At 35.1% G+C, this 72,089-nt stretch overlaps 1 protein-coding gene and 1 long non-coding RNA gene across 2 annotated transcripts; one reads left to right on the top strand and one right to left on the bottom strand.

Annotated features, from left to right (window-relative positions):
* Positions 1-32,404: 32,404 nt before the first annotated feature.
* On the bottom strand, positions 32,405-36,667 carry LOC123539911 (uncharacterized). The gene is made up of 2 exons (XM_053523965.1): positions 36,605-36,667; positions 32,405-33,688 (listed from the first exon to the last, which is right to left on the bottom strand). The coding sequence occupies exons 1-2, from the start codon at positions 36,665-36,667 to the stop codon at positions 32,405-32,407; spliced, it is 1,347 nt and encodes a 448-aa protein (XP_053379940.1).
* A 4,031-nt stretch (positions 36,668-40,698) lies between these two features.
* LOC123531580 (uncharacterized) lies at positions 40,699-58,651 on the top strand. The gene is made up of 4 exons (XR_008366941.1): positions 40,699-40,779; positions 51,307-51,405; positions 58,015-58,110; positions 58,585-58,651. It is a non-coding gene; the product is annotated as an uncharacterized LOC123531580 (long non-coding RNA).
* Positions 58,652-72,089: the final 13,438 nt, after the last annotated feature.

Genomic DNA, 72,089 nt, shown 5'->3' with positions numbered 1-72,089 from the left:
TTTTTCCTTTGGGTTGTCAGGTTTTAAAAAAGGGGGCCCCCCAAAGGATCTTCCCCTGTGAAATTTGGTGAAATTCTGCCCTTGGTTTTCAAGAAGATTTTTTTGAAAATGTTGAAAAGACAAAGGGAAAACCAATGGTCACAAAGCCACCTTGTCACTTCGTGACGGGTGGGCTAACAAGAGCTGCCAAAAAGACAGGCTTTGATGTAACAGAGATATTTGACTTTACCAAAAACTGTAACAACGCCGAAGCGGGGTGCAATAGTTTAAAAAAACTTTTTTTTCAAAAATTTGAGCTAAAAAGGGCAATAATTCAGCCAGAATATTTGGCCCGAGTTAGGGAAACCCTCCCCTACAGATACAAGCAAGTTTTTAAAATAAAATATTTTTTAAATTAACGGACTTGTACAAAAAACGACCCAAAAAAGGGTCAAAATTCACCAAAATATTTTGACGAGTTATGTACTCTTGCCTACTGATGTAATATGAAAAAAAATAAGCATTAAAAGTTTAAAATGGGCCACACGTCAAATATTTTTTGACAAAAAAGGACTTGTATGAAAAATTTGATGTGTTTCTTGCTTACAAAAGAGCGTTAAGATAAACGGGGTGATAATCAATTCAAAGCCTAAAATTAGTCAAATATTTACACCAGTTTATAAAACGGTACGAAAAATTAAAAAAATTTTTTAATTTAAAAAGGGGGCCCCAAAATTTCCCGGCAAAATTTTTGGTGGAATTAATAACCTTGCCTAAAACTGGAAAAGGTGAGGGTACAAAAGTTTTGAAATTTTTAAAAAGCTTTTTTAAAAAAAGTTTTGTAAAAAATTTGGACTGGTAAAAAAAAACCTTAACCAAGGAGGATGCAGACGCCGTTTCCCAGGGAGAGTGGGAAAGCTTTTATTTAAATTTTTCAAATATCGGCTAAAAAAAAGAAAATATTTAAAAAAAAACCCCCATTTAAAAATTTAAAAGATTTTGAAAGTCCCAGCCCTTTTCCGGCTTTCCTTTTTTATGTCTCCCACGGCACCCATACAGCTTTTCCCAAACATTTTTCCCCCAAACGAATGCCCCAAATTTTTCCCTTTGTTGTACATTTTTTTTCCCCAATTTGGGCCTATCCCCGGGAAAATCAGAAAAAGAATTTTTTTAGGAAAAAAAGGCATTTTTAATTTTCCCAGGTGAAAAATTTCATACATAACAAAATGAAATTAAAAATTTTTATAGCAAGGTGTTTAAGATATTTTAAGCTGAGTAAACCCCAAGCGACCAAGCCTGGGGAAAACCCCCTTAAATATTAAATAATTTCAAGTTCTTCCAAAAAAAAAAATGTGAATTTTTGATCAGAAAACAAATTTTTTTGATTTTAAATTTTAATTCATCTTAGATATCAAGCCTACAAAATTTTTCGATGTATTAAAATATCTATGCCTCCCTAATTCATGACTTGTTTTTAAATACATTACCATAAAGTTCAAAGGCCAACTTTTTTTTCAAAGGTATTTTTTAAAGGCCTTTTTTCCTTTTGGGAATATTTCAAAAATCATGCAGTTTCCCCAAAAAAAATTTGCTTTTAAATCCATTTTTTTTTTTCCCCCTTTTGGGCCCCAAAGAGCAAGAAATTTGGACATTGTCATTAAAATGTGTGCAAAATGGCACATTTCTTTTACAAAATGCTTGCGGGGGTTTAAAAACCAAGAAGCTGCATTCAATAAACGTTTGATGCCCCCGGTCATCCTTGTCGTTTAAAAAAGCAACCTAAGTCCAAAACAAGGTAAAGGTTCAAGGTCAAGGTAAAACGGGGTTTCAGGTAAATGTCAAAAGATGAGAATGGTCACAGGTTCCCTCTCTTAGTATCAAGCATTCTAAAAGGGAGTATTGATACAAGCCCAAAAGGGTCCCTTTTCGTTTAAACCCGTACGGGCCGGGGACGAACAAAGAACAACACTATATGCCTCCCCGATCAGAAAGACCCGGGGGCAAAAAAATAAAACCGCAAAAATAATTATGTTTTCCCCAATTTGGGCTAAAACTAATTTTGCAACCTTCCTAAAACAATTGAATCTCAACACACCCCCACACCACACCCCCACAATCTCTTTTTAAATCCATGGGGCCAAAAGAAAAAAAACCTTTTTTACAAGTTTTTGTGTGAATTTGAGTAAGAATGTAAACTTTCTAAATTTCCAAATTAATTTAAACAGAGCACCGCCTTGGGGGTTGCAGACCCTCATCTAATTTTTTTGTCCTGTATAATAAAAAATTGATCTCCCCAAATGTTTTTTTTCTAAGCCAAAAAGGGGCAATGTTTTTCCCAAAATGAAATACTGACCCAGGGTTCTTGCGTGTAGTGCCCAGTTTTTTAATGGCAACTAAGGCTCCAAGTTTTTTAAACCCAATGGCTTTGCCCGGGGAAAAAAGGAAAAATTTAAAAACCTAAACCCCAAAATTTAACCCAAAAATTAAATCAAAATTTTTTTAAACCCCCAAAAAGGGGGCCATAATTCCGCAAAAAGCAATGCGTGTTACGGGACCCTCCCGGCCCCCTTGTCAGCTTTTAATAGCGATAAATCTCCAAGTTTTAAAGAAAATAGCTTTGCCCAAAAAGGGAGAAAAGTTGCCCAAAAAACACAAAACTTAACCCAAAGAAATCTGATTTTTTTCCTAAGTCCAAAAAAGGGGCCAGAGTCAGTTTTTAAAGGGTGAAAAAGTGTTGCAAGTTCGAAACAATAGCTTTGAAAGTTTTAGGAAAAAAAGCTAAACCAAAACTAAAACTTAACCGGGAAAACCCAACGTCGATAAAGTGACGACAATAAAAAATTTTTGTTTTCAAAAAATCATATGACCCCAAAAAACAAAAACGTATTTTCAAAATGTTTTTATCATTCTCAGGGATTAAATTTTTGATTTTTAAGTTAAACATTAATTTTTTGTAATAAAAATAATAAAACTGAGCGAAAAAGCTGCCGTATATCAAAAAAAACACTTTTTTTCAAGTTGAAAGTAAAGTAATAAAAAGGCAGTGAAAAATTTTTAAAGCTAAAACCTTTAGCTTTGCCTTTAACCAATTCGGGTGCCCAAATTTTTGCCCAGTTGGCCCCGGGAATGGCATATCCAACATGTTCAACAACAGGGGAAAGCCCCACAAGAACTTTGTACACATCTTTCCCCCATTTGTGCATGCCTGAAATCGCAAAATTTTTATGAAAGGGGGGCAGTTTATGTTTTAAGAGATAAGTTTTTTCATCCGACTAAATTTCCAAAACCGAGCCGCTATGATTTTTTCTTGTTCATTCTTTGTTTTCCAAAAGGTCCTTTTTAACAATTTTATTGTAAAAGACAAAATCCCTTTAAAAAATTTTATTGAAAGGCACTAAGGAAAATTTTAGCGGGCTGATGCCTCCAGCTAAAATTGGCCCGGGTGAAACCCTAACATTGAAAAATTTTAAATTTCTTCAAATAGCCAAAAATAAACATCAAAAAATTTAAGTAAATTTTTTATGATCAATAACTAAAATTTTGATGTTTTTTTAAATTTTTTCTAAAAAACCTAACCTAAAAATACTGATGCATTTAAATAACACAAAATTTTCATCCCCGGGTTTTTTTCTTCTATGAAAATTATATTAATAATAATCATTTTTCAAACCATGCTTTTTTCCCAAAAAAAAAAACCTGAAGTAGAAACCCACCTTTTTTTTATTCCCCAAGTAATGACATTGTGGGTTTTAAAAATGTGTGTTCAGTGGCACTTCCGCAAAAAAAAAAGCATTTTGGGTAAAAATAACTTTACAAAAAATAAAAATGCCTACCAATTTGTGCAATTTGGAATGCAACTCTTCCTCAACAAGGGTCGGGTCGGGAAAGGGGAATATTTACAGATTATTTTTAAAATTTTACAGATAATCTAAAAAATTTCCCAAGTTTTTTCCCAATCTTAAATTTACAGATTGGTGTATGAAAACTGATGAAATAACATTTATCCTCAAAACCGCAGCTTGGGAATTTAAAATTTGGTTTTTTACAGCAGATAAAAAAAGGTCATTTGGGGGGTTTTCAGCCTTTTTTTGTTGATTTTTTGTTTTTTTTTCCCATTTTCAGAAAAATAAAATCAACAAAATGACTAAAAAGTTAAAATTTTGACCTTTTTTAAACATACCATAAGTAAATAAATTTAAATCTCAACCTGCGATTTTGTGTCTAAATTAATTTTAGCATTTTTCAAACACTTAAACCTGTAAATTTACAAAATTGAAAAACTGTAAATTTATAGATCTTCTGAAAATTTACGGGATAATCTGTAAATACCCCACTTTCCCTGCCCTTTGAGGGTATCCCCAACACGAAACCAAAACACACACACCCCCAAAACCCCCAATCTCTTTGATCCTTTGAGGGCCCGAAAAATAATTAAAGGGTTTTTAAAAAGTGAAAATTTAGGGCATGAGACGGGGAAAAGGAAAGACATTTATGAATTTATAAAACATTCCTTGCTAAAAAATTCCCAAACTGTCAAGATACAATGAGCCAAAAGTTAAAACAAAAATAAAAAAACTGGATTTTTTTATAATAACGGGATATTTTATGATCCAATGAACATTTTAGTAAAATTAAATTAACCTTTATTATAATCCAATAATTTTTAAAAATTTTTAAAAATATAATCAATGCACAAATCACAATTTTCCCATTACAAAAAGCTACAGGCAATGATCAGATAATCGCAATGCCTAATCCCAAATAAAATTAAAGCAAAGGGGGGAAACTGCCCCTTGGTCATTACACCTGAATGCACAAAAATTTAAAGGGTTACAACAAATAAAAAACTGTTCTTCTTTTTTCATATAAAAGTGACAAAATTTTCCAATGACTCCCAGCAAAACCTTTATGACCTTTTAAAAGGGGCACGGACCTCCAGATTTGCAAAAAAATTTATCTTTCCTTTTAAATTTAATTTTGGTCATATAATGAACATTAGAAAAAGATTTAAAGTTTTTCCCAAAAAGGGAAGCGCAAACCTTACAGTCCCCGTAGGAATAGCCCCGCGGGCCCAAATTTTTACGGTTTCCTTCCGGGAAGAATATGAAAAGCACCCCGGGTGGTTTTATTCCTACGGCTTACTGTTTACAATACATTGTACTAAACCCTTTCAACTGAATATTTTTAAAACCTTTTTTCCCGGAAATGACTGAATCACACTTGTCATTTGTGTTACAAAAAAAAATTTAAAAATTGATGCAAAAAAGTCAACTGTTGTGTTCAAAATTCAAAAAATAAAATAAAAACTAAAGGGAAACCCTGGAAAAACCTAAATTGGGACTGAATGGGGGCTTTTATCTTATTTTATGCTGTCGTCCAATCAAAAGTATATCCGTGGGGTATTCTGCTATTACTCACACACTTACCCTTACATTTTACTCTGCCCTTTTTCAGTAAAATCTGGGAAAGCATTTGTTAAATTTTTTTGTTAAAAAACAAAAGTTCTGCCATGAAATTATTGCCTGCATTTTTTTTTAAAATGGAAAAATCTACAAAAAATTGTTATTTTTCCCGGGCCTTTGTAAAAAATGGCTAAATCGGGTTTGGGTCTTACCCAGAGGGGAAAATTTCCCGTCTTTTCATATTTTTCCCCTTGTTGATTCAGAGAAATTTAGAAAAAAATAAAAAAAAAAATTGAAAAATAGCAATCGAAACTGAAACTTTTCCCTAAAATACTTTTTTAAATGAAAATTGCTTTGTTTTCACCTTTTAAATGCGTGTTAAACCTAGAAAAATTTTCTGCATTTTTTATCAAAAAGTTCGGAATACAAAATTAATTTTGTCGTCACCTTTTTTTTTAATTTCATTGTTATTTTAATTTAAAAAAAAAATTGTATTTTTCAAAACACCCATTTTTAAGATTAAATTAATTAACAATTTTTTGAGTTTAAAAACAAAAATTTTCTTTTAAAACCCTTCCCTCTGCTTTCAAGAAGAATGTTTGTTTCTGAAAGTAGAAATTTTACTTTAAAAAACAAAAAATTCTAATTATGGGCCCCAAACAAGATTAAGAAATGGGGGTTTTTTTTTTTTTTTTTTTCCATTTTTTTTTTCCATTTTATTTTTTTCAAAAAAACCCAAAAATGGGCCCCCCCCCCCCCCCCCCCCTTTTTGATAAAGATTTGAATTTTCCGGGGGTAAAATAAATTTTTTCGGGGAAATGAGCTCGATTAATTCATAATAAAAAAGCATATCACCACAACAGTCCCCATGCTGATTTTTCCCTTTAGAAACCTTTAGATCCAAACTCGATCAAACTAATTATCCGACTTTAAAATGTTTATGGAAACCCTTTGAACAAAAAGTGTTTTAGCTCCAAAGATTAACATGAGAAATAGCTAAATTTCACCAATCGATAGTGGCAAAAAAAAGATAACGCGCTCATAAATGGGCTATATTTTTCAGGTATGGACGACAGCATAACCCCCAGATAAAAGTATTTCTTTTTAAAAAAGTTCTACTTTCCCGGGATTTGACCTTCCTGAAAGGGGAATAACTGTTTTATAATGGGAAAATTTGTACTGTTGGGAAAAAATTTCATGTTAAAACCCCGAAAAAACCCAAAAAAAAATCAATAATTCTTCTAACTGGTTTAGCTGAAAACACTTTAAAAAAAAATTCTTTAGTGTTTTTCAATACTAAAAACGTATGTATTTACAAAAATACAACTGTACAACCAATAAACTTCAAACTTTTCGGGCCCAAAATTTCCCGTTTTAAAAAAAGTATTTACACCACATAAATAACGGGGACCGTAGGAATACCATCCGGGGGGCTTTTTTAAATATTTTTTTTCGGGGCAGGGCCCTAAAAAAGCCCCCCGAGGCTATTCCACAGGGCAGTAAAATTCCACTTTTCCTTTTAAAAAAATAATAAAAAGGGCATCGGCCCTTATGCAGGGGTTTTGCCCTAAATTTCAAACTAAATTTCTTGAAATTCAATAGTATAGGGTTTAATTTTAAAAAAGCTTCAAATACGGGAAGTAAATTTTATTCCTATCAAACCGTCACAAAAAAGTTTTAAATTTATATTTTGTTTTTTTGAAAAAACGAAAAATTTTTTTAACTAAGGGTTTATAGTTTTGAAAAATTTAAAATGTGATTTTTGTTAAAAAAAAAGCATTGGCATTTTAAAGGGATGTCTAAATAGGGAAAAATTTTAACACAATAAAAAAAAATATAACCTTTCAGATTATCATGTTACTTTACATTTTTTTAAAATAAACGAAAAAGGAAAAAATAAAAATGGAACAAAACAATTTTGGGCCCTAAAGTAATTTAGTTATTTCCACCCGAGGCCCCCTGAAACTGGGTGCCCCTTGACATAGCCTATTGTTTGTTTTCTATACCTCTATTTCTATACTGTATTTTTTAAAAACAAGTACAATCTGACCGGGAAATTTTGTGGAGGATTATTATTGATCATCGTGGGGTAGCTGGCCATAAAACAAACTAGGTTGGGCCTTTTTTTATTTTAAAAAGGGGTGCAGGAAAACTCCCAATTTCCCCTGTGGGTTCAGGGGTGCCTTTCCTTTTTTCATTTTTTTATTTGATTCAGGGTGCAGAAATTTACTAGCTAGTATCAACCTTTATATAGAATTTTGGGGGGGTCTGGTTAGTTCTTTTAGGTCCTTAAATAGTATTTTTGTTGGCCCCTTTGAATAAGTTTTTTGACGTGTGAGCGAACTGATGGGTTTTAATTCCCCGGGGGGGTTAGTTTTAGTTCTGGGCGGGGGCAATTAGTTTTTATAGGGTTTAGTGTAAGTTCTGAAAGCAAATGGGTCATTTTAGATGGTGTCCGGTGAGTTCTGTTTGGGGATAGGGCCCCTGGGTCGAAAAAAAGCCCAAAAATTTTCTCTTTAAAAGATTCTAGGGGCCCCTTTCCCTTTTTGGGGCCTACAAAAGGTAAAAAAAAGCCCCCAAATTTGGGACTAACCCATAAAGTTCGTCTGTATTTTTTTTGTCATGTTTTCGTTGAAGACACAAATAAAATTTTTCTAAGCCACTTGCTTTGGGTTTTTTGACCCTTTCAAAAGAAAGCAGTTTTTTCTCGACCCTGATGAACTCAATTTGGCGACTTTGACTGTCAAACGGGAACAGATCTATTGAAAAATTTGTAAGATATACTTATAACCCCACCCGTCTGCTGTTTTTCCCTTTAACCTTTTTTAAAGTCCCTATTTATTTTGTTTAGTGTTTTCTGTCTTAAAAATTTACCAAAAAAAAAGAAAAAAAAACTTTAGATATGTAAGGTTTAGGAAACACATGCAATAATTTCCCAAAAAAATTTTTGTAAAAATTTTTTTTTTTTTTTTTACACCCTGTACGTAGTTTTTTTTTTTTAATTTAAACACTTTTCCCCCCCTTTTATCAAGTTAAACCCTTTTTTGCAGCATACATAATAAAAACTATTTAAAAAAAGGCATGTGAACTAAAATTTGTTGCAACACTGGGGGGAAAAACTTTAAAACGAAAAATGATTTATTTCATTTTTTTTAATAGAAAAAAGAAAAGAAATGTCCCACAAAGTCCTTTTTTTTTTTCATAAAAAATTGAATTTGAAGTCGCATTTACAAGAAATGGGCTTCCCAAATAACAAAATTTTGCAATTTCAGAAGCTTTCCCCATGTCCCCCTTTTTTCCCAAAAACGGGTAGGCCAAACTGAATAGGAAAAAAATCCGAGTTTTCCCCAAATCAAAAAAAAAGATACTCTTGTCGGGGAAACAAATCCCCAACCGCCGCAACAATTAAAAAACATTTTCTCGGGCGTTGAACCAATATAGCTATAGCGAAATTTTGAATTAAAACTTTAAAATGGGTATTCAAATCCAGAGCATTACAAACACTTTTTCCCAAATTTTTATCGTAAAAAGTTGTAAAAAAAAGCAAATTGTCGTGGTTTTTTTTAACATATAGTTTGTCAGTAATTTAAATTTAAAGCCTTTTTAATAAGCATTTATTACAAGATAACAAAAAAAATAAAAAATGTTTTAATTTAACTTTTGGGTGTGTTTTCGGGTTTTAACTCTTTTTTAAAAAAATTTTCAATTCCCTAAAAACGACGGTTCTACTTGTGGGAGTGGGGCGCAAAGCCCCCAAATTTATAGGGGGCTGCCCCCACCCGGGAAAATCACACAAAGACAAAAATGGCGGTACCCCACCCATCACTTAAAACTGACCCAAAGGGGGCCAGTCCCCCCCGGGCCCCATCCCCTTAAAATGCTGACGCCAAGCGGGAAGCTGCTAGTACCATTTTTTTTCGGCTTTGTAAGATTCAACTGGGGGGCCATCCCTTTATATGTCCCGTAATTAAAATTTTTTTTTGAAAAAAAATTTTTCATTTCCTATATATGCGAATAAAAAACAAAAGGAAAAAGATGAGTTTTTTTTTAATGCAAGAGAAAATTTTCAGTAAAAACACAAACGCAAAATTCCTAACAAGAGGGCCAAAATGGCCCTGAAAAACTCACTGAGTACCGTTGCCAAAAAGATATGAAACAAGTTTTGACATAGAGCACAAGGCATAAAAACAAAAATTAAACAATATGTACTTCTTTTAAAAAATGACTTTTGGCTACATTTAATTGGAATGTTTTAAACCCAAAATAAATACGTATGCTAGTTCATTTATTTTTTAAATTTTATACAATTGTGGAAAGTTGGTTTATTCATGGACAAAGTGCAAAACTTGTTATAAAGGCGGGCCCAAACCCCAAAAACAGTGTCATATAAAAAAAACAGGAATTTTTTTTTAGCACCCATATCCTCCAAATAACATGAAAAAAGCTTTAACTTGAACCCTTTTGTTAAACTTAACCTAAATTGTAGTGCCGTAATCACTAAAAACCCAAACAAAAATGAAAATGCAAGAGAAATTTTTTTTGCAAAACATTTTCAAGAATTTAAAGGGATTTTTTTTGAAAGGTTTTAAAAAAAAAAAACAAGTCCTTTTTAAAAAACTTGAAGTCATTTTTTTTTTAAATTTTGAAATAAATATTAACTTTCAAAAACAAATGAAAGCATTAATGCTGATTTATTTAAATACTAAGCAGAATATATTCTAAGAATAAAATTTTGATATATTTAGTTGAAAACAACAAACATATAAAGAACAAAAATTTTTTCCCAACTCTTATTTACAAAATTTACTCGACTCTGAAATATTATCTATGGACACACGATTTTACCCGACAAATTTGGGAAACCGGCCCCCCATTAAAAAATTAAAAAAGACTAAGGTTTTTTTAAGCTCCACTTTTTCATTCATTGCCCAAATCTGAAACAGAAAAAAGGGAGAAACATCCAATAACTTGACATTTTATAGAAAGACATGCTTAAAAAGGGGCTATCTATGGACACTACCAAACGGTGTACTTTGATATTAGTTCCTGAAGCTTATCTAGAGTTTTGGGAAGTAATTGTTTGTATCTTTAAAGGGTACCTAATCCCCTTGGTCATAAATAATGAATATAAACATGAATTTTTTCAAAAAATTGGGTTTTAAAATCTCACAAACTCCACAAATTAATACCGGGAAAAAACATAACAATGACAACCTTTCCCGAAAAAGGGTACCCATGAAAATATTTAAATTTTGTAATGAAAAGGCATCAACAAAATTTACCCGATATTAAAAATTAAAACTTTGGGTTTCCTTAAAATTGGTTTTTTTTTTCACATAAATTTTTTTACCACACATGTTCAGTTTTTTTTGGGTTGTTTTAAAAAGACACAGCGTAACAAAAAAAAAAAATGGCCCTTTTTGCCCTTTCTTTAAGGGATAATCTTTTAAAAAAAGGGACCGAAACCTGATAGTGTTTTACATGCTAAAAAGGTGGGAACCAAACCTAAACAATTTCCACCATTAAAATTTTATTACTATTTATTTTAAAAAAATGCAAGCACATAACATCAGTCCCTTTTACTTTCCCTAAACTGATCTTGTTTTAGCTGTTTTAAACATTACCGGTATAATGCTTAAACCAAAAATTCCCAAAAAAATTTTGATTTTAAAATCGTAAAAAAAAGAAAATTTCTATTTTGAAATAAAATTTTTGCTTTTTAAAAAAAGTTTTTAATTACCCTTTCAAGGGTTTTTTATTTCTTTTAATTTTTTTAGTCTTTCGAACGAGAGAAAAGGTTTAAAATCGAGAGAATGCTCTCAATCCAGGGGGTTCCCCCACCTGAAAGAAGTTATTTTCCCCGGACACAAATGAGGGGTGGGTGGATGGCAACGGACGTCACAAACACCCCTAAAAATGTAATTTTTTTCAGGGGGCATTACATAATTAAAATTTTAGAGATACGATTCTGCAAAATATAAAACAACTAGGGTTTCATTAGAACAAAAAATTGGGCCAAAGATGGTTCCGAAAAATTTTTTTTTTTTTAAAATTTACAGTAGGGTGCCTCTACAAACGCCTTCCCCATACTGGACTACGACCCGTATCAAATTTGCTTGGGCTACACATATCATAATCTAAACATATTTTTAAATTTTTGTAAATTACATTTTTTTTTGTATTTTTCCATAATTTCCCACACATATCGATAATCTATACATATTTAAATTTTTGTTAAAATAAGTAGAGCTTTTATATAAAATTTACAGATTTAACTTTTTAAAAATGGGTTTAAATAATACTTGGGCTGAAATTAAAATTTTTTACTTAGGGAAGCTGCATAAATGAATCTACAGTAAAAACGAAAATTAAAAAAGCTTTTAAATTTGTCCCTTTTTAAAATATTTTTTTTGTACTGGTACGATGAAAACCCCCACAGGGTGATAAATTCCCACCACCTTGGGAAAAATTTAATGCCAAACAGTTATTTATAAAAATTTAACACACCTAATAGTTTTTTCCCCTTAAAAACAAACCCCCCCGGGGCCCAAAAAAAAAACAAAATTGGAAATATTCCCTTTTCGAAAAATGACATACATTTATTTTTATAAAAAATATTTAAACCAAAATTACTGGGAAAGGGGGTTTTTGCGCAAGCTCACTGCCCCAAACATGAAGGCCCGACATAGGGGTCCACTTTCATTTCTTTTTTTAGGAAACCTGTTTTGGGAGCTTTTTGAAAAAAGTTTCCCAAAATAAAATACGAAGAAAATTTTTCAAATGAAAAAAGTTTGGGCCCAATTTATCCTAAAACCCCGTTCCCTAATAGAATTTTTTGTTTGGGGCATGGCCCTTTAAGACCGGGACCCTCACCCTGTATTTATGAATCTTGCCCCAAAAACAAGCCGTAAAAAAGAAATGAAGAACTGGCCCCGCAGAAAAATGCCATTTAAATATTTTCCCCAAAAATTTTTTAAAGTCAACAAAAGTCCCCGCCCCGAATTTTTAAAGAATAAGATTTAAACTTTTGTTTGGGATCCCCCCCTAATGCATCAAGGGGACCCCCCCAATCCGATAAATATAAACAAAATTAATTCAAATTTAAAAGTTCTCCAGTTCGTATTTTACTAAAAAATTCCCAAAAATTTTAAAAGGGGAACTTACATTTTTTAAAGGGGTAGCACTGTTTTAAACAAAAATGCAAAGTCCCTTTTTAAATAAAGGGAAATGGCAGTGCCCCCCACCGGTCAGCAGACCCGAGGGCAAAAGGGACCGTCCCGGGGCAGTAAACCTGAGGTCTAGCGCACCGTCATTTTTTTTATAAAAAAAAAAGCCTTTCTTTGAAGTATAATTATAACATCTTGTCCCCCCATAATAAAAGTATGGCCCCTTTTTTAAAAGAAGAAGTAAGAAAAACCTTTATTTACCTTTTAAAATTAAAACCCAAAAACCTAGCTCAATCTTCCCCTCTTCGGCAACATTTTTTTCAGATTCAATCTCATGACCAAGCCCCCACCGCAAAAGAAGAAAAACGCCCAATCCCCAAAAAAATTTAAAAAACTTTAACAAGCAATCCCAAAAATGCCTACAATTTTTAGACCTTCATTCTTTTCTTGATTTTAAACTTTATTCCTTTCACAGTTTTTAAACATGGATTTGTGAGAAGCAGCTATTGTAAAACAATAAAATAACAAAATTAAAACAACTGTTCTAAATTTTTCCCCTGCGGGTTTAAAAACCAAAAATGAATACCTACAAAACCATACCTGCCCCTGCAAAAATACATACCATACCTGCGCTCGTGCAAAAGGTATCATACCAAAACCTCAGCACGTGAAAAGAATTTAGATGAGTTTTAAACTGTAATGTTTTAAATTTAATTTCCATGTTTTGTCCAAAAAGTATTGGAACCCCCGGGCACTAAGAATATTCCGTATATTTTTTCCCTAAATTTATTCTCGGGGTCCCGAAAATTAAAAAGCATAAAAATATTGGTACATATTTTTAAAAATTTCTTTATAATTTTTTATAAAGCACATGTTTCAAAAAACTGTGCCCACAAAACGTTTAAACGCCCAAACGCCTTTTTGGGTTTAACCCCCCTGCTACTGACCATTTCCCCCCAAATTTTTTCGGGGAAAAAAAAATTTCCCCTATTATCGGGTCAAACATTAAAGGTCTATAAAAAGTATGGGAAAAGTTAAAAAAAAAATTTTAAAAGTTCTTTGATAAAGACAAAGTATTTCTCAAACCCGCGTTTTTCCCGAAAAATACTAATCACAAGGAAAAAAAATCAATTTTGTGAAATAAAGTTACAAAAAATAAAATTTTAAGGTAAAAGTAACATCAATAACAAAAATTAAAATTTTAATTAAAAAAAAAAGGTCAGGTGATTTTGAATCGTGGAAAAATGCGTGGCAGTCCGATAATACCACTATGCCCCCGTGCCATTGGGTTATTTAAATTTTTATTTTAGGATACAAATATTTCGTAAAAAAATGGAAACCCCCAAAGAAAATACTGGTGAAGGGGTTAAAAGAGTGCCAGGGCCAAAACCCTTTCAGAAAATAGACAAACCTTTTGCAAGTAGCAATTTTCAAATGTATACTTCTTTTTTAAAAAAGGGAAAATTTTTACCTTTGAACACGGGTCGCATTCATGAAAATTTAAAAAAAAAAAACAAAGAAAATTTAAACCCGTCATTCGGAAAAATCTTTTTTAAATGAAAGACAAATAACTTTTCCCAAAAAGAAGATCAGGGGCTTGGATAAAGCCATAAATTAACAAGTAAGTCAAGGTTTAAAAATTTTTCCTTTATGGTTGCGAAAACCCCCGGGTGAACGAGGATAATTAAGGGTTTTTGCTTAAAAAAATTGTGAAAATATCTTTTAATTAAACTTTTCAAAAAAGGGTATTTTTTATATATATTAAAAATGATGGTGCAAAATAGAAACCCCGGTCTGCTGCACCAGTGAAAGTGCACTAACCACGGGCTGCTGCACCGGGGACGGTTTTTTCCCCCCACTGCCTTTACTTAAATAAAATCTTACGATAGCTTTAAATTTTTTTTAAAGGGAGCATTCCACAGACCGCAATCTGCATACATTTTAAGGTAAATTTATATTAAATTTTTTTAAAACAGCAGTCCTAAAGGGAGTGAGTTTTATATATTTTAAGGTATTAATTTAATAGGAAACGAAAATAAAGTAAAATAAGGTGTCATGCATCCTTAGCCAGCACTACAGACAGTGAGACACTATCTTTCGCGGAAAGCCTGTGCTGGAAAAAACCCAAGAATATATGACATTATACATTTCTTGTGAAAATGTAGTGGTGCCTTAAACATGTTTTACTCAGCTCAGGTTTACGGTAGATCTAGTTAACTTACCGAGACAAACACCTGTAAAATTTATCAGATTTGCTCTTGTTTACAAGAAAATGGCGGCCTTTTCAAAAACTCCCCTTTCAGTTATCTCCCCTTACTGTTCAGTTTTTAAACAAATAAGGCTTAAGCAACAACTGAAATAGTTTTTGAGTATTTTTCAGAGATTATGCTTACGCATCCATTACGAAAAAATAAAGATAGGCCTAGATCTATATAAACTAAAGATAATGTTTGCAAAGGTCATGTCACGTGGTACGAGCGGCTAGGTGCACGTTTCGGGACAGTGCGAAAACTTTTGACTGTCTACACCTTTTTCTCGATGTGAACTCGTAGTGGTTTGTGGAGCGAAACAACTACTGTACGTTTATTTTTATTGAACAGAGAACCAAGATCTAGGTAGATCTACGTAGGAAGAAAACCTAAGAACACAAACAAAAAAAGTCAGGAACCTGAAAAAATTAGGGCCTATGAACAGCAAACGTGGAAAATGTACATTTCTCGCTGTTATATATCTAAATAGCCTACTGTAGTTACTGTAGATCTAAATGAACAATTACAAATAAAAAAAAAAAACTCACCAGATAGATCTACGTCTAAGAATATGTTACTTCGCGCAAAAAAAAAACAAAAAAAAAAACACACTTATTCGTGCAGAAAGCATTTATGTGACCAATCAAAATGTATTCTCTCTTACAAAACAACTTTATTTAGATCTAGACTCTACACGGATAAACGCATGACTGGACACGAGGGTGTTGCACGAAATTTTGATGGGATGACTAACTGTAAGTACATATACGTATACATGATACAAATGTAAAACAGCCAAAACCCGACAGGAGGGTGGAGGACAAGGGCGTCTTCAGAGGGGGTGCGGTGGGTGCGAACGCACCGCCTTTTCGTTCAGGCAAAGTTTGCAAACTGCATTCCATTAATATACCTTTTAAGCCATTTCTAGTATGTTTTCTGTATTTCTTCCGGCCCGCTTCGCCCGCCAACTTGCATATGCTTACCTAAATTACTTTGTAAGTTGTCGCATATGCAAACTGGATGCATGCAAACAGTTAAATAATTACTTTACTAAGATTGCAAATTGTGTGCTCTTCCTTCAATATGGCGAGCATACACGTTTGATAGACTAAAACTGAGATTTTAGACATTTTAGTCAAACTTCTCGTTCGCTCGCATTTAACTTTATTTCAGTAGTATTTATAAACGCTTAAGGGGTTGCAGACCAAAAGCACTACCTCCATCGCAATACCTGCCACCGGCGAAGCAGAGGAGGCCCATTAAAATCAGGAAATTCACAGACTGTGAAACGACAAACATTCTTAAAAATCAAGTGGTTAATAATTCACGTGGTTCATTAGTAAGAAACTGTAAAACTGAGCAGTTAAGAAACTCTTTCTTTTTGAAAACGCCATCTGGAAGATTATATAATGTGCGCAAACTTAAGCCGGTGTAACATCAAATTTTGACCCCGTTGAAAATTGACCCCATGGGTCATTTTTCAACGGATTTATGATCAGTTTTCAACGTTGAAAATTGACCCTTCCCGTTATTTAATGACCCACCCACGCGTAAAAAAAATGACCCTCGTTGAAAACTGACCAAGTAAGGCAGGTCATATTTCAACGTTGAAAACTGATCCCAATAATCTTACGCAATATGCCTATAACCATACAAATGAAAGAATAATTTTTTTTTCAGAACTTTAAGTAGGCCTAATAATCGTTTAGTTATACATTCGAGTAATATATAATTCATCGGCAATAACTCTGACTCTGCAGATACTGGTCAGAAATAGAAGTTAAAACCCAGCTACACATCTTTGGATGCTTATTAACGAACTTATCAATTACAGTCTGGTCATATTTCAATGTTATATTCAAAAGTTCTCATCGATTTGAGGCTGTTGGTTCGAGTGACAGTTCTGACCTGGTTGTTTCTTACACATAATTGTATTACTTGTGTATCAGACAAAAACGTAGTTGTTTTCGTAATTAACGAGAGAAATTGCCTAGTATAAGATAAGACACTATTTCAGTTTTTGGTGAACAATTTTACAAAATATTTGGAAAACATTTCTCTAGTCAGGTCAAACGAAACATAAAAAAAAAACATTCTCAGAATTTTTCAGATTTTGAAGAAATTATCCGATCGGGCACCTTTAATTGCATGCTTTCAGCGGAAAGTAGGACACTTTAAGGCTTTAAGCGTTTTGTGACGTAGCGATCTCGGCAGAAAAAAAGGTGTAGTAATATTAACCGGATAAGGGGGATAATATAACGGATAACCTAACTGATCACGATGTAGAAAGTTTGGGTGTACGATTTCTGCAAAAAGTTTCGGAATGTGCGCAATACTCTCTCATTTTACAGAGTGGTTTGACATGATCCACCCATAATATATTAGGCATTCGTATCAGTTGGTGTTTTGCTTTCGTGTAAAGGTGTTGTATAAGTTATATTTAGACCCCGTCGGTAATTGATATAGGGGTCATTTTACAACGTTGAAAATTGACCTCCTGGGTCATTTCAACGTTACACCACCATTACATGACAGACCTGTATTGAAAAAAAGAATGTCATATCCAATTGGGCACTGTTACAATCCTGTTGTATTATTTAGAGAGACCTCTGTGGCCGAGTGGTTAAGATCGCTGACTTCAAACCACATGCCCCTCATCCGGATGTTGATTCGAGCGTCATTTGGGACGTTGAATTCTTCCAGCAGGCTTACGGAAGGTCGGTGGTTCTAACAAAGTGCCCGCTCTTATTGTGAGAAGCAGACGAGAATTCGACCTTTCTCAGAACATACTCCATAAATGTCTAGCTGACACGGAACTCCAAGCTGAGAGGATATGGTGCGCCCTCCCGACACTGGCATACAGCGCACCAGGTATATAAAAGAGGCCACCATAAGAAAGTCCCAGACGACGTCAGGAAGAAGGTAAATAAAGTACAACGAAATAAGTAATCAAAACACCGCGAAATTTAGCCGTTACGTTCACAAAAACAGTAGTGTATTCATCATTTAAATATTACAACCTGAAACTTTCAGCACCGCTAGAAAATAAACATAGCTCGAATTCTATAGCAATTTTGATATGAACAATATATAGAAACAACCGATTCTTTTCTTTATATAAAATTACCTGTAATATTACATACGGCGCGATCGTAAATAGCTATTTCGTTTTTACCGTTAATAATTGTGAAATACTACGGGCATAAAATTCAGACTTTCAGAAGATATCAAAAACAGAACAAAAATCTTTGATAACTAAACAACGACAGCATTTTAAAAACATAGAGTAAACAGTGTTGTCAAACAAAATTAATTTCTGTTAAATTAATGATAGCTGCTTATCGAACGAAGCGTTTAAAGTTTACAAAATTTAAATCAATCTTTGTTCTTAATTATGTCTCCCCCCCTCTGGGGGAGCCATATTGTTTTTGCCCTGTCCGTCCGTCCTTCCTTCCGTCCGTCCGCCCGTCCGTCCGTACGTCACACATCATTTCCGAGCAATAACTGGAGAACCATTTGACCTAGAACCTTCAAACTTCATAGGGTTGTAGGGCTGCTGGAGTAGACGGCCCCCATTTTTTTTTGGGCTCACTCTGTCAAAGGTCAAGGTCACAGGGGCCTGAACATTGAAAACCATGTCCGATTAACTAGAGAACCACTTGACCCAGAATGTTGAAACTTAATAGGATGATTGGTCATGAAGAGTAGATGACCCCTATTGATTTTGGGGTCACTCCGTCAAAGGTCAAGGTCACAGGGGCCTGAACATTGAAAACCATTTCCGATCAATAACTAGAGAACCACTTGACCCAGAATGTTGAAGGTCAAGGTAACAGGGGCCTGAACATTGAAAACCATTTCCGGTCAGTAACTTGAGAACCACTTGACCCAGAATCTTGAAACTACATATGATGATTGTTCATGCAGAATAAATGACCCCTATTGTTCTTGGGGTCACTCCGTTAAGGGCCAATGTCACAGGGGTCTGAACATTGATAACCATTTCCGATCAATAACTTGAGAACCTCTGGATCCAGAATGTTGAAACTTCATAGGATGATTGAACATGCAGAGTAGATGATCCCTATCGATTTTGGGGACACTCTTTAAAGGTCAAGGTCACAGGAGCCTGAACATGGAAAACCATTTCTGGTCAGTAACTTGAGAACCACTCGACCCAGAATGTTGAAACTTCATAGGATGATTGCTCATGCAGAATAAATGACCCCTATTGTTTTTGGGATCACTCCGTTAAAGGTCAAGGTCACAGGGGCCTGAACATTGATAACCATTTCCGATCAATAACTTCAGAACCTCTTGATCCATAATGTTGAAACTTCATAGGATGATTGAACATGCAGAGTAGATGACCTCTATTGATTTTGGGGTCACTCTGTTAAAGGTCAAGGTCACAGGAGCCTGAACATGGAAAACAATTTCAGATCAATAACTTGAGAACCACTTGACCCAGAATGTTGAAACTTCATACGATGATTGAACATGCAGAGTAGATGATCCCTATTGATTTTGGGGTCAGTCTATTAAAGGTCAAGGTCACAGGGGCCTGGTCATGTAAAATCATTTCTGGAAAATAACTTGAGAACCACTTGACCTAGAATGTTAAAACTTAATAGGATGATTGGACATGCAGAGTAGATGACCCCTTTTTATTTTGAGGTCACTTGATCAAAGGTCATGATCACAGGAGCCTGAACAGTGACTTGAGAACCACTAGGCCAAGAGTGTTGAAATTTAGCGGGATGACTGGACATGCCAAGTAGATGATCCCTATTGCAGCCAACCATTAGTGTCTCTTTGACTTTCGCTCCTGACCCCTATTGACTTCTTGCCTATAGGACTTTGCATTGGGGGAGACATGTGCTTTTTTACAAAAGCAATTTCTAGTTTTATTATGTTGTTTTGAGCAATCCTTGCGTGTATCAGCGCTATACACTGGGCACGTTAAAGAACCAGGCTGTCTATTCGCAACGAGCTAGGCTAAGTTAGCCGGACAAGCCTGTATCTGATTTCTGATCTCTCTGTCGTGGGGGCTTTGTCTCACTCTGTCCCTCTGGTCAGATCGCTCTGTGTCTGCACTGGTAGAGGATGAATTATGCGCCCTGTGTAAAGCGCCTTTGAACGTGAATTTGATCATGAAAAGGGCGCTATATAAATCTGGTATAATAATAATAATAATAATAATAATAATAATAATAAAAAGTAGAGTATAGACAGTCCGTGGACGAAGGCAGTTGTTCCCTTGGATGTCAGGAAGGGAAACCGCGGGTATCCTTGTGGATGATTACGTAAAATAATAACTTGCAGTAAACAGCATTAAACATTTTCATAACATCTATTTAATATTTTTATAACATGTTTACAATTTGGAGCTTTAGACAAATTTGATCGGAAAGCAACACTTAAAACATTGCAAAAACAAATCAATTATAGCACCACCAATACGCAGACATGTTTTAAACTAACACCCGGACTTTGAATTAAGGCCCCTTTAATCATGTAAAGTACACTAATTACGATTTGGAACACATCCAGTCTAGATCTAGGATAAAGATGTTAAGCTTGCTAACATAAAGAATTCTGAGTGAGGCTCGAACCTACATCGGTGTATGGCATTCGACCACGGAGGCCCCTTGTATTTGTGTTGGACAGTGCGCACGCGCATATACTGCAATTGTGCGTATGGCACTTATAGGAGAGCCTATATCTGAAACATCCGTCTAATGAAAGAATGCTATGAAATAGCAAGTTAATTCTTTTTATCATTTCATTACATTCAGCAACAGAAAAAAATGAATTAATTTAAATCAGGCATGTCGTTTTGACCAGTCTTGAAAAGATGACGTTAGTGGTCTTTTTAGAAAATATAAGGGACATAAATAGATACATTATTTCTGAGGAGCAGAGAAATTGAGAACAACACTCTTAAAAATATCTGTGAAAATTTTACAACAGTCTGTTAAAAATGTGGGGTGGCTCATTCTACCATAAACGAGAAAAACATAATACGCTTATTTGTTAAGCGTCGATTATATGTTATTTGTTATGACATTGACTAGACTGATTCTTGCTTAGTGTCACATACGTAGGAACATTGTGTTAAACTTTCGTTAACAGTTCCCTGTCCAGCATATAGATGATCTCGCCTACCTCGGCAAAGTTGTCAGTTTAAGCCCGGGCTCGGCCTTGTGAAATTAGTTTTAAAGAAGCTATCCAACAAGCCTGCGATAGTTTCTGGTTCTTTTCATTGTGTTTCTCTACTACAAACAGACGATCTGCGGCGTTTAACATAAATTTAAATAACCGTTAAAAATGCACCATTACTGATCAAAATTTAACGACTGATCAGTTATCAACGACTTTTGATCAAAATTTAATATGAAATGTTGGCAGGGTCAATTTTCAACGGGTCAAAATTTAATGTTACAACCGGCCCTCCGATATTACTAGCACCTCCCCCCGGTGTCCAATTCCGTAACTGGTCCTGCGCCACAGATACACAAAAGTGCGTAAAATTTTAGCAAGTTAAATGAAGGCAGTGATGATGTAGACATAAACTTTAATCTTGATAATGTAACTAACTATAATGTGGAACTCAACACCAATATCACTGAGGCAGAGATATTGACATGTATGAACAAATTAAGTAATAACAAAGCCTGTTCTGTTTATGATAATATTTTAAACGAGTACTTGAAAAATTCCAAAGAGGTAATGTTGCCAGTACTTTGTAAATTGTTTAATCTTATTTTTGATACATCAATTATCCCAGATTCATGGTGTAAGGGAGTAATATTTCCAATATATAAAAGGAAAGGTGATGTCAATGACCCAGATAATTATCATGGAATTACCATCCTAAGTTGTCTGGGCAAGTTATTTACTAGTGTACTAAATAATAGGTTAAACAATATCTTGGAATCAGCAGGACAACTTTGTGAAGAACAAGCAGGTTTTCGAAAACATTATGGCATTGTTGACCATATTTTTTCACTAAAATTATTAATTGATTTTTATTTAAGTAAAATTGTCGTCCTTATTGTGCTTTTATAGACTATAAGAAAGCTTTTGATTCTGTTAGTCGAGTTTGTTTATGGAGGAAGTTACTTCAACATAATGTTGATGGAAAATGTTTTAAAGTTATATACTCAATTTATGATCAAGCAAAATCTTGTGTTAAAAGCAGTCAAGGTCTCTCAATTTTTTTCATTAGTGCATCTGGAGTTTGACAGGGTGAAAATTTATCACCAATACTTTTTTCTATTTTTCTGAATGATTTAGTGTCCTTTATGACACATTTTTACAAAGGACTAACAACTCTATCAAATGATGTTAAAGAGTTTTTAAGTGATGATACTACTGAAGTGTTTTTCAAATTATTTTTATTACTCTATGCAGATGACACTGTACTTTTGCTGAGACACCAAATGAGCTACAAACATCTTTAAACGCAATATCAGAATATTGTGATATGTGGAAACTGACTGTTAACTCTAGGAAAACTAAAGTTGTTGTTTTTTCTCGAGGTAAAGTGAGAATAAAACCATTTTTCCGTTATAATGGTGAAGTACTTGATATTGTTGATAATTTTAATTATCTAGGCATAAAGTTCAATTATAATGGTAATTTCCACGAGACGAAAAAAACATTTAGTAGATCAGGCTACAAAAGCTATGTATTCTCTGTTGAGAAAAGCAAGAAAACTTCAACTCAGTATTGATTTACAGTTACATCTATTTGAAACAGTGATAATGCCTATATTTTTGTATGGATCTGAGGTGTGGGGTAGCAGTGATATTAGTTCAATTGAAACTTTTCAACTAAATTTTTTAAAGATGTTACTAAAAGTTAAAAAATCCACGCCAAATGTTATGGTATTTGGTGAACTAGGGACTTTGCCCATTAATGTTATTGTCAAAAGTAGAGTACTTAATTACTGGTGCAAGGTTATTGAAAGTAAAACTGATAAGATCAGCCATATTCTGTATAAGCTTCATATTCATGATGTATATTGTTGCCCTTGGATTTCATATGTTAAGAATACATTAGAACAACTTGGATTTGCAGAATATTGGATTAATCAGTCAGTTCCTTCGCCACTTTATTTTCGTAATATTATTAAGCTTAGATTAAAGGATCAGTATAACAAACTTGGACCAAATGGTTCAAACTCAAGAAAATGTGAGCGTTATAAAATATTCAAGACAGTCTTTAAATTTGAAGACTATTTGAAATTGTTACCATCAAATCTTGCATTATCCTTATGCCATTTTAGGTGCCGTAATAATAAGTTGCCTATTGAAAAGGGTAGCCTATATTTCTTAATATTGTCCATGTGTAATAATGCAGCATTGGGTGATGAGTGTCATTATATTTTTGATTGTCCTTTTTTTAATCTGGATAGACAGAAATACATTCCAATTCATCACCAGATTTCAAGTGATAATAATTTTCAGTGTTTGTTTCAAAGTTGTGATGAAACCCTTCTCCTGAAGTTGGCATTATTTACACAAAAAGTTATGTATGTTACTCAGTGAATCTGTTAATCTGGTGCTACTGCAGTAGTCAGAAATTATTGATTTACGTCAGATATGCATATATCTTCCGTTAAATACCTACATTAAGATACAGTATCTGCTATGTATTTTTTTACATGTACTGTATACGTTTTGTTTTATGTACATGTATTTGCATGTAAATGTTGCCTTTAAAAGGCTGATACCCATATGGGCCTAGTTCTTGAATAAAATCTGAAACTCGGAGTTACTTCCCTTTAGTCGAGACCGCCATTTGTTTGCGAAACATTGCAGAAGAAACTTTTGAAAGTTCTCAGTGATTACCGGCAGGTATTGTACTGTTCCGTATGCCAAGTAACTGAAGTAGAAGTCACACCATACATACAGTACTGAACTGCGTGTTGAACTAATTTTAAAGTATGAGCATCCATTGAATATCCTCGCCCTCTTACAATACAGGGCCGTAGGTACCGGGGAGGGGCACAGACACTTGGGGGTCAGAACCTGTCCCCCCTCCCAAACCGCCCGTGCCAACCTTCAACCAATATATTTTCGCTTTTTAAATCAAACTGAGCACATGTCTCGATCATACAACAACTTCTGTTACCGTTTCAATATGTTTAAAAAATCTCCCATATGCTATCAATGCTCAGAAAAACTAAAGACAACTTACTCCGAGCGTTTTCAACACAAACTAGCTTGTCCAAGGAATAGGAGAATAGACCCCAGCTTGATGTCAAATTTACTACACAGAGCCGGAACACAGACAATATCGTTAGTGGTTAAAATAAAAATACTCGCCCATAATGTCATCTGCCGCAGTGGCCGAGAGAGTACAGACGCTGGTTCTGTGAGCTTATTTTTGGGCAGGGCCGCGGGTTCGCTCCGCGCTATGGGCGATCTTTTTTTTTCCTTTTTTAAGTATTTTTTTTTATATCTTGAGAATATATTGTTTAAAAAGAAAATGAAAATATTATATTAGAAAAAGAAAAAAAGAATGCCCGAAGTGCGGAGCGAACCCGTGGCCCTGCCCAAAAAAAGTTCTTTCAAATCCAGCGTCTGTACTATCTCGACCATCGCGGCTGTTGACATTCTAAGCAAGTATTTTTATTTTAACCGCTAACGATATCGTCTGTGTCCCGGCTCTGCGTAGTAAATTTGACTGCGCAACATCAAGCTGGGATTTATTCTCCTATTCCTTGGACAAGAAAATCGTGTTTACATTGCGAAGTAAGTTGTCTTTATTTTTTTTTAGCATTGATAGAGTATGGGAATTTTTCAAACATGTTGAAATGGTAACAGAAGTCGTTGGATAATCAAGACATGTGCTCAGTTTGTTTTAAAAAACAAAAATGTATTGACTGAAGGTTGTCAGGGGCGGCATGGGAGGGGGAGGGGTGCTGACCCCCAAGTGTCTGTGGGGAGGGGCACATATTTTAGAAAATTATGATTTTGACTGGTTATAGCTTGTTCATCTGACCATGGTGTTCATCCCCACTCCCCACTCCCACAAAAGGTCATGGTCACAAAATGGCGGCTGTGCCTGGTTTTTAGTAGCTTGTTTATTTTTAACTTTTTATACACTTGAACAGTCGTTTTTATCGAAGTCAACCAGCCAGAAAGAAGTTTTAAGTTTTATCATGCTGGAGATACTGATTATTCTAGATTTTAAACCTACAAGAGATATTTTTATGTTTGAGTTAATATCGTACCTTTCGCCACCACTTCTTAATGTTGGACTCAGTCACTTCCTACCTTCAATGAGAACTGTTGTGAATCTACAGAAATACAATTCAAGATTTGTGTTTCTAATTTTTCTACTGCAAAGCGGAGACGTGCATCCGCACCAAGGACTGGGAAACATAGATTATGTTTTAACTGACAATAAATTTGGAACGTCAACAAAGAGGACAGGGAGACAACCCAAATTTCCGTGTTTGGTTTGTGCAAAAGGTGTAACTTAGTAAAGCTGTTAGCTGTGACATTTGTGAAGTATGGACTCGTATAAAATGTTCGGGAAATATAGATGATGTAAAATACTCAAACTTGATTCAAAGTAATACATCATTTAATTTTTTATGTCAGAAGTGTACTTTTATTAACTTATCTTTTAACCAGTGTGAAGAACTGAACAGTTCCTTCCAAGGAGTTGATGATCATCAAGGATATCAAGGTCGTTTTACTGAATCTTGTCACAAATTTAACTGCTTTGAACAAAAAGGGCTACATTTTATACATTTTAACGCTAGATCGCTCTTACCTAAATTATCAGAAGGGAAACTTTTAACCTCAAAATTTAGATTTGCTGTTTTAGCTTTCTCAGAAACGTGGTTGGATAATTCTATCACTGACTCAGAAATTCATATCGAGGGCTACAATGTGATCAGGAGGGACCGGGATAGACAAGGTGGTGGGGTGTGCTTATACATACATGCGGACCTGGCGTTCACCGAAAGACGTGACCTGGAAAAAGACAATCTGGAAGCTGTTTGGGCTGACATTTTATTGCCAAAAACTATACCTATTTTAATAGGGTCATGTTACAGACCACCTAAACAAACGGATTTTGTGGAAATTTTTGAATCTGTTCTATCTTTGTTTAGATCTGATATCGAATGGTATATTCTCAGTGATTTTAATATTTGTTTTTTACAAGTGAAATCAGACCTATATAAAAAATAATGCAAGTTCTTAATATCTTTAACTTGAAACAGATTGTTAAGGGCCCTACCAGAATCTCATCTACTTCTTCTAGTCTGCTAGATCACATTTTATGTAGTCACACTGAAAAGATTGTCCAATCTGGTACTTTGCCTGTAGGTCTTAGTGACCATTTGCCTGTGTTTTGTACAAGAAAATCTCAAAAAGGAACACAAGAATGTTGTTATTAGGTCTTTGAAAAACTACAATGTTGAAAATTTTATAAATAGTTTAAAACTCTGTGATTGGTCAAGTATGTTTACTGCTAAATCTGTGGAAGATTCATGGGTATTTTTCAAAGATATTTTTAGCTCGACTATTCGAAGAATAGTCTAGCTATTCTACTCACCCTGGCGTCGGCGTCGGCGTCGGCGTCGGCGTCACACCTTGGTTAAGTTTTTGCATGCAAGTACATACAGCCATCAATTAAAGGCATACAGCTTTGAAACTTATTTTTTCTTTTTCTAGGTCAATTACCAACCTCTCTGGGTCAAGTCCCATAACTCTGACATGTATTTTGAGCAAATTATGCCCCCTTTTGGACTTAGAAAATTTTGGTTAAAGTTTTACATGCAAGTTACTATCTCCAAAACTAGTGCAGATATTGATTTGAAACTTCACATGTGTCTTCCGGGTTATAAAACTAGTTGATAGCAGCAAGTCCCATAACTCTGACTTTCATTTTGGCCAAATTATGCCCCCTTTTGGACTTAGAAAATTCTGGTTAAAGTTTTGCGTGCAAGTACATACAGCTATTTCTAAAAGGCATATAGATTTGAAACTTATTTTTTCTTTTTCTAGATCAATTACCAACCTCACTGGGTCAAGTCCCATAACTCTGACATGTTTTTTGAGCAAATTATGCCCCCTTTTAGACTTAGAAAATTTTGGTTAAAGTTTTACATGCAAGTTATTATCTCCAAAACCAATGCAGATATTGACTTGAAACTTCACATGTGTCTTTGGGGTTATAAATCTAGTTGATAGCAGCAAGTCCCATAACTCTGACCTTCATTTTGGCCAAATTATGTCCCCTTTTGGACTTAGCAAATTCTGGTTAAAGTTTTGCGTGCAAGTACATACAGCTATTACTAAAAGGCATATAGATTTGAAACTTATTTTTTCTTTTTCTAGATCAATTACTAACCTCACTGGATCAAGTCCCATAACTCTGGCATGTATTTTGGGCAAATTATGCCCCCTTTTGGACTTTGAAAATTCTGGTTAAAGTTTTACATGCAAGTTTCTATCTCCAAAACTAATGCAGATATTGAATTGAAACTTCACATGTGCCTTCGGGGTTATAAAACTAGTTGATAGCAGCAAGTCCCATAACTGATATGCATTTTGGTCAAATTATTCCCCCTTTTGAACTTAAAACTCTTTTGATATTTAACCTTTTTGGGTAATATTTTCCTGCTTCTGGGACAATATTTCGAATAGTCGAGCTTGGCTGTCTTACGGACAGCTCTTGTTATATCTGTTTTAAATACTGTTGCTCCGGTGAAGGAAGTTAGATTTAAACAAAGGAGCAATCCATGTCAGAATTATGGCCCTTTTTGTACTATGAAAATTTGAGTTTCTTGGTTGAAATTCTTGTTTAGGTCCACCTTTTCTCAGAAACTGTTAAGAGCTACAGCTTTGAAACTTTGCACACTTGATTATAATTACTAGATCTGATATGTGATAGAGACTCTTTTCTTTTTAAGTATGAAAAATACAAACAGAAAGAGATGTATATCAAATATTGTTATTACAGAAACATGGTACAGAGGGAAGTAAAAAAGGCCAAGTCTGAGTACATGTCTTATAATTTGAAGAAAATAAAAATGATCCTAAAAAATTATGGTCAGATTTAAAATCACTTGGATATAGTAACAAAAGTAAATCTTCTCCTAGTATTATTCTAAACATAGATAGTGCTAATTGTTTTGAGCCTTCTAAGATTGCAAATCATTTTAATACTTTTTTTACCAGTGTTGCTTCTAGTTTAGTTAAAAAACTACCATCGCCTTACAACCTGTCTAGTGTTGATTCTGACAGTTTTAAACAATTTTATAGGAACAGAAACCCAGAGTCTAAGAAATTCAAATTACACACTGTTAGTGAAGACTATATCTACAAAAAATTGAGTAAACTCAACACCTCTAAAAGCACTGGTTTAGACAATATTCCAGCACACTTTTTGAAAGATGCTGCACCTTATTTAAAAATACACATTACCTATTTAGTAAATAGCTCCATTTCTACTGTACCTAGTGAACTTAAAAGTGCTAAAGTTAAACCTTTGTTTAAGAAAAATAATAGATCTGATGTTTCAAATTACAGACCAGTTAGCATTCTGTGTATTATATCAACAATTCTAGAAAAAGCTGTTTATAGTCAGCTAGAGTCTTTTCTTGTTAAACAAGGTCTTTTATATGAATTTCAAAGTGGCTTTAGATGTAACTACTCCACTGGATCATGCCTTATTCACTTGTCCGACCATATCAAAAATCAAAACTCCAAAGGTCTGTATACAGGAATGATCATGTTGGATCTCCAGAAAGCTTTTGACATGATGGACCATATAATTCTTTGTGACAAATTAAAAGAAATGGGTATGGAGTCAGTTGAGTGGTTTCATTCTTACTTATCCGGTCGTAAACAGTCAATGTGAATAATACTATGTCAGATTTTATGAATATTTCATGCGGTGTTCCACAAGGAAGCATACTGGGTCCGTTACTTTTTCTATGCTATGTCAATGATATGAGTATCAGTGTGAATAATAAGTGCAAATCAATTTTATATGCTGTCAGATAATAGTGCTGTCCTGTTTTCTCATAAAGATCCAGGATCCAGAGGTAATTGGAAATGTTCTAGGAAGAGAGCTTGAAAACTGTAGTAAATGGTTAGTTGACAACAAATTATCACTGCATCTTGGCAAAACTGAATGTATCTTGTTTGGTTCTAAAAGAAAACTAGCAAAGGTTGACAAATTTAATGTATTTTGTAATGGTCATAGAATCACAAAAATCTGTTAAATATCTTGGAAGTGTATTAGACAATGATCTTTCTGCTACATCTACAATTAACAACATTGTTAAAAAAGTAAATTCTAAACTGAAAATTTTGTGTAGACAAAGTAACTGTTTAAACATGAATATGAGAAAGAATTTATGTAATTCTTTAATACAATGTCATTTTGACTATGCCTCTTCATCTTGCTATAGTGGTATTTCAAAACATTTGAAAAATAGATTACAAGTGACTCAAAACAAAGTTATCAGGTTTATCTGTGGTTATGATTATAAGAGATCTTTGAAAGTGTCAGATTTTTGTAATATTGGATGGCTTAATATTGAAAACAGAGTCAAACAACTAAGGCTCAATCATGTTCATAAAATTTTTAATAATAATTGTCCAGCATACATGCATAATAACTTCTCTCTTGTCTCTAAGAAACATTCTTATAATTGTAGACATAGTGTTAACAGCTTTCATGTACCTCAAGTTGACAGTTCTACATCGACTACTTTTTATTTTCAAGCTATAAATGACTGGAATAGCCTTCCAAATAACATAAAAATTTTTAAAAAAACAAGTATACTTTTAAAAAAGCAGTCAAAATGGAACTCATTGAATGTATGAAAAGTGCTGAAAAATCAGATTTTATCTTTTATTAGTTGTATGATATCATTTTATCAATATGTGTGCAATATTTCCTGATTTATTCTGTGATATGTATGTCATAATTGAATATAACTGTGATACTTGTAATAATCAGGGATAATACATGTAACTCTTGATTTAGATTTTCATTTATGCTAGTAAGAGTTGTCTTTCTTAGAACAATGTTGTATTTAAAACAGCCAATATTTTGTACCTTGATAACTTTTCATAAGGACCCCATTGGAAATAAGTAGAAATACTTTATAGGTTATCCTGTGATATGTATGTCACAAAATTTAATTTAATTTATTTTATTTATTATATAAAAGAGCTAGTCCATTTTTCTTTAATATCATTCTGAGATATAAGACACAGCTGTTTCTGTGATATAACTGAATGTATGTTTTGTAATAATGTTGGTTTTATAATGTGATATTTTGTAATATTTGTATTCATGACATATATATTCACGAATAAATCTATCTATCTACCCCCCACCCCCAACATAGCCGCTTATTTCACCAGTGATTTTTAGCTCGACTATTCGAAGAATAGTCTAGCTATTCTACTCACCCTGGCGTCGGCGTCGGCGTCACACCTTGGTTAAGTTTTTGCATGCAAGTACATACAGCCATCAATTAAAGGCATATAGCTTTGAAACTTATTTTTTCTTTTTCTAGGTCAATTACCAACCTCTCTGGGTCAAGTCCCATAACTCTGACATGTATTTTGAGCAAATTATGCCCCCTTTTGGACTTAGAAAATTTTGGTTAAAGTTTTACATGCAAGTTACTATCTCCAAAACTAATGCAGATATTGATTTGAAACTTCACATGTGTCTTCGGGGTTATAAAACTAGTTGATAGCAGCAAGTCCCATAACTCTGACCTTCAGTTTGGCCAAATTATGCCCCCTTTTGGACTTAGAAAATTCTGGTTAAAGTTTTGCGTGCAAGTACATACAGCTGTTTCTAAAAGGCATACAGATTTGAAACTTAATTTTTCTTTTTCTAGATCAATTACCAACCTCACTGGGTCAAGTCCCATAACTCTGACATGTATTTTGAGCAAATTATGCCCCTTTTTGGACTTAGAAAATTTTGGTTAATGTTTTACATGCAAGTTATTATCTCCAAAACTAATGCAGATATTGATTTGAAACTTCACATGTGTCTTCGGGGTTATAAAACTAGTTGATAGCAGCAAGTCCCATAACTCGACCTTCATTTTGGCCAAATTATGCCCCCTTTTGGACTTAGCAAATTCTGGTTAAAGTTTTGCGTGCAAGTACATACAGCTATTACTAAAAGGCATATAGATTTGAAACTTATTTTTTCTTTTTCTAGATCAATTACCAACCTCACTGGGTCAAGTCCCATAACTCTGACATGTATTTTGAGCAAATTATGCCCCCTTTTAGACTTAGAAAATTTTGGTTAATGTTTTACATGCAAGTTATTATCTCCAAAACTAATGCAGATATTGATTTGAAACTTCACATGTGTCTTCGGGGTTATAAAACTAGTTGATAGCAGCAAGTCCCATAACTCTGACCTTCATTTTGGCCAAAATTATGCCCCTTTTGGACTTAGCAAATTCTGGTTAAAGTTTTGCGTGCAAGTACATACAGCTATTACTAAAAGGCATATAGATTTGAAACTTATTTTTTCTTTTTCTAGATCAATTACTATCCTCACTGGATCAAGTCCCATAACTCTGGCATGTATTTTGAGCAAATTATGCCCCTTTTTGGACTTAGAAAATTCTGGTTAAAGTTTTACATGCAAGTTTCTATCTCCAAAACTAATGCAGATATTGAATTGAAACTTCACATGTGTCTTCGGGGTTATAAAACTAGTTGATAGCAGCAAGTCCCATAACTGATATGCATTTTGGTCAAATTATTCCCCCTTTTGAACTTAAAACTCTTTTGATATTTAACCTTTTTGGGTAATATTTTCCTGCTTCTGGGACAATATTTCGAATAGTCGAGCTTGGCTGTCTTACGGACAGCTTTTGTTTATGTAGCAGATTCGTTTGTATCAGGTTCCAGTGGCAGGTCTAATCACCCCAGGACACACCGAGACGCCTTTTTATTATATTAGAAGTTGGAATTAAGTGACTTTGATGCTATATTTTAGCAAGAAATGGATGGACGAGAAGTAGCTTTATCTGTGTTGTTGGTATCAAAGACATTACTCCTCCGGGACAATACACGCTGGGACTTTACTCCTCCAGGTCGATCTTTACACCCTTGGTCTTTACACCTCCCTTATTTATATACCATAAAATCTACTGTGTAGATAAATATGGATTATTCAAGTTATAATTGATTTGATTAAATAGAGTGTCAGGCACACTTATAATTTATAATTAACAGTGGGTACTGTAGCAAAACATTATCACACTGTAACTCACTGCTTACAGTCGGCGAACGATATATCTTACATATGAATGGCAAAATAGCTCAGGAGGTTAAGCTGTCGGATTTACAATTGCAGTGCTTAAATAGCACGAGTTCGAGTCCCGCAATCCGTTCATTTTCTAATGAAATGGGTTTTTTGTAATCCTGCTTATTTTTTTTTTATATTTGATTCTGAGTTTTTTCTTTTTTATTTTTTTTCTAATTACGTGTATTACTTATTTTTTTCTTGTTCTATTTTCTTTTTATTTTTTATTATCAATGAAATTTCAATTAATACAATTTACAATTCATTTCATTTATGGCTCGTCCGCTGTATCTGTCGCAGAATCGTCAGCTGTGTCCGTCTCCGAATTTTCACCTTCATAGGCTGTGTCTGTATCAGAGTCACTGCCAGAGCTAACAGAAATCACCAACCGTTCCATATCAATATCTCTGGCAACATCCTGTCGCCAGAATTCCTCCTCCACCCTTTTCACATGTTCGCAGCATGACTTCCAGTCGCTGGGTGTTATCTGTCCGAAAGCTTCTTCAACAAGAGAAGAGTCTTCTTTCAAGTTAAACTTGAAAGTGCGAACTGCAACCTGTCGTTTCAAGTTAGCCCAGATCAACTCAATAGCGTTTAGATCTGCGTGGTACGGCGGTAACCGAATACAGTCATGTCCATGACTTTTAAGAATGTTGTCAACAACGAACTTAGGTGCAGGCTTGTTCCTTTTGCATAACTCCAGAAGTTCCGGTTTTAGCATGTTGTCATCAAATTGGATATTATTTCGTCGTAACCAATTTTTCACTTCCGCTTTTAACGTTGACTGTGAGGGACAGCGATCTTCCTGGACATTATGATATGGTGCGTTATCAATGACAACAACAGAATTGGCAGGCAAGTTTGGTATGAGTTGTTTCGTTAACCATTTCTGAAAATTTTCTGAGTTCATTTCATCATGGTAATCTCCACTGCGTGATTTCGATTTAAAAACTAATCCGGCACCTTTAACAAAGCCAGCTTCAGACCCGGCATGTACAATGATGAGTCGATCGCCCTTATTAAATGGAACATCGAGAACAACATCTTCCGACTGCCAGCATTTCGAAGCTGTATGTGCTGCATGCACAAATGTTTCGTCCGTATATATGATAGGGCGTCCGAGCTCCCTGAATACCTTCATTTTCCGTAAATATTGCGCCCGAAGAAAAACAATATCTGACCGTTCCATTAATTGCTTCCTGATCAATCCAACACATTTCCAAGAGAATCCCAGTTCCTTAAGTATGCGCCTTAAATGATGCTCACCGCCAAGATAATTTATTTTTTCTTTTAACAGGTCCGCTAAGCGTTTGGCTGTTGGAATAATTTTCCGCGAATTAATCATTTCTTGCACTGTTCTTCGTACAACAGATTTATCAAAGTCATCTATTTCATATTTATCTGAGCGAGTTTTGCGCGATTGTTCACGAATGTCGGATTCCTTACGGATCCTTTGTACAGTTGTCTCGGATACCCCTGTCATAACAGCTGTTCTTCTTACGGCAGCATGCAGTGGAACCTTCAACTGTCCCTCGTTCTTCTCTTCTTTGCATGTCTGAAATTATAAGAAATAAGGAAAACAGAAAAATACTTTAAAAATTACAGGTATTTTTCAAATAAAACTTACCATAATTTCAAAATTACAATAAACCTTTAGAACTTGTCGAATGATCTTCCTAGAATCCTTAGAATAATGAAATCGCTCATCAGAAGCTTTTTCAATGTTCACCATTTCGGGCTATGGAATGGTATGTCAATGTATAAGGTGGAAATACTGTACCTGCATTCCATCAGTATAAATGGATGTTCACGAAAAAAACGTGTACGCTGTATTACCGTTTTACTTTCAAAGCCACTGGAAAAACCGGTATTGTATGTATGCTAAAAATAATTGAAAAAAAAACTTCAACCCAGTATCGAACTCCGGACCTCGCATGTCACACCTAGCGGCCTAACGCATTACGCTAATACAGTACTTCGTTCAACGTCTCTCAATTTAGGATACATATTAAGATATCGTCTAATCGTGATTTACCTAAACTGGTCAATGATACGGTCGACTGTGTTTGTTTACAAATATCAAATTATCGTTCGATTACTGTATGTCCAAACTTGGTAAATTGACTGAAATGCTGTTAACAAAATAAAAGTTGTGTTGATAGATTTATTCTTTGTAGACTGTCAACACAAAATATTAATTATATTGTTTACATGAAAACCAACAGCATTATCATTGACATTTCCGCAACAGATATTTTAAGAATTAGAATCTAATGCTAATTCAAAATGCTGTCAAGTTCAGATATAATTAATTTTTTCAAATGCATTCATTATTACAGTATTCTAATTAATAACTATTTTTTAAACATATTGTGAATTGTAATTGTTCATCTTAGAATTAATTGTCAAATATTGTGAAGAAACATAATGCATTAAAATGAATTTTTTAAATATAATGAACTGACAAAGACTTTTTAATTATCCAATTAAGATTTTTGAGCATTGATTCTTGCATCTTGGAAAATATAAAACATGAAGCAATGAGATTCATATTTAAACAGAACCATGTTGTCTGAAATGTGTAATTTGACTGCATCATTGTTTTGTTTTTTGTTTTTTCAAAGACAACCAATTACTTAAATCTAAATTCTTGCACACCGGACTGGCGTTTCCGGTAATTTTACCCATGCCGGCAAAAGCCATCTGGCACCCCCATGCCAGATGACTCTCATGCTGTTAATGACAACTGGTTGTTCATGCACTGATAATATATTGTTTATGTAAAAATACGAGAAAAGCAGGTACCTTGATAGTTTCTCTCCGTTCCTTATAGTATATTTCTCGATTCAAAATATGTTAGTTTATCGTAAAAACATAACATTATGCTACAAACGATAAAATTAAAGTGGAACTTTGTTATTGTGCGTAACGCACAACATCATGACATCACTTCTGCTTACGGACGTTAATTTCCCGGGCTTTGTGTTCATTCTCTACTATAAGAAAGAGTGCTATAAAGGAAGTATTTCTACCTTTTTGTAAAATATGGTATGCAAGAAAAATAATCTGCCAGAATAAAATGCTAACATGTATACGATATGTAAGAAAAAATATCAGTCATGTGTTTACGAATCGGATGGAAATATCCGTCCCTCGGCCACCTGCACATGGGCGGTAATTCGGCAAGCCTCATTACCGCCCAATGCGCAGGTGCCCTCGGGACGGATATTTCTATCTGATTCGTAAACACATGACAGATATTATTATTCTAACACACTTTATAAACTTTGATGGATCTGCTGTAAAATGAAACTAAAAAAAGTTGATTTAAAAACAATTTTTTTTTTTTGGATAAAATGTCACAGTTTATTCAAGCAATCATTTTAGCACCTGTCGATAATCCTATTAGTGGAGATGTGATTAGATTAACACATCATTAGCAAAGTAAACATCTTGTGTTACACCCAGAACTCATCAAAGGATTGTCAATTGATTGTTATGAAATTAATAAATTGACAAACTAGTACTGGTTATCATAAAGTTTTAAAATCATATAAAAGTAATTTTTTGAATCAGTAAGAAAAGAATATTTCATTTTTATTTTTTTCCAAATTGCATAATATCTTTTTCAATATGGTACCAGGTTATTGTCAAGCATTTGTAGTTAAACAGATTCTTGAAATTTCCTGTCTTTGGTTTTGGTTAAAAAAAATATTATGACTTCAACATATTGAAAAAAAATCTGACTCCCAGATCAATGAAAAAAAATCAGGCTCCAATCAGGCTTCTGAAAACCATATTTTTGTTTCAAAACTGCATTTAGATTTAATATTTTATAAAACAATAAGGTTAGTACATGTATACATCATAACATAACAGCATTTTTTTTTCAACATTTAAAGCTTGGACACTGCTGAAGAAGAGTGCCAGATTGATTCTGTGTCATTATAAAGTGTATATAAATTGTTGTTTCAATATGTTATATACTGATAAATTGTTGAAATTCCCTTAGAATTCAGGATTTAGCAGGCACAAATTGCATAATATTATGTGGGAGGACCCTTTATCCTCCTTGTACAGTAATAATACAACACTTTCTCAAAATAAGAATAATAATTAGAACTTCTAATTGTTTTAACTGTATAATATGTGATATCTTGGCCATCGTTTTTTATATTTGTATAATGGCCATAGGTACATTGTATATGCCGATATGCCAATAAATCTTAGATCTCAAAATAAGATCAATCAGATGTCAATCAATTATTATAACAAATATATCAAAGTTTGAGGTTTTCAACATAAATGACATAGCCCAACAATAAACAGTTAACCATTTGATGAAAATGGCCTCAGTTCCCTTTATTGAATGTCAGAATTTACACTGTGACAGACTCCAGTCCATGGTTCTTGACTACAGGGTTCTCCGAACTTCAATAGACTTGTTACCAGTATTCTGGTCTGTACTTGCCTTCTCCTGTGTGAAGGTCCTTGACTGTTTGATACCCTTACTGGTACCTGTATGGCAAATCATGTGAGATTTTAGTAGCGAAACATGACTTGAAATCCTTATGTGTCTGATTCCATTTATTTAGACTATACCAGTGAAGTCCAGATTCTTTGTATTGTTGTAACGTTTCTTAAATTCTTCATTTGGTAGAACACGTCTTTATAATTACTCTTTTTGTTTCTTATTTTGTATAATTAACTCCACTATTTGGAGAATAGGGGTGCTATTCTACTCACCCCAGCGTTGGTGTCGGCATGAGCTGCCTTGGTTTTTCGGCAACCTTTGTTTTAAAAGGCTCAGGGTGAGCTATTCTGATCAGTCATCGTCCGTTGTCCGTCGTCTGTAAACTTTTACTTTAAACGACATCTCCTCATAAACCGCTAGGCCAATTTCATCCAAACTTCAAGGGAATGTTCCTTGGGTGAAGCTCAACAAAAATTATTCAAAGAATTGAATTCCATGCAGAACTCTGGTTGCCATGGCAACAGAAAGGAAAAACTTTAAAAATCTTCTTCTCAAAAACCAGAAGCCCTAGAGCTTAGATATTTGACATGTAGCATTGCCTAGAGGACCTCTACAAAAATCGTTCAAATCATGACCGCGGGGTCAAAATTGACCCCGCCCCAGGGGTCACTTGATTTTACATAGGAAAATCTTCAAAAAATTTCTAAAAATAAATCAGAAGGCCTAGAGCTAAGATATATGACATGTAGCATTGCCTAGTGGACCTCTACAAAATTTATTCAAATCATGACCCCCAGGGTCAAAATTGACCCCGCCCCAGGGGTCACTGGATTTTACATAGGAAAATCTTCAAAAATTGGCCCCACCCCAAGGGTTACTTGATTGTACATCAGAAAATCTTCCAAAAAATTTCTAAAAATCATCAGTTTGACATTTGAAACATGTAGCTCATATTACTCTGGTGAGCGATCCAGGGTCATCATAACCCTTTTGTTCTGTCATATCTTCGTTTCTTTTGTTTATATGTAACTGTTACTTCACATTAACATTGGGCAGCATACAAACAGTATTTGCAGGGGCTGTGTCCATTATACCCAACTTCCCAGGGTTAAGGTCATTCAAGGTGTTATACTTGGGTTATTTTAAGGTTAAAGTTTTTTGGCAACCTTTGTTTTTCTGTCATATCTTTGTTGTTTTTGCTTATATCTTACTGTAACTTCACATAAACATTGTGCAGCATACACACTAAGTATATGCAGGTGCTGTGCCCATTATACCCAAGGTCAAGGTCACCAAGGTATTATACTTTGGTTGTTTTCTGGTTAAAGTTTTTGGGCAAGCTTAATTTTCTAGACATAATTATCTTTGCTACTATCAGAGATATTGAGTTGAAACTTAATATATATCTTAATCATCGTGGAAACAATTCCCATAACTCTGATTTGATTGTTGTTTTATTTGACAGAATTATGCCCCTTACATAATTGGTTAAAATTTTTGGACAAGCTTTGTGTTTGGGTCAAATTGCCTAATAGTGGAGCGTGCTGTCTTACTGACTGATCCTGTTTTACTTGTACTTTTTGTTTCCTGCAGATCGGACCTCGGGAAGTGCTTCATTTATCAGAAGCAGAATACAATGTTGTAGGCGTAAGCAATATTGGAGATAGGGTTCGACTCGCCAGTTTATAAGTGGTATGTTATTAAGATTAAGATGTTATGAATTTAATAAGTAGTTTGATTTTCATTCTGTCTGCGGTCAAACCTTATGTTTTAGCAAGTGGCTATGTTTTTCTTCCTCTTTATTTTTTTCTGATCTACATGTAGTATAGATGTATGTCAGGCCAAATAGAAAATATGTATGGTTCAGGTAACATGCCAGAAATTATTAGGTAGGAAAAAGATTATTTTATGTTTAATTTTTGTATCGAAATGTAAGTAAAGAGATTGGTAAAGGTCTTGAGTAACAATATGTACATATTATAAGCTAATATGAATAGAAAACAACATAGTTGTTTGTGGAAGTGATTTTAACATAATATCAGGACTTATTAGAAGGCAGCATTAAAAGATTTTGTTCTTCAGAATTAAAAAAGTTTGGGGCCTAGTTAAGAACTAGGATAGGTAGGGTTACCTGAACCACACATATTTTGGATTTTGGCCTAACATATTTTGTGAGGGTCATTTGAGGCATTGTACAGTTCCTTGCCCTTGGAGTTGGCTGGCATAATGGGAGTTTGTGGCATGAACTACAATAAAACATCGATAACACAAGGTTGCATGAGGACAAGCGAAATACTCAGAGTTATCCAAGGTCTTGAGTTATCCAGATTCAAGGCTTGTCTGTATCTTCTAAACCTGCTAGTGGCACTGCTAAAATAAGCACAATCTGTACAAAAACAGGACTTTGCATTTGTGCAGTTTTTATTCTTCAGCGTTGTTTGCAGTCTTGGTATAACATTTTGCCTCTATTGTACTTATTGAAATACTGTGCATTTTGAAATGACCTAAATTGTGATGAATGGAGATGCAAACTTTTTTTATTATACATATATGCTCAAGTTATCCAGTATGAACACAGAACAAAATAATGCCATGGAGATAAGACATTGCTCAAGTCTTCAAGTTATTGATGCTCAAATTATCCAGGGTAAAGTTCCATTGAACAAATATAAAATTGGCCGTGACCATACAATGTCCTTGAGTTACCCAGGGTTCTCGAGTTATTGATGCTCAAGTTGACGGTATTTAACTGTACTTTTGCAGTTGTAGAGTGTTTCCAATGAAACTTCATAAACATGGTTATTATGTAGTGCAGATTTGTGTGACATGTTATTATGACCCTTGGCCTTGCAGCATTATACACCCTTGGACTTAAACTTCCTTATTTCCGTAGACAAAGCAGTAATTTTGCGTATTTATTATGCATTGATAGCTCTAGTTTTTTACAAGAAAAAGTAGACATAAAGTAATGAAAAACAACTATCCACATGTGGTCTTACTATGTTTTGATAAGCCTTGAATATAAAGATCGCTTTACTAACTGAAATATGCTTTTCAGGAGCCCTTACAGAAGCAAGCCTCTGTGGCGTACATGCTGCGTATTTGCTGTGTATATGCCGCGAACACAGTAGTACGCCAGAGGAGTACATTTTACATACACCGCATGCCGCGTACATGCCGCGTACATGCCGCGTACTATTTCGACGAGTACACAGCATGTACGCAGGAGGTCACTAGTACACTTCAAGTATGCAGCACAGACTCTGAAAATTTATGGAGTACACTGCATGTACGCAGGAGGGACTTGTACAAGAAAATAGTACACTGCATGTACACCGCAGATACTTCGAAATTTATAACACTTATATTTAGTTGCATTAAAGTTGTTTCCCCTTGATGCAGTTACGCCATTTTCTTCAGATGTTTACCAAATTACATGCTACAAAAATTGATTTATTTCATTGAAAAGTGGATGAAGAAAGGCATACTAATTTATTTGATAACATCAATCTACATTATTTTGGTAAGGGAAATACTTATGGATGCATGTCACTTATCTTTTTTCTGTTTTTTCTGTCCAAATGATCAGCATTTGCATAAGAAAGTTGGTGGGGTAAGGAATTTACATTATCACGCAGTTTCGCCACAAGAGTACACAGCATGTATGCAGCAGGAGTACACAGCAGTACGCCGCAGGACTCGGGCCAGGAGTACACAGAATGTACGCTGCAGGAGTACACAGCATGTATGCCGCAGGAGTACACAGCATGTACGCCGCAGGGTAGTACACCGCAGGCTCATTTGCTGTGAAAAGTGTATGTGCGCGTACATGCTGCGTACTATTTCCCGCATACTAAATTCCTCCAGCGTACATCCTGGTACTATATAGTCCACAGCATGTACGCAGCAAGTAGTACGCGGCAGAGCTCATTTGCATGTCAAAAGTGTACTACAAACGTTACTATCGGTGTATGTGCGGTTGTATATCCTGCGTACTATTTAAAGCCTTGATTTCAGTACACATCATGTACGCATCATATACGCTGTATGTACACAGCAAGAGTACGCAGCAGGCCTTTTTCTTCTGTAAGGGAGAAGCTGAGTCGCCAGTACTGACAAAAGTGAAAGAATTCCAACAGAAGCGAAAAAGAAAGAAACTCAGCTGTAGTCTAGTATGACATTAATTTCATTACAATTGCTTTTGTTAGATGCCTGCTCAGTTTTTAGCTCGACTATATGAAGTACGGAGAGCTTTCTTACTCGACCCGGCGTCAGCGTCCTTCGGCGTCCGCACATTGGGTAAAGTTTTGATGCACTTTCTCTTTATCTTTGTTATTACTTGATGAATTTGCTTCAAACTGAAAATAATTGTTCCTCATCATCACCCACATCATATGGCACAATGGTCATAACTCTGGCACCAATATTTCATGAATTATCCCCCCTTTTTACTTAGAATTTCAGGTTAAAATTTTAGTGCACTTTCACTTTATCTCAGTTATTACTGAATGGATTTGATTCAAACTTAAAATAGTTGTTCCATGTCATTACCCTCATCATATGACACAAGGTCAATAACTCTGGCACAAATATTTTATGAATTAAGCCCCCTTTCCCCTAGAATTTTAGGTAAATTTTGATGCATTTTCACTATATCTGTTCTTTCGAAGGGATTTGATTCAAATTTAAAATTTGTTCATCATCATCATTTACATCATTTAATATAAGGGCTATAATGTACACTGTAATTTTGAATTTTATGAGTTATCTCCCGTTTTACTTAAAAATTCAGGTTAAAGTTTTTATGCACTTTCATTCTATCTATGTTATTACCAAACGGATTTGATTCCAACTTGAAACAGTATAGTCTAGTATGACATTAGTTTTATTAATCCCCCACCACAAGTGGTGGGGGGTTATAGGAATGGTCTCCGTCTGTCCTTCTGTCCTTCTGTCCTTCTGAGCTCACATTTGCATACTTAGGTGGCTATAGGAACAATAGGTAACTGTACTTTTTCTTTGATGTCATTCATTCCGTAAGGCTTTTATGTGGCTATTTTTCTGTTACGTGGCTAAAAGAACAATAGAGAAACAAAAGAGTAGCCACATAAGTATCCTTATGTAGGAACAGCCCGTCCTTCCGTAACACTTTCGGTCTGCCCATATCCCCAAAACCCCCTTGAAGGATTTTCATAAAATTTGGGTCAAATGATCCCTCTCAAGACAATTTGCAAAACCCCATGAGTCAGCATGCCGGTTCAAGGTCAGGTCACAACTCAAGGTAAAAGGTTTGAGCCTTCTATTTTGTGTCTGCTCCTTATCTCCTAAACCCCTTGAAGGATAATCATGAAACTTGGGTCAAATGATCACCTCATCAAGACAATGTGCAGAACTCATGAGTCAGCCATGTCGGTTCAAGGTCAAGGTCACAACTCAAGTAAAAGGGTTTGAGCCTTCATTTCGTGTCTGCTCTGTATTCTCCTAACCCTTAAAAGGATAATCTGAAACTTGAATCAATGATCACCTCATCAAGACGATGTGCAGAACCCATGAATCAGCCATGTCAGCTCAAGGTCAAGGTCACAACTCAAGGTCAAATGTTTGAGCCTACCATTTCGTGTCCACTCTGTATCTCTTAAACCTCCTGAAGGATAACTATGAAACCTAGATTAAATGATCACCTCATCAAGATCATTTTGCGAACTCATGACAGTTCAAGGTCAGGTCACAACTCAAGTTCAAAGGTTTGAGCCTTCCATTTTGTGTCCGCCCATATCCTAAACCCCTTAAAGGGATAATCACATAACCATGAGTCAGCCATGTCGGTTCAAGGTCAAGGTCACACTCAAGTCAAGGTTTGAGCCTTCCCTTTCATGTCCGCTCTTTATCTCTTAAACCCCTGAAGGATAATCATGAAACTTGAATCAAATGACACCTCATAAAGACGATGTGCAAACCAATGTCAGCCATGTCGGTTCAAGGTCAAGGTCAAAAACTCAAGTTCAAAGGTTTGAGCCTTCCATTTGTGTCCGCTCCATATCTCTAAACCCCTAAAGGATAATCAGGAAACTTGGGTCAAATGATCACTCATCAAGAAAATGTGTAAAACCCCAGGGAGTCAGCCATGTCGGTTAAAGGGTCAAGGTCACAACTCAAGGTCAAAGGTTTGAGCCTTCCATTTCGTGTCTGCTCTGAAATCTCTTAAACCCCTTGAAGGTTAATCATAAAACTTGGGTCAAATGATCACATCATCAAGACAATGTGCAGAACCCATAAATCAGCCATGTCGGTTTTAGGTCAAGGTCACAACTCAAGGTCAAAGGTTTGAGCCTTCCATTTTGTGTCCATTCTGTATCTCATAAACCCCTTGAAGGATTTACATTAAACTTGGGTCAAATGATCCCCTCATCAAGAACTCATGAGTCAGCCATGTCAACTAAAAGGTCAAGGTCACAACTCAAGGTCAAAGGTTTGAGCTCTGTATCTCCAAAAACCCCTTTTTAGGATTTCCATGAAACTTGGGTCAAATGATCCCCTCATCTAGACGATGTGCAGAATTCAAGGGTCAGCCATGTCAGTTCAAGGTCAAGGTCACAGCTCAAGGTCAAAGGTTTACCCTTTCACTATCCATACCAGTGGCGGGGGATTTACCCTGTCTTTCAGACTGCCTTGTTACAGTTGCTTTTGTTAGATGCTGCTCAGTTTTTAGCTCGGCTATACGAAGTAAGGAGAGCTATCCTACTCGACCCGGCGTCAGATCCTTCCGCTTTCGCACATTGGTTAAATTTTTGATGCACTTTCTCTTTCTCTTTGTTATTACTTGATAGATTTGCTTCAAACTTTAATAATTGTTCCTCATCATCATCAGCATCATATGTCACAAGGACCATAACTCTTGAAACCAATATTTTTTTAAAATTATCCTCTTTTGTTTAAAAAATTTTTAGGTTAAAGTTTTGATGCACTTTCACTTTGTCTCTATTATTGCCAAATGGATTTGATTAAACTTAGTTTAGTTGTACTCTCATCACCCCATCATATGGTACAAGGGCCATAACTCTTGCACCAATATATCATGAATTATGCCCTTTTTTCTTAGAATTTCAGGTTAATTTTGGTGCACTTTCCCACTATATCTTTGTCATTACTTGATTGAAACTTAAATTATTTTTTCCAGATCATCATCCTATTCATATGGCACAAGGTCAATCACCCCGGCACAAAATGTTTTAGGGTTTATTTTACTTTTAATTAGAATTTCAGTTTAATGTTGATGGCTTTTTTATCCTGTTCTTACTAAATGGATGTAATCAACTTAAATGGTTGTTCCACATCATCACTCACATCATAGAACCAAGTTTGATAATGCTGGCACGAGTTTGTTCTGAGTTATGCTCTCTTTTTACAAAAACAGAATTTCAGTTCAAGTTGTGCTGCACTTTTGCTGTATCTCCATTATACTAAATAATTTGTTTCAAACTTAAAATAGTTGTTCCTAATTATTACCCGCATGATATGACCCATGGTTCATTACTTTTGCAGAATTTTTTCCATGAATTATGTTCCTTTTATACTGATCTGATTTTTGAGACTTAAGCTATTGTCCATTTTCCTTCATCCACTTTTTGAGTCATTAAAACACTCCATGACAGCTCCAGCTTCTCAGATGTACCCAATTTCACTATCCAGCATCAAAGAGTCGAGCGCGCTGTCTCCTGTGACAGCTCTTGTGTTACTGGGGAGTGAAGGCTTTCGAAAGTTAAATTTTGAATTGTGAGGGTACCAAATTTCAGAATTATAAAATGTAGCTAAAGAATAAAAAAGTATGAATACATAGGAAATACTGTTGCTTAGTGATACATGTGACAGTAAAATTGCATGCAATTTTGGCTGTTGAAATACTTTTTCAACCATATTTCAGTCTGTTTTGGGTGTATCTACCGGTATTAACAATCTGTTTTCTATATCCAATTATCCATTATCCAAGTTTGCTTTAAGTTTACAGCTCCCAACTTGTTTTATTTTTAGACAATACTATAACCGTAAACCCACAACAAGGGCTTGCTTGTTGGCTGAAACACAAAAAAAGTGACTGTAACATTTGTTTTTCCAAAAAGGTGGTGGCAAGAAATTATCGTATGGACAAATGCCCTTCAATAAGAAGCAACATACTAGTGGCGCAAGTACTTTCCAAAGAAAAAAATTGACAGCAAAATGAATCTGTCCGTCTAACAATTTTCATCCTCTTTATGGTGAAACCATTAACTCTGATCCCTATTCAAAATAGGACTTCTTCAACCGCCTCAAGAATCTCCCATAGGATTAACTTCATACAGGTGAAGTATTCCAAAACAATAGCTTTTTTAAGTAATTAATTTAAACACTTCAGTAATTTTGTAAAATTCCTGCCCTTTGTCTGTAAAAAAAAGAGGTATTTGTTCCATTGCAGCTCAACTATTTGAGGAAGAGGGATAGCTATTTTAAACACACTACAATTTTGGGTGTTTGCATCACTTCTGGTAAGTATTTGAAAACCAACCTTTATTGTCAAAGCCGTTTCACATATGCTTTGAAACGTTAAATACCGCCGGTATATATTTGATTGACACAATGGCCGTGATCTGTAGCAAGATACATAACTCTGTCAAGGTTTTTGGGCTGAATTATGGACCTTTTCTATTGAAGTTATCCAGAATCTGTTTTAAAGTTTTTGTACCAGTAAACAGTTTGTCAGCAGTTGAAACTTATGGCTTTGGAACCTACATGCTTGTTTACCCTATGGGAAAGAGTACATAGTTCAGTGTTTTTGGCTGAAATGGGGGCCGTTTTTGTTCCACCACTCGGGGGTGGGGGGACTTATTTCCCTAGTCCGTCTGTCTGTCTGTCCCACTTTGCTTGTGGCATGCACTATTTCACCTGAGGTCATGAAACTTTACAGGGATGTGTAGCTCCATTTGAAGATGTGCCCCTGGGGTTTAGTTGCCACCCTCAAAAACTAGGTCACTATGTCAAAAAATGTGAAAACACATTTTTGATTCTAGAGAGCAATTTTTCATCGGATCTTCACCAATTTAGAATAAATATTATATCTTATGGAAACCTTGGAGGAGTAAAAAATCTGGGTCAAAAAATGGGGGCACAGAGTAAATTTAAACAAACTCTTATACGGGTATATTTTGTGACTGTGGCATTCCTTGTTACTTCACTCATTTGGCTCATATTCACCCCACAACAATCTTTGTGACAAGATGTTCACTTTTTTTATTAATATATGACCGGGACTTTATTTAACCTTTAACCTTCACTTTTAGAAATCGGAAAAGATGAAATTGCCAAACTTTTCATTTTTAATGACCAGCTTGCCTAAAAATACAAACAGAACAAACCCTGAGACAAAGAAGCAGCACAGGGATACGTGATGGTTTCCATTAACAAATTCTAGTTAAAACTGTGATGATCACTCTAACCAGTAATGTAACTTTCAGAATTTTATAACTGCTGTTCAGGTTGGGATGCATTGAACATGAAGAACCTTTCAATTTTTTCAGACTTCATTGCCAGTTGATTCTTCAATGATGATTTTCCTTCTATCAACAGACAGCCCACTCAATCACAGGGTAAGTCCATTTTGTTCCTTTAAATTACAGCTACATAATATGAAAAAATTTGTTTGTCAATTAAACTGAAGTGAATAGATGATCATGAAATTTGAATTTCTTAGATCAGCCTATGGAAGGGGACATCCGCCATTTCACACATTATTGTAACTGGTATTTCCAGTATGCCAATTCCTTTCCCAAAGCTGGCAATTTCATTTCCATGTCGCTTTTGATAGTGCATTATCCATATTTGTATGTAAATTGTTTATATTGTAATGATAACACGACCTTAATGTTGCAACATTGAAAACCCTTTTAAGTTTTTTATAATTTAGTCATAAGAATTAATATGTAGAATTTTAATAAAGATGAAGCATTCGATTTGCTTACTATGCCAATAATACGAAAACCGCCGAGTTATAATTTATTCACTGGACTTTGTATGCAAATATTTAAATTATAATTAAGAAGTTATTTTGCTAACTTTTTCAGTCGTCATAAAACAAGGACCTGTTCTATAAAATCCTTGATAAATATTTGATTGGTCCCCATAACAATGATTGCAAATTAATACTATTGTTCTGCAAATATTTGTTAATGTAAAACATTATGTAACATATAATCATCCTCATAAAAATGATCGAAACAATAGGATGTTCTCGTAAAAATTTTGACATTAAAAGTTGAAGCCGAGCACCAGACACATTTTTTAAAACAGAGGGCGCCGTATAAAAATAACCGCTTTCCTCTCCGGTGCAACGTCCATTTTCACCCCGGGGGGAATCTACAAACGACGATAACTACCGCGAATACCCGGTTTGACATTTTTTATTGTTTTAACTTTTTCTGTTATTTAAACCCCAGTTCAAAGGTTTTAAATCATTAATATGTGTTAAGAAACCAATGTCATTAGACAGTCAATGAATATCGTATGTGTGTCATTTCCTGGACTAGTCATTTCCATACTCAAATTAGCATGTACCCATTTTTGGTCGCAGTATATTGATCGTATGAAAATTAATTTTCTGCAGATTAAATCATAGGCGCTTGATGGTATGAGCGAGTGACCCCTGTGATTATGGATTTTACAACATAACACTATAGATTATTTAGATCTAGGCATCAGTAGTTCATTACTTACATGTAGTCAGTGTTAGTTGTCATTGCTGAAAGTTTTTGGGTAAAATCTGTCAAATAATGAATGAGGAGTTCAGGTCACAAAAGTGTGATAGACTGACAGACAGAAGGACCGAAAAAGGACGGAAGCGGACGGAAAGGGCAAAATGATTCCAAAATCCCCTCAACTTTACATATCCCCCCCAAACCCAAGCCAAGGTTGAGGGGGCATAAAACTATTTTTCCGAATAAATTGATAGAATAATTCTACTTTCCACCGGACATTCAGTCACACTTATGGCCACTCAAGGGATAGCTTGTTGTTAAAAGGAACAAACAATTGTGTCACTATTAAACAAAAAGTATAACTACAGGGTGTTCCCAATGTAAAGTAACCAAAATTTTTTATATTCATTTTTAATAAATTGATGGTCACATTTTTAACATTGTTTGTAACTCAAAACTTTACAAGTGTTTGAAAGGGTACAAAATAGGATTTTATTCATGTAAAGTAGTGAAAGAAGCAAATACTGCGAATTCATTATTATTCGTCGGGTTTAATTTTTAAATTTGGGTTATCCTGGTTGTTTGTTGCAGTAGATTGACAAATTTGTGCTTTAACATACTTGCAAAACACCAGGTTATCTTCTGCATGCCCCCCACCCCCCCCCACCCCACCCACGACGCGCCACCCTAGCGATGAGGATGTAGTTTGTTTCCGTTTTTTTTTTTTTTATTTCTTACATATTTTTCATTTCTGATTGATATACCTGTGATGCATAGGTCAAGAACGTAGCTTCATGGCAGTTATATCAGTGACGGTTTTTACATTTAGGTGATGCACGAAAGTGATGTGTCAAGAGTCGCTTTCATGCAGATGTATTTATAAATACGGGTAGATTCAAAAACGAACTAAAGATCAACCGGATTTCAGGTGGATTTTTTATAAAGCGACCTGGATACATTTTTATTACACGTTAAGCCAATGAGCCGTGCCATTAGAAAACCAGCATAGTGGCTTTGCGCAACCATGGTTTTCCCGACTACCTGCGCACTGCACAGTCTGGTCAGGGCCATGCTGTTCGCTAATGGTTGGTGTAATCGGAATTAGAATCAACACAACAACACTTCCCCAACATCCTGACTCCCCTCGCCCTCAACTCCCCACCTCTGGGTACATCCCCAATCCCCACGGGGACGAACCCCGCCCCCCATATTTTTTTCTCATTTTTCACTTATATTATATTTTTATATTTCAATATGAACATGTGAAATTTCAAAACAACACTTCCCCAACATCCCGACTCCCTGCACTCCTAGCACCCCCCTCCCCCACACCAAATGACATTTCCCCCCACGGGGTTACACCCCTGCTGCCATTTTTTTCCATTTTTTAGCTAAATTCCAATATGAACAACCCCCCTGTTGCACCACCCCCTCCCCCTTAATTTTAATCTATATTTCAATATGAACATGTGAAATTTCAAAATAACACATCCCCAACATCCCAACTCCCTGACCTCGCAACCCCCACCCCACCCCACCCCCCCCAGATGACATTCCCCACCACATTTTCTCCTTTGTCATGTTTACAAAACTTTATCACCCAGTTTTGGAAAACAGTATGCTTTGGGGAGCATCCATCGGTTTTACCGATTCCTTGTTATTTCTAATTTCACATTTGTGGTTTCTTTTAGACTACTGCTCCTAATCGAGATGAAAAAGACAGACTGTACAGAGCAGACTTTGGAGAAAAAAGATATCTTTTGAGAAAAATAGTAGCTCGGAATATTTTAAAAGTCAATTAGAAAAACAGTATCCAAAACTTATTGGGATAGGAGGATTTGAGTTGTTGCGAACTCAAGCCCGAAGTAGGTGTGATTTGTAAGTCATACAATTACCTCCAGGAGGATACAATGTGAACTTTTTGGCAGACCAAAGCAATCTGGGACAGGCAGTCTGTTATATTAGGCCAATACAAAGGAACCTGTCTTTGAAAGAAGAAGAATACAATATAAATATTCATTACATGTATATATTTGAATCTTGAGTCATAAATTCAAAGAACAAAGTAATGATAATAGAAATTTTAGGATTGTTGGTATTTATGCCTGAGCCCCCCAACCCAGAGGGATGCATATTCAAATCTCGCCATTTCTCTGTCCTCATTCACGTCAAGACTGTAACTTTGTCATGCATTTTAGGAATTTTTTTTAAATAACATGGCACAAATATTTTGTACACCAAAAACAGGTGTTGTGTGCAAGACCTACGTCTCTATCCTAAAGAACAAGGTACAGGGTGGATACTTGGACACAAAGTGTCCAGACTTTTACTTTATTCTGTTTGAACAATCTCATATATTAACTTTGAACATCTTTTCCCCTTATACCCCAACTTGAAGACAAAGGAGTAAACACTATTAAGAATTTAGACAGAATTATGCCCCTTTTATGACCTAGAAAAAGGGGTTAAAATTATTGGTAACATTACTGTCAGTAAGTAATGAAAAAATTGGGTTGCAACTTTAACTATGCAGTTGTTTATGATGTGTCAAATTTGAGAAAAGAAAAAATTTAACCTGACCAACATCTTGATCACTGTCAAAAATTGAAAAGGGCATATGTATTTGGGTCATTACTGGAGGTCTGTGATCAAGATCTAGAAAAATTACTCTTTATCCCCCTTTTCAAATTAATAAATTTTTGGTAAATATCTCAAACACTATCAGAGCTTTTCACTCAAAACCTTGCATATGTAAATTTGTAATAGGGGTCATTAGCAGAGGTCACTGACCAAGTGCCAGAACTCTTTCTGGGAGTTTGAATGAATTATCTCCCTTTTTGGAGTAGGGAAATCTTTGTTAAAGTTTTACATGCAACTTAATAACTAAAATTGATAGTGATATTTAATTGAAACGTTACAAATATCTTCAGTGTCATAATGTTAGGTCATTGGCTGACATTGTCATATATTTGAATTTAATTATGCTTTTTTCTAATGAAAATCCTTGTTAACTTATTATTATGCTGTTCATGCATTTGAACAGACTTAAAGGCTTATATTTTACTATTCAGCACTGAAAATAGTTGTTGACAGCTCTTGTTTGCTTGTTTGATATATTTTGTGTGGACATACTGTTTTGGTCTTTTCGGGGGTATTAGTTTACAAGTAGTAACAGCTCATGTTACTGTTTCATTTAGTGTAATGACTTTTCAGCTCATCTGTCACAAAGTGACAATGTGAGCTTTTGTGATCGCATTTCGTCCATCGTCCATCCGTCTGTAAACTTAACGTCACCTCCTCATAATCCCCTTGGTCAGTTTCATCCAACTTCACAGGGGTGTTCCTTTGGTGAAGCCTACAAAAATTGTTAAAAAGAAATTAATTCCTGCAGAACTCTGGTTGCCATGGCCGCAGAAAGCAAAAAACTTTAAACTTCTTCTCCAAAACCAAAGGCCTAGAGCCTTGATATTTGGTATGTGGCATCATCTAATGGTCCTGTACGAAAATTGTTCAAATTATGTCCTTGGGGTCACACAGGGCCCCGTCCGAGGGGTCCAAATTTTTACATAGACTTATATAGGGAAAAGCTTTAAAAATCTTCTTCTCCAAAACCTTAAGGCCTAGAACCTATATATTTGGTATGTTGCATCATGTAATGGTCCCCTATGAAAATTTGTCAAATTCAATTCATTGATGGCTTGCATGGGGAACTGTGTCACAAATAGGTATACCCCTAGTTCTGACTCACAAGCCCCTCAGAGGGGTCAATGTTCTTAAAATGGTAATTTATGACAGCTTTCATATTGTGGGTGATGTGGAAGTCCACATCCATTCCCGTCACTACTTATATTGAGGCAAAAGTATTAAAATGCCCAGGCATAGTACAGCAAATGTACAGGTGAGCGATTCAGGGCCATCCTTGGCTCTTGTATTAGTGTGTAAATATATTCATGGTCTTAACAATATACTGTTAATAAGGATGATGTTGGTATTCAGGAGAGATGTATCAGATGTAATGAGCTTATTCCATTGAGATTGCTTAGAGAACATGCAGATGTCTGTGAAGCTGCAGATAAGGTGAATGAGAGTTTTTGTGTTTTCCAAAAAATGTGATATTTTACAAGTATTTATTAAAGCCCCCCAAAATCAATGTTCTTTTATAATTTTAGCTATTTTTTAATATGATTTTTGTTTTTTAACCACTAATATATTGTAAAAAAAAAAATTTGAAAGCTATGTGCCTGTTAAAGATGTTATCTTATTCCTGTGTATCTGAACTTCAGTCCGTTGCAAATGTCATGTGGTATTATTCAGTTGTTTGTGTCTGGTATTAATGTCTGTGAAAGTCATTACAGATTATTCTAGGATAAAATTCCTGGGTTGACGTACCATCATATAACCTAAGCTTTCATGTTTAAAAGAAAATAAAAACACTTCCGATTATAAACACAAGTTTATTTTTCGTTTAGGGTAGGTGTGGATTGAAAGACGGTCATAGTGGCTTACAACTTCAAACGTTAAATGGCGATTGAAGTTGAAAATCCTCACAAAGGGTGCGACCCGGGCATGCCTTAGATAATTTGAACCTCGTTGCGCCAAAGCCAGGTAGAACCAGGCACCACCTTTGGTACCATATAAAAACCAGGTACACCATGTACCATTTACAAACCAGGTACCCATTTTGTACCATACACGAACCAGGTACTTCCATGTACCATATACGAACCCGGTACCCCTTTTGTACCATACACGAACCAGGTACTTCCATGTACCATATGGTACTTCCATGTACCATATACGAACCAGGTACTTCCATGTACCTTATACAAACCAGGTACCCCTTTTGTACCATACAGTAACCAGGTACTTCCATGTACCATATACTTACCAGGTACCCCTTTGGTACCATACAATAATCAGGTACTTCCATGTACCATATACGAACCAGATACCATTGGCGCAACATAAACCTAATAACAACAAATGTAACCTATGTAAATGGTTGAGCAACTATAAGAACGCCTAGCCCTTTTCGCTCTCTGGCCAATTCTTATATGCTCGAAAAAATGAACCAGAAAAAATTGAATTTTGAACCCACGAGTGTCACCAACCCCGGTAAATGGCGGCGGCTGGTCAGGGACCCATGAGTATGCAAAAAGATTTAGTAATTGACAGTTAACAACTCAGTATGGCATGCCCTAGTCGCACCCAGACGTAATAATTTTCCGCCAGTATGACAGAAGAAAGATTAGAAGAGAGAAGATAAATAAAAGAGAAGAAAGTAAAAGAAAATACCGGTATTTAGAGTTTAAAATTGTAAGTTCTGGTACCGGCTTAAGATAATAAGCTAAGCATTTTTAAAATGACAAACAAGAATATATGTATCTCCTTAACGCACTCACTTCACATCATTTATAAATGTCACCATGTACATCTGATTTGCAAATGGTATAAGTAATCATAATCATAAACTAGGCAAAATGTCTTAGAGTCAAGTGTTTCAAATAAGCACCTTTAAACCTAAGTAAAAGTTAACAAATGTCAAGTTCTTTAAATAAGCACGTTTAAACACAAGTAAAAGTTAACGCTGGTGAATGTTAACGGTCAATATAGATTTTTTGAACTAGTACAGAATACATATCCATCACAGTGTCACCGATTTCATCACATCCTGTGATCCTTCCGAATAAGGCTGAATGATATAATCGTTGGCTTCTGAACGATACTATGATGTTGAACTTCAAAAGTAGCATTTTGTGCCGATTCTGTCTGGTTATAGCGTTTCTTGACTCATGTGCCTTAACATCTGATGCCATAAAAAGTAAAGCATTCTGAAAGAGGGAGAAAAACTCGGCAGCAAAAAAGTAACAAGAATGTTGCAAAAATAGACAAGTATAACATATAACGTGTAACTGCCTTAATACTTTTCCATTATAATTATTGATTGAAAATCTATAGTATCATAAAACAAACGAAATAGTATTTAAATTATGCTAAAAAAGGGGTGCGGTGGGCGGGTTGTTCTTAAAACGGCCTCGTGCTGAATGGCAAATCGGAAGCACGGTAAACACGTGACTTTACTTATAAATTATCGTCTGCTACGAAATCTCGCGATACATACCATAGCAACGACTTAGCGTTATGACAACCGAAGCAAAATTACATACAAACATTTAAATTGGAATTTAGCCAGAATAAACAAGATTAATTGGAAGGATTAATCTATATTATTCTAGGATAAAATTCCTGGGTTGACGTACCATCATATAACCTAAGCTTTCATGTTTAAAAGAAAATAAAAACACTTCCGATTATAAACACAAGTTTATTTTTCGTTTAGGGTAGGTGTGGATTGAAAGACGGTCATAGTGGCTTACAACTTCAAACGTTAAATGGCGATTGAAGTTGAAAATCCTCACAAAGGGTGCGACCCGGGCATGCCTTAGATAATTTGAACCTCGTTGCGCCAAAGCCAGGTAGAACCAGGCACCACCTTTGGTACCATATAAAAACCAGGTACACCATGTACCATTTACAAACCAGGTACCCATTTTGTACCATACACGAACCAGGTACTTCCATGTACCATATACGAACCCGGTACCCCTTTTGTACCATACACGAACCAGGTACTTCCATGTACCATATGGTACTTCCATGTACCATATACGAACCAGGTACTTCCATGTACCTTATACAAACCAGGTACCCCTTTTGTACCATACAGTAACCAGGTACTTCCATGTACCATATACTTACCAGGTACCCCTTTGGTACCATACAATAATCAGATACTTCCATGTACCATATACGAACCAGATACCATTGGCGCAACATAAACCTAATAACAACAAATGTAACCTATGTAAATGGTTGAGCAACTATAAGAACGCCTAGCCCTTTTCGCTCTCTGGCCAATTCTTATATGCTCGAAAAATGAACCAGACAAAATTGAATTTTGAACCCACGAGTGTCACCAACCCCGGTAAATGGCGGCGGCTGGTCAGGGACCCATGAGTATGCAAAAAGATTTAGTAATTGACAGTTAACAACTCAGTATGGCATGCCCTAGTCGCACCCAGACGTAAGAATTTTCCGCCACAAAATAACAAAGAAATAACTTAAATTTCTTTTTATTTCCCCCAAAATTCTTACAATACTAGATATAGAACACGTTCATTCAATGAATCCCAAGGTAATTCCAAAACGGACTGATCCGTTATTATCCGAGAGCAAGCAATTGTATCGCGCGCTTAAAGCCCTAAAGACACACACTTCTCTTGCACCAGCAAGCGACGGACAAATTACTGGGTAACTTCGGGTTAACCTGCCTCTGCTACAACCTATTATATGATGAAGTTTCCGATTATTCTTCCTTAAAAAGATGACATTAATACTGAATGTGTGACATGCAAATCCTGGGTGTATGACATATGACAACGAGCGCCACCTGCATAAAACCTTATGGTATTTCCATGTACCATATATACCCCTTTGGTACCATACACAAACCAGGTACTTCCATGTACCATATAAAAACCCGGTACCCTTTTGGTACCATACAGTAACCAGGTATTTCCATGTACCATATACCCACCAGGTACCCCTTAGCTATAAAGACGGATCCCAAGATTCCCCTTCTAGCTAAATCAGTAGCCTTGCCAATACAAAAACTATGCGTTTGAAAGTTTTAGTCTTAAACCTATGGAAAGATGTGCACTTGCGCAATATAACCGGAAATTGATATCGAGTAGCGTGATAACAAATCGTGGGCCTTCCCAACTCGAACTTGCCTTCGAATGAGTTAGGGCCGACTCAGTTGTTAAATTCAAAAGGTATACTGATCGTATCCGAAGTATAACAACGATTTGTTTCAAATGAATACATTATGATTTGAACCGAATTGATACTTTCGAGAACAATGTTTTTAAATTGTATTGTTACACTGTGTTTCGCCGACGCGAAATAGTCAAGATAAACATACAAACAAAGAAAAAGAAAACCAGAACATGGTCCGGAAAAGCTTGGACAAATAACCATTATATTAAACAAATTTTAAGTAGTACCCTACAAGACCAAGTATGTTCAAGTTTTTAGAAATGATACAAAGTAACAATAGGAATACACTTTTCAAGTTAGCAATGTATTATAAAGTGCCTCGAATATTAGAACTTCGATTTTGAATAAAGTACTGTAATATCACTTTATCATGTTGTATGTTTTCTTATTGTTTCAGCCCGAATTTTTTTTTTTTTTTTTTTTTTTTATAACCCGGAAAGGATGCATATTAGTTTTCAACTGTCAGACCGTTAGTTAGATCGCTCACCCGCCACAACGTCAACTTTGTGCATGAAGACGCCTTACTCGCGAAGCACTGCACCCATGACGCTCAAACTTCACATGCTGAAAGTACCTATTGAGTATACGACCCCGGGGTCACCAGGTCAAAGGTCAGGGCCACCAGGCCAAAGCGCTGTGGGGCACCATCCAAAACCAGTGACAGCTCATGTTTTTATTTATTTATTTAATTATTTATTTTTATAAGGAAACCAGCACCCGTATAAATATATATGTGGGCAGTCAAACACTCTGATGACCAAAATAAATGAAGCAATTTCCCATAATTTCACGAACTGGACATAATTCAAATAAAACTTAAATTTATCAGAAGGGGAATTCAATTCTTCATTGATTTATGTAAAAAATCCAAAATTACAAATTGTTCTGGTGATATAAACCTATATTTGTACTGTGCCTACCCGCAGGCGATAAAACCATTAACTTATATATGACTGTGAACCATTATTTTGGTCCTTAATATAACAGTTTTGACGTTTGGACTGCCAGTCACAAACATACAACAATCCGACAGTTGGATTATTTTGACTGCCAAGAACTGCTTATCCCTATATTTTCTAAAAACAACAAGAATAAAATCAATTCAAACTTACCAAAACGTTACGACATCCTGTTAATACAGTTTATGGGAAAATACTACCTGTCGCAAAAGTTCTATTTATAGACTCGTCAGTCAAATAGGGTGATCAAAATGATTTACCTAGCCTTATTTAGATCTGAATTACTAATTTTACTGAATAACACTACCGAGATAACGGACCATTCCATTATTAATCGAGGAAAGCGCACTACACAGTGTATATGTATTTTAACGTGTGTAAAATTTTGCCAAATAGCAGTTAACGCCAAGTTTTTAAATTGCTGCAATACGTTCATTATTTAATATTTTCCCATTCTGATTTTTGCATTTTGCAGTCCAACATCTGAGCTTTATGCCTATCGTATGTTACATTTATTTACTTTTTGGACAAACGAAAAATTAAAGAACGCGCTGTATGAATTCGTAAGCATGCAATTTCATTAAAATCGACCGTTTTTGTAGAATTTTGTCTGTATTTCTTTCATTATCTCATTCTAACTGTTATAGAATTCAAACTTTATCATTTCACAAGTAGTGATAAAAATATTAAACTTTTATAAGTAAAATGAAGGTACCATGCGCGTGTTTTTATATGTATATATACGCGGCGCCTACGGATCGCGATGTTTCTGTTTATTATTTGCGCAAAGCTGATACTTGCAACTGTGTTCGTCTGGTTGATTACTAAATTTCTACTCTACGGGTATTTCCTATAAAGGGCTCTAACATGTACCTACTGCTTGCTACGGTCACCCGCCGGTCAATGCGTGCCCTCATAGCTCCCTATTCTAATCTATAAACAAACGTCGTGACCTAACTTTTGTGGGCAATAAATTTATTTGTTTAAAATATTTTGATAAAATTTCATGGAATTCCGATTTATAGGATACTGACTAATTTTAAATGGATTCAGCAGTTCACGCAATTTGTCCGGCTGAATTAAGGTATGTAACGTATCCCTTCGACGTTCGATTGAACCAATATTGTATTAACAGTTGTTTGAACATTCTATCGTACCGGTGTTTGAAACCCAGGGGTGAAATCCGCTAACTCCACCGCACCCTTCAATTCGCCCCTACTTATTTTGTTATATATATAACATTCTAAAGTAAACATGTAGTATTAATATTCTGTATCATATAAAAAAAGTGTCGTTTCCTTTGTTTACGCGGCCCTATGTACCGCAATTTGAAACCGAATTTTAATCTGTGGTAATAGCTTGAGTACTACATTCAATAAAGGACAGAATTTTCTGTCTTCCTATTGCGAAATGACTTTTGACACATGAGACCGTGAGACTCAAATAATTTGCTGGAAGTCGATAAAATTACCTCTAACATCCTCCATCCCATCTGCGGCGTTTCTCTTATACCTTGCCGGTACCCAACGCTTCTTGTTTTTTGCCACGTGGCATAACTATCGCTTAGCGTATTTGGTATTTATGTCTTGTTCTTAAAACGGCCTCGTGCTGAATGGCAAATCGGAAGCACGGTAAACACGTGACTTTACTTATAAATTAACGTCTGCTACGAAATCTCGCGATACATACCATAGCAACGACTTAGCGTTATGACAACCGATGCAAAATTACATACAAACATTTAAATTGGAATTTAGCCAGAATAAACAAGATTAATTGGAAGGATTAATCTATATTATATTAATATATGTAAAAAGTCTATATTAAATGTATGGGTCATCTTTTGTACAAAAATAAAGGGAAAAAATTGTATAATTTTCATTTTCAGTTTTGGTAGGGATGAGTTTGAGTATGTACAGTTGTTTGACCTGTCTTACCATGTGGCAGTCCCAGAAGATGTTACCATTATGAATAAATGCAGGGGGTATTATGCTTTTGTATGTTAAACAAAGGTCTCAAAGCATTTATATGCTGTATGACTAGATACTTGCTTCTGAAATAATTGTACAAGACAGCTTTAAGACTGACATTCCTGACAAGATGTGAACCTTCTGGACTTTATGTCAGCCTGACATAAGCATTTCGTTCCTGTAGCTTTGTGTATTCCCCAATTTACTAAGTACATATCTCCATTAAAGATAATGCTAATAGATATGTTTTAGTAATAAATGTGTGATAGCTTTGTAATGTAAACACTTTAAAAATAGAATGAAAATGTACTTTGATAACAAACATTGAAATAAAAATTTATCAGTATATTGTATCAGTCAGTAAAAACATGAAGTACATTTGTATCTTTATATCAAGAAAATTATAATAATTATATTCAAATGCTTTGATACTAATTTCATGTTGGTTGCCTAGAAAGTGTGTGAATTAATGTTTTACAATATTTCAGAACTTGAAGACAATGGTTAGTGCAGAAGGGACATAAAAGTAATGTGAAAGTAACAGATATAAATAAGGTAAATTATTGTGATAAAAAGACATGGCCAGTGCTGCACATCAGAAAGGCAACTTTTAAATTTAATTTTGCCACTTATGAGTTCTGTAAAGCTGATTTTGCTATATATATATATGAACTGATTAGTTAATATTTTTTACTGTGACCTTTTTATACGCCCGTTTGAAAAACGGGACGTATTATGGGAACGCCCCTGGCGGGCGGGCGGGCAGGCGGCGTCCACAGACTTTGTCTGGAGCATATCTTCTACATGCATGGAGGGATTTTGATGAAACTTGGCACAGTTGTTCACCATCATGAGACGGAGTGTCATGCACAAGAACCAGGTCCCTAGGTCTAAGGTCAAGGTCACACTTAGAGGTCAAAGGTCAAATTCAAGTATGACATTGTCCGGAGCATATCTTCTTCATGCGTAGAGGGATTTTGATGAAAATTGGCACAATTGTTCATCATCATGAGACGGAGTGTCTTGCACAAGAACCAGGTCCCTAGGTCTAAGGTCAAGGTCACACTTAGAGGTCAAAGGATACAAGAATGAAAACTTTGTCCGGAGCATTTCTTCTTCATGCATAGAGGGATTTTGATATAACTTGGCACAAATGTTCACCACCACGAGGCGGAGTGTCGTGCACAAGTACCAGGTCCCTAGGTTTAAGGTCAAGGTCACACTTAGAGGTCAAAGGATACAAGAATGAAAACCTTGTCTGGAGCATTTCTTCTTCATGCATTGAGGGATTTTGATATAACTTGGCACAAATGTTCAACACCATGAGACGGAGTGTCGTGCTCTAAGAACCAGGTCCCTAGGTCTAAGGTCAAGGTCACACTTAGAGGCCAAAGGTCAGATACAAGAATGACTGTCCGAAGCATTTCTTCTTCATGCATGGAGGGATTTTGATGTAATTTGACACAATTATACACTATCATGAGACGAAGTGTCATGCGCAGTTCCTTTCTTTAGAATTACTTCCCTTTGTTGTTACTATAAATAGCTTATATTGTAACTTTTTCATTACTAGTCGTAGGGAAAAATCGAGACCACTTTTCTGTAGTACAACATGCATGCTACATCCAATTTTGAGGTGTATTTTGACCAATCTCTACCTGGTAAAGATTTTTGTGTGGAAGATTAACTTCCCTTAGTTGTTACTATAAATAACTTACATTGTAACTTTTTTATAATTGACCGTAGGGAAAAACCAAGACCACTTTTCTGTGGTACAACATTGATGTTACTTACAAATTTTGGGTGTATTTTAAGGTATCTCTACCTGGTAAGGATTTTTTTTGTGGACTTAGAAAAATAAAAGAATTACAATAATTTCTAAAAAAACAACATTGTAAACAACTAGAAAATTAAAATTCCATTTGCAAATACAGGTGCTAGTGTAAACAAATTTGCTGTGACGGGCGTATATTGTGACATTCTGGCACCCTTGTTTTTACAAGTCCAGATTTTGTCAAAACTGTATGAAATGTGGCTTTGAAACTTTGAACAGTTGCTTATCATTGTGATTTCCATCTGTAGGCAAGAAAACAAACCATAACTCTGTCAAGTATTTATGCTGAATTAAGACACTTTTTGGACTTGGAAATTGGTTTAGTTTTTGTACAAATCAAGGTTTTGTCAAAACTATTTCATGTGGCAAAAAAATTATAAAAACTTGTTTATTGTCATGATTTTCATCTTTAGGTAAGAGTACATAACTCTTGTCAGCTGTTTTGGCTGAATTATGGCCCCTTTTGGACTTGAAATTCAGTTAAAGTTTTTCATACCAGTCCATATTTTGCCTACTATGTTTGTCATATGACCACTTTTTTACCAGTAGTTGATTCCGTATCACTATATACAGTTTCATTCTCCTGGTCTGTTGCACATCCAAGACACTTCATCACAGATCTTCTTTGTAAAGGCATTCCTTAAAGTGGAAAAAGTAATGTCAGTCTGAACACATTTCAATAACAGTTATGACTATTTGCCAAATATGATGATATATGTTAAGCATTTTACATGTTTGTAGGAAAATGAATGACAAATCTACAACTTAGTACAATATTAGAAAGATAACCAAGTACACATTTGAGAGATAGATTTGTACCCTAGCTTAAAGGTCAAGGTCACACTTTGAGATCAAAGGTCTATGGGACATCCTTCCTGTCTGGTGTATAACTTTGTCATGCAAAACAGGATTTTAATATTACTTGGCTAAAATGTTCCCAACTATGAGACGTAGTGTGGTGCGCGAGAGCCTGGTCCCTACGTTGAAGGTCAAGGTCAGACATAGATGAGATGCAAGAATGACTTTTCCTGGAGTGATAGAGGCTGTATTTTTCAATTGATTTTCATGAAATTTAGTCAGAATGATTGGCTTGATAAAATCTAGGTGGAGTTTGAATATGGGTCATCTGGGGGTCAAAAAGTAGGTCATTAGGTCAAATCAAAGAAAAACATTGTGTGTGCGATAGAGGCTATATTTTTCAATTGATCTTCATGATGTATGGTCAGAATGATTGCCTTGATGAAATCAAGATCAAGTTTGAATATGGGTCATCTCTGGTCAAAAACTAGGTCACTAGGTCATATGAAAGAGAATACTTGTTTAAACTCGAGATCACAGTTTTGGTCCAATCTTAATGGAAATTGACCAGAATATTTGTTTCCATGAAGTCACTAGGTCAAACATGTTTACACTGTTATGTTGTGTTTCTCAGGTGAGCGACCTAGGGCCATCTTGGCCCTCTTGTTTTACTACAAATTTTAATCCAAGTGTTTTGTTATAATATATTGTATATATAGTAAAATAGTGTTTATACATTATTGACAGATATCAGTTCATTATGTTATACTGCAGTAGAGAAAATTAGGATGCTTCCAGTAGTGGACTTTGTATTGCATGGCAATACTTCATTCACTTGTTTTTTTTCTATCTTGGAGTTAGAATTCTGTCTCATTAATTCTAATATGACTAACAATGTTTTAATCATCACAACGATGTTATGTTGACGTCATGTCAACATGATATTTAGCGCCATGTACGCATCAAGAAATAGCGCTTTCAAATTTCATTAAATATTTTACTTAATAACATGTTTTAAATGAAATGTCACATTGCACAAATGTTTTGATTAACTTATACACATACTGAATTAGTTATTTGCTTTGCTGAAGAATTTGTGATAATTTTCGCTCGAACTGAATTCTGCTGCAAGACGTATTACCATTTCCGGTTCTGGCGTGTTTTAACAAATACCTACTATTGGCGCAGTTCCATCATATTGATATAAATTTTACAATAAAGAACATATTAGAATCGAAATAATTTATAGCAAAACAGTGCTTTATCACAGTTTATACTCTCGGGCGTTTATACGTCATCCGAAATAATTTCACTGGGGCTGCGCCCTCGTGAAATTATTACTCCCGATGTATAACTGCCCATCGTGTATAAATAGTGATAAAGCACTGTTCTGCTATAAATTATTTCTTAAATCTGTTTACTTCAGGCACCCTAGAAAAAATGAAAATGACAGTTTTATTTTGTGTTTTATAATTGTTAACCAATACTATGTTTTCCTTTTTTCAAAATTAATGGTATAATGAATTCTCTGCAACCGTTTTGGATAGTGTCCATCACTTTGAAATTTGTTTCTACTTGAGTGTGAGGAAATATCATAAATTATACAAAATGTATAAAAAATGGCATGGTAAAAGTTGTTTAAAAATTGCAACATAGTGCAAAACATGGTCAGCTACAAGGATATACCAAGCAAATGCCATTTTTAGCTCACCTGTCACATAGTGACAAGGTGAGCTTTTGTGATCACCCTTCGTCCGTCGTCAGTCCGTGCATGCGTCAACAGTTTCTTGTCTGCACGATAGTGGTTTTTTATTTATGATTTTATTTTAACCAAACTTGCACACAACTTGTATCACCATAAGATCACGGTTCCTTACTTGAACTGGCCAGATTCCGTTATGGGTTCCAGAGTTATGGCCCCTGAAAGGGCCAAAATTAGCTATTTTGACCTTGTCTGCACAATAGCAGCTTTATTTATGACTTGATTTTTACCAAACTGGCACACAACTTGTATCACCATAAGATCTTGGTTCCTTTCTTGAACTGGCCAGATTCCATTATGGGTTCCAGAGTTATGGCTCCTGAAAGGGCCAAAATTAGCTATTTTGACTATTTTGACCTTGTCTGCACAATAGCAGCTTCATTTATGATTTTATTTTAACCAAACTTGCACACAACTTGTATCACCATAAGATCTTGGTTCCTTTCTTGAACTGGCGAGATTCCATTATGGGTTCCAGAATGGCCCCTGAAAGGGCCAAAATTAGCTGTTTTGACCTTGTCTACACAATAGCAGCTTCATTTATGATTTGATTTTAACCAAATTTGCACACAACTTGTATCACCACAAGATCTTGGTTCCTTTCTTCAACTGGCCAGATTACACCATGGGTTCTAGAGTTATGGCCCCTTAAAGGTCCAAAATTGGCTATTTTGGCTTTTGCAGCTATATAGAGACTTCATTTATGGTTTTATTTGATACAAACTTCCAAAATACCTTCAACAACAATAAATCTTGGATTCCATGACAAATCAGATCTAATCGTAGGTTCCAAAGTTATTTTTATATCTGATTACCTCCCCTGATTGAAATCAAAATGGATTTATATCAGTAAGTACTTATAGGTCTTATTTGAAATTTCATTATTGTTATTAGTTGGACTGAGACAATCAGGGTAGATAACTATGGACTGATTTTATGTCAAATTACCTCCCTTTATTTCAAATTAAAATGGGTATATCTCCATAACTAATGAAGATACTGATCTGAAATTTCATTTATTTCAACAGATTTATTTGGCAGATCCTTCTTTTGTTCACTTACAATATTTATTTATTTTTAATTACTTCCCTTTTACGTTACTATAAATAGCTTATTTTTGGTAACTTTTTAGCTCACCAGTCACAAAGTGACAAGGTGAGCTTTTGTGATCGTGCGGTGTCCGTCGTCCGTGCGTCTGTCCGTCCGTGCGTAAACTTTTCCTTGTGACATCTCTAGAGGTCACATTTTTTGTGGGATCTTTATGAAAGTTGGTCAGAATGTTCATCTTGATGATATCTAGGTCAAGTTCGAAACTGGGTCACGTGCCATCAAAAACTAGGTCAGTGGTCTAAAAATAGAAAAACCTTGTGACCTGTATAGGGCCATTATTTCAAAGTCTTCATGAAAATTGGTCAGAATGTTTCACCTTGATGATATCTAGGTCAAGTTCGAAAACGGGGTTTCACGTGGGGTCAAAAACTAGGTCAGTAGGTCTAAAAATAAAAAAACCCTTGTGACCTCTCTAGAGGCCATATTTTTCATGAGATCTTATGAATATTGGTCAGAATGTTCACCTTGATGATATCAGGTCAATTTCCCGAAACTGGGTCACGTGGGGTCAAAAACTAGGTCAGTAGGTCTAAAAAATAGAAAAACCTTGTGACCTCTCTAGAGGCCATATTTCTCATTGGATCTTCATAAAAATTTGGTCAGAATGTTCACCTTGATGATATCTAGGTCAAGTTCGAAATGGGTCACGTGGGATTAAAAACTAGGTCAGTAGATCTAAAATAGAAAACCTTGGGGACCTTTTTAGAGGCCATATTTCTTAATGGATTCTTCATGAAATTGGTCAGAATGTTCACCTTGATGATATCTAGGTAAAGTTCGAAAACTGGGTCACGTGCGGTCAAAAACTAGGTCAGTAGGTCTAAAAATAGAAAAACCTTGTGATCTCTCTAGAGGCCATATTTTTCAATGGATCTTCATTAAAATTAGTCAGAATGTTTAGCTTGATGATATCTAAGTCTAGTTCGAAACTGGATCACGTGGGGTTAAAAAGTAGGTCAGTAGATCTAAAAATAGAAAAACCTTGTGACCTCCCTAGAGGCCATATTTTTTATGAGATCTTCATGAATATTGGTCAGAATGTTCACCTTGATGATATCTAGGTCAGGTTGAAATGGGTCAGGTGGGGTCAAAAACTAGGTCAGTAGGTCTAAAAATAAAAAAACCTGTGACCTCTCTAAGAGGCCATATTTCTCAATGGATCTTCATGAAAATTGGTAGAATGTTCAGCTTGATGTATCTAGGTCGGGTTCGTAACTGGGTCACGTGCGGTAAAAAAATAGGTCAGTAGGTCAAAAAATAGAAAACCTTGTGACCTCCTAGAGGCCATTTTTTTACGAGATCTTCATGAAAAATTGGTGAGAATGTTGACCTTGATGATATCTAGGTCAAGTTTAAAAGTGGGTCACGTGCCTTCAAAAACATAGGTCATTAGGTCAAATAATAGAAAAACCTTGTGACCTCTCTAGAGGCCCATATTTTTTCAATGGATCTTCATGAAAATTGGTCAGAATTTTTTATTTTGATGATATCTAGGTAATGTGTCAAAAACTAGGTCACTATGTCAAATAATAGAAATAACGACGTCATACTCAGTTCAACACTGGGTCATGTGGGGATAGGTGAGCGATTCAGGACCATCATGGTCCTCTTGTTTATTACTGGCCGTAGGGAAAATCCGAGACCACTTTTCTGTGGTACAACATGGATGGTACCTCCAATTTTTAGGTGTATTTTGACATATCTATACCTTGTAAGAATTTTTTTCTTTTTGGTTAAATTTCTTCCCTTTGTTGTTCCTGTCCTTTGGACTTAGATATATTTTCTGAGAACCTTCTTGTCCTCAAGTGCAATGATAACAGGTGAGCGAAAATAGGGCCATCATGGCCCTCTTGTTTAAACATTAGTATTAGGGGTCCAATACCTTAAGGAATCTTGTTTATATCTGGTGATGTTAATCAATAAACAGATTGTCTAAAAGGGTCATCCCATGAGAAACATTTCTGAATGAAAATGGCAAATTATCAATCCACCACTGGATATCTGATCTAATACTGTCGGTAATTTTCATGAATGATTTGTAGTTCCCCTTTCGCATTTTCAAGTTATGTTCCTTTTCTTTTTCTAAGGGCTTATAAAAAAGCGGTGCGTACTTGATTCCTGGTTCGACTGCAACTAACTTGCCAATAAGTTGGGAAAATACTTGGATTGTTACAGAATTTTCTTTCAATATTAAATTTCTATGCACTGTACAATTTGTTGGGAAGGTATGAAGCAAGATTTGGCCTGATTGATTGTCAGCCCTAAATTGTCCAATAAAGAAACTGTGTCTCTAATATTCAAACATAATTCATATGTTTGGCCTTGTAAACAAGAATCATCAATGTAAATAGTGCTTAGATGCCCTTTGGCACGAAGTGAGGCAAACACAGGTTTTTAAAAGAATTTTAGTGAAGATTCTAGGGGCAGTTGTTAATCCCATCACCAGGGCTGTAAATTGATATTTCTGTCCATTGTAAATGAAGCGAAAATATTTCTATTTCATTATTTGCAATTGGGATAGAATAAAATGCATCCTAAATATCTACTGACCCAAAATAACTGGTTTTTTTTGTCATTAAACTGACTGCAGTTTTCAAAGTTTCCATTTTGAAATGTATGTATTGCATGTTAGTGTTAAATTTTTTCAGGTTGAGTATAATTCGTACTCTGCCATCTTACTTGGGTCTGGCAAAAATGTTTGAAATATATTCCCCTTTGTCTTTGGTGAAAACAGGCTCTATAATGTTGCATTGAAAAAAGCATTCAATTTCTGTATCAATTTTCTTAGCTTCTATATCAGAAAATTTTAAAGGTTGGGTAACTAGTTTGAAAAGGTCTTCTTTCTATTACAACAGAATATCCACATATTGTGTGTAAGATCCATTTATCTTTAGTTATTTTCTGCCATTCATTAAAGTTAAAACGAGTTTTACCAGCAATAAAATTATCAGGAGTGTTAATCAGTTTAAAATCCTTGCCCATACTTACTTCTAATATTTGCTTTTTTGGTTGTAAGGCTGTTTTCCTTACTTCCCGAATGCTTTCCCAAAGGTTGCTGATTTGTTTCCAAATTTCCTGTACCCCTGGTTCTGTGCATGGGGATGAGGGTTTGATTGCCAGGCACTCTGCTGTGTTATTTAAGAGGCGGGATGTCCCAGGCTTCTGTCCCCCCTCTGTTTCCCTAAAAAATCCTTTGGTTGTTTAAGGCCTATGCTATTTTGAAATTATGAATTAGGTGGGTGGGGTACATGATGGAATTTCGAAGTTACTGTGAAACAAACGTTATTCAAATGTGACAATACATCAAAACCATGAAGTGCTGAACTCTTACTTTAATTTAAAAAGTAAAGTGGGAAAAGTTATCAGTATGTTCGTATCACAATTTTCGGGGTACTTGTTCTATGTCATCGTGCATAACTGCGAAACATACATAATAAAGCTAAACTATCCGTGTAAATGAGCGGAGAGCCATTTTTTTATTTACGTTTATTACTTTTCTAAAAAACACATTACAATTTACCAGTTGTTGGCAAAATTTGTTATTTTGTGCACATGCCTTTACACATGAAAGAAGTCCGAACTATAGGTATGGTGTGGGAGAAGGGCCTGAGCGCTTACGTAGTGCTCGTTTACAGGGATTGTACTGCTCAGATAAATATATATATAACTTTATCATAAGTCCTCAAAGTGCAACAAAAGAAATAGCAGTATTAATTTTTGTAATAATATTATTTATTTACAAGGTATGTCTGACAAATTACATGGAGAATTCTAACTTTAGAAAGCTGCATTTTCAAGTATCTGATTTTTTTTCACTTTGGTTAAAAAAAGAGTTTTTTACAATAGATAATGACTGACTGTAGAAGGTAATAAAAATACCCTTGACCTAGAGAATGCTACAACCTGCTAAACTTCAAAGTTTGCTTAAAATTATATTGAACACATTTGCTTTAAGGTGAAAAATAAACTAGAACTCTATGATAAAAATCGAATCATTTCAGACATGTTAGACAGTGAGAAAGCAGACATATCATACGTATTATTTAGCATGGATGATTTGCACTGTAAATATATACTTGTTACACTTAACATTTAATTCCACGAGTACACACACATATACATATATATTTACCTTTTATACATTAGGAATATGTTTGTTTTACCTGTAAGATTAAAGCATTAACCCCTGGTGAAAATATAATGCATGTGGCGTTCACTGTTGATATATAATTGTAATATTATATATTTTGACATTACACTGAAACAAACAAATCTTTTTTGCATATTCATTTATATAAACTAACAAACAAACAAAAACGGGAACAATGTTTATTTTGTTTGATTGAGAGTAACACCGAAAGGACACAACAAACTTTTCCCAGCTTTTTTTTTTGGTGGGGAAAGGCTTCAGGGGCTCTTCCAGACATTTTTTGGGGCTCAGACTAGTACCTAGATCGAGACACTAACCTCAGTTGGATGGCTTCCTTACATTATAAGTTTTACACCTCAAGTGAGTTTTTGATCCCACGTCGGTGATGGGCGAGGAATTCGAAGCCTGCGACCATGACCATCAAGTTTTTCTTTTGCAAGTATAAAACATAAATATTCAATTAAATTTCGTAAACATAACTGATACTCTCAATGACATTTAACACATCAGAAATTACAAATGGTTTGCCGAATACACCATACTTTTAATTACAAAAGTTTACACACCATGTGGGTCGAAAAGCACAAAATTTACGTTCTTGAATGTATATGTGAATCGTCGTGTTTGAAATGTAAACAGCGGCATAAAAGTAACTGTTTTCATGTTCGTGGTAAGGATCAACTTGTGATTGTCAATGTTCCTGATATGGAATATATATGAATGTATAAACATGAGCGGTTTCATCTTACAGGACTTACAAGAACATAGTAAGCGGTTGTTTATTATGTTCTAGTAACCTTTGACACTGATTATGAGGACAGGCCGGGTTTGTGACATATACATGTTTGTTGTTGGGCTGGAAAAAGATAGGCCCAAAATTTAAACTAAAAGCTATATTGCATAAATTTTTCGTTATTTCTGTGCATATAATTCGGTTGTTTAAAGCTTAAAATATCAGAAAATTACAGGAAATAAAGCGTATCTTTGAAAAAGTCCCGATCTCTCATCATTTGTTTGATTGGCACATGATTACAAATTTAATGTTAGAAGGCCGTGATGTCCATGAAGCCGTGTAAAGTGATGACACGTTGGTTTTATTTTGTAATTGTGAGTGATCGTTAAGTGATCAGAAAGATCGGACAGTGGGATGTTATAAAAAAGTGATGCTTTATTTAGATTAGAAAGTCAATCGTACTCTACAATAAGGAAATCTAAGGTAAAATACTCCTTTTATTTCGTTCACTGAAGAAAGCATGGCGGACATATTTTTGTAAAAGAGCGGTGCACGTGTGATTCGTGTAACACAGTTTAACGACATTTTCTTAGAAAACTAACGCTCAGCTCATTTACACTGACATATCCTTGATTGAAGAATATATATATTGTATATATATGAGAGACTTACGGTACCAAATACTTACCCCGAAAATTTCTATGCATTTTCTTCTAGTGCACTGTTGGGACATGTTTTTGAGTGTCATTGATACTTTATGATCTATTCGGAGATATATTTTCTTATAATTATTAGTTTCTTTTTGATCCCCGTGCATTTCTCGCGTTATTACGACAATCTCAGTTTTACAAAGGAATTTTGCATCTTCAAAATAACATAGGCCTTAACTGTCATACTGATGTTTTTGGTGCTGTCTAACTGTTTTGTTTGATCGGTTAAATTGTCACCAACCAGTCCGGTGGCTGTGATGGGGGTATCAGCTGAGCATATTCAATGGAACTGCGGGTCTAATTCCTTCCTTATTTTCTCTCTTCTCTGAAGATTTATTGTGTTAATATTCCCACACAAAATTTTGAAAAAGTTCCAGATGCATTCTTTCAGATACCTGGTGTCTGGTTTTTTGTTTCTCCAGACATGATTCATAGCCTGTACTAAAGGCCCTGCTGCTTGATTTAGTTGACTTAAGACACCTTTGTTGAGTAACATCCGATGATTCGACAGAATTTTTCAACTGGTTCCACAGAAAACCATCGATTCTTGGCACTTGCAATGACTCCACGTTTTCAGGTCTTAAATATTTGCTTGAAAGTTCTTTCAGTTTATCATTATCTACTTTAGAAGGGCGTAAAGCTTTGTTGACACGTCTGGCCACTTCCTCCTTTAATGGGGCGCTGAATTTTTGCTCTTCCCCAAAAAACTCGTCCATATCAGACATAAACAAGTCACTGGAATCGGGTTTCTCATCTGAAACAGGCGGATTTGAAATCAAATCAACGATATCCGAATCGTTATTGTCCGAATCCGGCTGAGCATGGGATGACTTTGCTGTTTGGAAGCAATGACGTCGTCGTTGTTTTTCCTTTTTAATGAGGTTACATCATCCTGCATTTGTTTGTCCCTCAAAGGCACAAATTGAGCTAGTGAATGTTTCTAATATGCATTCACCCTTCTCGATGAATTTTTCGAGTTTGTTTACATCTGTTTGCTCCTTTTGCGCATGCGTGATTTGACTATTTCCGCCCGGACTGTGTTATACCAAAAGGTCATAAATTTTGTCAAAATTAATGTAATAGCTGATAGTCAGTCTTTAAAATGGTATATGTTATAGTACTGAAAACTTGAAAAAGTAACAGTGTTGCTGTATATATCAATGTTAAAAAGAGTTACTAGAAAGTACATGTACATTTCAAGTTGTTGTTGAAAGTACTGGTTCAACAAGGAAAATACTAGGTAGTTTGTTGTTTTCATGAAACTCATGTATGGTATTTAAAAGAGATTCTAACACGATCTGCAGCAATTCCTATATAAACATATAGCGAAATCGCCTATACATGAATCTACGATAAAATATGGTTGGCTGTTACATTTCACCCCCTATGATTGTGGCATAAGAGATTCAACTTCAGTTAAATTCAAATCATAAATGAAGCTGCTGTTGTGCAGAAAAGGTCAAAATAGCTAATTCTGGCCCTTTAAAGGGCCATAACTCTGGAACCCATAATGGAATCTGGTCAGTTCAAGAAAGGAACCAAGATCTCGTGGTGATACAAGTTGTGTGCAAGTTTGGTTAAAATCAAATCATAAATGAAGCTGCTATTGTGCAGACAAGGTCAAAATAGCTAATTTTGGCCCTTTCGGCCATAACTCCAGAACCCATAATGGGATCTGGCCGGTTCAAGAAAGGAACCGTGACCTTATGGTGATACAAGTTGTGTGCAAGTTTGGTTAAAATAAAATCATAAATGAAACCACTATCATGCAGACAAATGTTGACGCACGGACTGACGACGGACGAAGGGTGATCACAAAAGCTCACCTTGTCACTATGTGACAAGGTGAGCTAAAAATTCAACTTTTCATATTGATAGTAAAATAGATTAGTTTTTTGTTTGAGGATGTTATTTTCATGTCAGTTTTTTACATTGAAGTGAAATTCTAGTTGGTACAATATTCTTAGGCTTGTCTAAAACATTCGACCTCTTCAACCATTCGGTACTGCTGCAAAAACTTAAAATATATAACATTAGTAAGGAATCACTAGTTTGGTTTAAATCATACTTTTAAAGTAATAGTTTCAAAAATCAAAGCAAATAATGTCTGGTGTCCCTCAAGGCTCTTTGCTTGGCCCTCTGCTTTTTATTTTATATAACAATGATCTGCTCCAACATCTGAAAGACTTTCACTGATATTTTTGCGAATGATACAACCTTAATAGCACACTCCCGTGTTCTATAAATAGAAAATACAGAAGTTATACCATAATGCAATGCGTGAATTGGGGACAAGGGAGCGTTTTCTATATATATAGAATTATATATAGAAATATAAATTATAATTACATGCATCTCGCTCTGTGGCAGAGAAAAATCAGCATGATAGTAAGCCTGATTAGATAATGATCTGTAGATTGCTTATGATAAGAAGAACACATTTCTTTTATATGAGTTTGCAATAGAATATTACCTGTATTTGTTTTGTATAATTAAGTAAAAGCAGATAAACATTTTTCTTTTTAAAAACAGTTTTATTTTCCATTTTAGTATGATAATAAAAATATTATTAACAACGAGTAATAAACTGAAATAAAGTTTTATCTACAATAGTAATGATTTACTATACTGGTATCAGACCTGTATCCGAACAGTACCAGTATCCGAATTATCATAATTTCTCCTTTCATGTAACCCTGCATAAAGGGATTACTATATGTTTTGGAACGCTGTTTCACAAGCAAGCATGGAATGAAATTTTGTTCATCAATGACAAGTGTTTACAGAGAAATTCTACCTTCTTTATTAAGCAATCAACTTTCTGTTTTGTTTACATCTGAGGGATTCCACATGACACGCATGCGCGGAAGACAAACCCATGTTTGTCCAATTCGAG

This window comes from Mercenaria mercenaria, chromosome 14 (assembly GCF_021730395.1).
Source record: "Mercenaria mercenaria strain notata chromosome 14, MADL_Memer_1, whole genome shotgun sequence".
Lineage (NCBI taxonomy): Eukaryota > Metazoa > Mollusca > Bivalvia > Venerida > Veneridae > Mercenaria > Mercenaria mercenaria.
Note: the sequence above shows the minus strand (reverse complement) of the source record. Positions and strands in the feature narration are given on the sequence as shown.

Bases quoted from the DNA above. Each gene is read 5' to 3' on its own strand.
- LOC123539911 (XM_053523965.1), bottom strand. From the start codon at position 36,667: ATGATTTGCCATACAGGTACCAGTAAGGGTATCAAACAGTCAAGGACC. The intron at 33,689-36,604 runs GCAAGTACAGAC...TTATAATTTCAG, and splicing joins GGACCTTCACACAGGAGAAG to ACATGCAAAGAAGAGAAGAA.